At 52.8% G+C, this 66,784-nt stretch overlaps 6 protein-coding genes and 1 long non-coding RNA gene across 11 annotated transcripts; 5 read left to right on the top strand and 2 right to left on the bottom strand.

Moving 5' to 3' along the window:
- The first annotated feature begins 9,750 nt into the window (after positions 1-9,750).
- Positions 9,751-15,859, top strand: CDC42EP1 (CDC42 effector protein 1). The gene is made up of 3 exons (XM_015862614.2): positions 9,751-10,063; positions 12,250-13,069; positions 13,702-15,859. Exons 2-3 carry the CDS (start codon positions 12,631-12,633, stop codon positions 14,499-14,501), a joined length of 1,239 nt encoding a protein of 412 aa, XP_015718100.1. The 5' UTR covers positions 9,751-10,063; positions 12,250-12,630; the 3' UTR covers positions 14,502-15,859.
- A 1,419-nt stretch (positions 15,860-17,278) lies between these two features.
- LGALS2 (galectin 2) lies at positions 17,279-19,471 on the bottom strand. 2 transcript variants are annotated; one of them, XM_015862627.1, is made up of 4 exons: positions 19,366-19,471; positions 18,844-18,926; positions 18,505-18,664; positions 17,279-17,494 (listed from the first exon to the last, which is right to left on the bottom strand). In XM_015862627.1, exons 1-4 carry the CDS (start codon positions 19,369-19,371, stop codon positions 17,348-17,350), a joined length of 396 nt encoding a protein of 131 aa, XP_015718113.1. In that variant the 5' UTR covers positions 19,372-19,471; the 3' UTR covers positions 17,279-17,347. The 2 variants fall into 2 exon arrangements, with proteins under 2 accessions (XP_015718113.1, XP_032300795.1); XM_032444904.1 differs by lacking the exon at positions 19,366-19,471 and adding an exon at positions 19,281-19,357 and having other exon boundaries at positions 17,300-17,494.
- Positions 19,472-29,554: 10,083 nt separating this feature from the next.
- GGA1 (golgi associated, gamma adaptin ear containing, ARF binding protein 1) lies at positions 29,555-39,622 on the top strand. Of its 2 annotated transcripts, XM_015862649.2 has the most exons (17): positions 29,555-29,775; positions 29,858-29,942; positions 30,061-30,136; positions 30,807-30,905; positions 32,169-32,292; positions 32,805-32,905; positions 33,857-33,937; positions 34,275-34,412; positions 34,533-34,614; positions 35,035-35,142; positions 35,431-35,586; positions 36,367-36,431; positions 36,577-36,752; positions 36,864-37,147; positions 37,391-37,560; positions 37,749-37,859; positions 38,006-39,622. In XM_015862649.2, exons 1-17 carry the CDS (start codon positions 29,745-29,747, stop codon positions 38,114-38,116), a joined length of 1,998 nt encoding a protein of 665 aa, XP_015718135.1. In that variant the 5' UTR covers positions 29,555-29,744; the 3' UTR covers positions 38,117-39,622. The 2 variants fall into 2 exon arrangements, with proteins under 2 accessions (XP_015718135.1, XP_015718126.1); XM_015862640.1 differs by lacking the exon at positions 30,807-30,905 and having other exon boundaries at positions 29,639-29,775.
- LOC116653477 lies at positions 39,473-48,901 on the bottom strand. Of its 3 annotated transcripts, none has more exons than XR_004307366.1 (3): positions 48,796-48,901; positions 41,377-44,881; positions 39,473-41,186 (listed from the first exon to the last, which is right to left on the bottom strand). It is a non-coding gene; the product is annotated as an uncharacterized LOC116653477 (long non-coding RNA). The 3 variants fall into 3 exon arrangements; XR_004307367.1 differs by having other exon boundaries at positions 39,473-42,710; positions 42,881-44,881; XR_004307365.1 differs by having other exon boundaries at positions 39,473-44,881.
- SH3BP1 (SH3 domain binding protein 1) lies at positions 41,041-48,806 on the top strand. Its single transcript, XM_015862661.2, has 18 exons — positions 41,041-41,154; positions 42,786-42,828; positions 43,074-43,178; positions 43,824-43,900; positions 44,096-44,207; positions 44,282-44,358; positions 44,794-44,929; positions 45,527-45,595; positions 45,933-46,023; positions 46,218-46,360; positions 46,435-46,546; positions 46,634-46,715; positions 46,898-46,978; positions 47,086-47,202; positions 47,335-47,432; positions 47,635-47,764; positions 47,894-48,006; positions 48,306-48,806. Exons 1-18 carry the CDS (start codon positions 41,093-41,095, stop codon positions 48,578-48,580), a joined length of 1,923 nt encoding a protein of 640 aa, XP_015718147.1. The 5' UTR covers positions 41,041-41,092; the 3' UTR covers positions 48,581-48,806.
- A 394-nt stretch (positions 48,902-49,295) lies between the features above and the next one.
- On the top strand, positions 49,296-52,829 carry PDXP (pyridoxal phosphatase). The gene is made up of 2 exons (XM_015862671.2): positions 49,296-49,915; positions 51,198-52,829. Exons 1-2 carry the CDS (start codon positions 49,339-49,341, stop codon positions 51,521-51,523), a joined length of 903 nt encoding a protein of 300 aa, XP_015718157.1. The 5' UTR covers positions 49,296-49,338; the 3' UTR covers positions 51,524-52,829.
- A 10,103-nt stretch (positions 52,830-62,932) lies between these two features.
- Positions 62,933-66,146, top strand: LGALS1 (galectin 1). Its single transcript, XM_015862685.1, has 4 exons — positions 62,933-63,065; positions 64,181-64,263; positions 65,448-65,619; positions 65,941-66,146. The coding sequence occupies exons 1-4, from the start codon at positions 63,057-63,059 to the stop codon at positions 66,082-66,084; spliced, it is 408 nt and encodes a 135-aa protein (XP_015718171.1). The 5' UTR covers positions 62,933-63,056; the 3' UTR covers positions 66,085-66,146.
- Positions 66,147-66,784: the final 638 nt, after the last annotated feature.

Genomic DNA, 66,784 nt, shown 5'->3' with positions numbered 1-66,784 from the left:
CACTGCTTTTGCTGTTACACACCCATTGAGCAAATACCAGGCACACGCACATGCAAGGCTTCTGGCAAACACCGCCTCCTCTTGCAAGGCATCTGTCCCACCTGCTGACACCCTGGTGTTTTAATTTGCTGCTGACTCACCCATTCCCCCTGCTAGGGGTCCCCCTCCCTCACACTGCCCACTCCCTATGGATGCAGGACCACCAGCCAGGTCCCCAGGCAGGACACGGCTCCATCTCCAGCCCTTACCTCCAGCCAGAGGCATCCAGTTGTAAATGAGTGATCAAAACAAGTAGGAGCAAGGCTGCCTGCAGGGAAGGGTTCTGACTCAAGCCCTGTCAATTTGTGCCTGCTAGTTATTCTCTTGCAAACATCCCAGGTCTCTCTCTCTAGAGAAAAGATTTCCTGAGCAGGATATTATGTGGTGATAGAAGATAAGATCTTCGCCCCTTACAATAAAAGCCCCAAACAGCTTGGTTTTTTTCTCATTCACCCAGACAGAAGCAAACTTAAGGAAGGCTCTCCTCCACCCACCCTGACCCCACCGGCAATGGCTGTAGTGCTTTGTGACTCAGAGCACACGGAAATCAGACAGAGCGCTTCCCCACATCGAGCATTATCTGTCACATCAATTCTCAGATCTGGGCAGGAGCCTGGGAGCTGCAGACCACCCCAAAGGCCAACAGAGAGCTCCTGAGAGGAGGGAGATGTCCCATCCCATGTTTTGGCCATGGAACTAAGGCACAGTGGTGAGGATCTCACCCTTTGGAGGACAGCCGTGCCAGACTTTCAATCACAGAATCAGCATATCCCAAATCAGAAGGAACCCATAGGGATCAACGAGTCCAACAGGGCAACCTAAAAATCAGACCAGTGTGTCCCACTGTCACCACACCACACACACTTACAGGCAGGTGTCACGTTTCCACATTGGCTCTATCAGTAGTGCCAACTCCTGTGCTGATACGGTTGACTTCACACCAGGAACGCCATTGTGCACTCTGTTGTCTGGCTGGGTTGGTGGTTTCATGTCTTGTTTTGTTTTTTCCTGACCAAAATAGTTGCACAGTAAGACTTTCCAAACACCGCCGGCTCACACAGGAAACCTATGACAAGGCCAGCAAAGGGTGAGCCATACAGGGTTTCCACCGAGAGAGGAAGGGCTTAGCACACATGGCCCACAACACTATGGGTCTACTGCAAGGTCTACAAACCTGCCCAGAATCCTCCCACCTTACATGAGCTAATCACAATGCCTTCAATAAAATACTTCATGTTTTCACAGCACCATAATACGGTAGAATGGCTTAGGCTGGAGGGAACCTTAAAGATCACCCAATTTCAAGCCTCTGCCATAGGCAGGGCTGCCAACAACTAGACCTGGCCCATCAAACTGTATTATTTTTCTCCCAGCCCAGGGATCTGTGATGTTTTACACCTGCCAGGTCTGATCACTGTCTCACACCAGCTTAACTAACGGACACCAAAAATAAGAAACACTTTTGTTTTTCCTACTATCACTCACAGAGCTCAGTGCTCACACTAACAGCCCATGCAAAGGCCCTGACTTCTCATCTCCCCAATGTTTTTCTGGGTCACAACAGGACAGCAGTGGTTTCCTCTTTTCATGGCAGTGCAGATGGCTGCAGAAAAGGCGAACAAGGCCTTCATGGCAGGAAGGAAATGCACACATGTGTGTGGAGATAGGAAAACAACCGAATGCTTCCTTCGGTATTCCTCCCACTCACACACACACCCATTGCCTGGAGCTAAAAGAGGCAGAAGCATGTGGGAGCTCCTTGGTTAGATGTTGGCAACACACCTCCATCCTCATCAGGTTGTTCAGGTGTGTGAGCTGGCAAGTGAGAGCTGAATTAGAGCAGGCTCATGGGATCCAGTCACTAAGGTGGGCTTCTTCACTCCAAAGCTGCCCCATAGCTAAGGGCCTCCATGCCAGTGGGCTGGGACTGCAACCCAACTGCATTACAGCTCCAGCGCACAGCAGCTCATTAAACCCATTCAGTTTCCCTTGCACGCTGAGGCTGCAGCCACCAGAGGTCAATGTGACCACATCAACCTCAGCCAGCTGGTGGGTGCTGCATGAAGCCCTTTGAACTCCAGGATACCAAACAAGTATTGTTTTCTAACTCTGGGGCAATAACCGGGGTGAATTTTTACATACACCAACACGCACAGCCCCAGCACTACCCTGAAAAACAGGGCTGTGTCCCCAATTAGCATCCTGCAAACACTGTGCACTGAGACCCTGCCACTTCTCCATGGTCTTCGGGACCCCATAAATGCTTTGGCCACTCCAGACACATCTCCTGCTGCTGGTTTTGGTGGCACTCAGGTGATTTACATCAACCTCAACCCTGCCCTGTTAGCAATAGATGGAAATGGGCTGTCTGTCCTTTCTGACCATCGCTGTTCCTCCCTGGGGCATGAGGTCTGTCACAGGAAATGAGATCTGCCACAAATACAGACTGGTTGAATTAAATGAGTAGCTGACCTGCAGCCAGAGGGCAAATGGGCCAAAAGGGCAGGGTGATGAATCTGTTTTAGAAGTCAGACAGCAATGATGGCACTGTGCAGAGCAGAAATCAATATGTCTAGATAGCTCTGTAGCATTCACCTGCACTCCTGCACGTACTAGTTATCTTCCCTCCACTCCACCTATGTCCTCCCCTAGACCTCAATAAGTGCTGAAGAGTCTCTTTCCATCTCTTTCAACCTATTTCCCAAAAGGTGAGCCCAGAGCATGCTTCCACCATCTCATGTGAGCTCACGTTTAGGATGGGAGTGAAGATAAACCAGAATACAAATCTCATCTTGTGTTGGCAGGGCAGCTGAAGTCAATGAATGGCACTGAGACAGTGAGAATTACAAGCTCAGATGCCATCATACCAGCTGGTTGTGACTAGTTTGAATTCAGAAGAATAGAATATCTCGAAGAGATAAGACACTGGTCCCTGTGCAGCTTGGATGAGAAAGAAAGAAAGAGCATATCATGCAAATACTGCTTTGATCATCTCCTCCTCCTCCCCAAGATGGTCAAGGTCCCAAGTGGCTCTTCCTTTAGTGAGGCACTGGAAGAGGTTGCCCAGAGAGATGGTGGCTGCCCCATCCCTGCAGACATCTGAGGTCAGGCTGGAGGGGCTCTGAACATCCTGATAGAGCTGTGGGTGTCCAGGATGTAGAGAGGAAAAGAGCTGAGCTCCAGCTAAAGGCGGCCAAGTCTCCCTGGAGGGGAAAGAGCAGCGAAGGGCCACTCATACCTGTAACACTACTGCAGAGCCATAGGGTGGCACCACCCCACCGTCCTAGACCTTGGGGAGGTATGTGCCTGGGGAAGTTCCAGGGCCAAGCCCAAAAGCTTTGGGTCAGCGCGGCCTCATTTTGGAGCCATTACAAAGGACGTGGGGAGCTGTGCCCAATTCCTGCCACACAGATCAGATCTTCTAGGGCTCCTTGCTCTTTTCTGCTGGGACCCTTCCCAAGTCTCTCCACCCTGGAAATTCTGGATCCACACCAACTCCTTTCCTTTAAAGGTGCCAGAACTCCCCTCTGTTCCAATTGGCGTTACCTATCAGGATACGCTCTCCAGTGGTGGAGAGGGCTACCGAGGGGAACTAAAGCTGACAACCTGACAAAGCTGGTGCAGACCTGACCAAGGCTAACACGTATAGATGGGATGCAATAAGAGCCATGCCTCACTTCCTAGGGAGCCAGCTCCAGCTTGCCCCCCTTGACCCGACCCCAGCAACCCCAGCCTCTGTGGTGAAGGAGCTGGATGCCCACACACCCTGGGGTAGGGTTAGGGTTAGCCAAGACTTCCTGCAGGGATGCAATCCCCAGCACTCGCTGGAGCCTGCCCAAGACCAAGGCACTTTCCAAGCCCTTTCCCTTTCTCGAGGGTCTGTGAGTCACATAAACAGGAAAAGCCTGGCTCTCCCCCTCCTCCTCTCCAACATGATGCAAGACCCCGCACTGGGTGGCTGGCCCCCACGGGAGGAGCTGCCACCGGCCCCTGACCTCCAGGCTATGCATTTCCTGCAGCAGCTGAGAAGGCAGGCGAGGCCCCTTCTTCCAGATGCTGGGGCTGGGCATAAGGGGTCTGCTGCAGGCCAGCCCAGGGAAGAAGAAGTCATGGTGGTCCTCCTCCAGCAGCCTGAGGGATGCAGAGATGCCAGATGCTCTGACAGAGGTCGGAGCATCCCTGAGACCTATCAGAGGAGAGACTGGCTGAAATGACAGGGTGAGCACAGCTCTCCAGCCCCAGCCCTGCAAGCCCTTCTTTATCTGCTGGCACTTATTTCTGAAAGCTCTGCGGTCTTCCCTCCTAAAACCAAAGGCATCCACGCCAGGCTGGGAGGGCGTGCACACATGAGCAAAGCAAAGCAGAGCCCAGAGCAGTTAACCCTCAGCAGATGCAGCTCTCTGAATGGCAGCAATAACCCATCTTTGCTAGACAAAAGGCAGATCCCCCATCCCCAGGTCCCCATCCATGCTTTCCCACCAGGCTCCATGCCAGTCCCTGCAGATGAGATGTATGGTGGCTGCTCCTTACTGCCTGGCCAGAGGCACAGAATGGCATCCCCAGCTCAAGTCTTCTTGCATGCCTCAGTGCTGATTTCCACTCTGCCCTGGAATGCGCCCGGCAGCAGCATGTGGGAAAGTGGAGTCAGCAGAGACCTTGGATGTGTCAGCTCCCATCTGAGTAAACAAGAGGAGCCCTGGCAAGCATTCAGCCCCAAGTATCCAAGACCTTGGGAAGGAGTATGGAGATAGGGAGGTGCTTCTTTCCTCTTCTTGCTCAACCCCTGTAGAACATCTCCTGCCCCACCTCAGATGCTCACCCCGCTTCCTCTTACCCCACATATAGAAAAGCATTGGCCAGGGAGAGGCAGCTCCAGCACAGGGTGGTCAGATCAGAAACTGACAAGGAGGACAAGGATGGTCTGGTATGGAAGGGTTGGTTGTCCAACCTGCAACACACACTCATCCACGTCCCTTGGTCACCAACATGCTGGGATGCCAAATTTGTCCTGCACCATCCCTGCAGGTTTCATAGTGCCAAGGACGAGGGAAGTGTTGCCCCAGTGCCACCTCCCACCTCTTGTTCAGTGGCCGCCATCAGTTCCATCACCTCCTCCATAGAGACTACTCCTAATATAGGGCATGGGGTGCAGCAGGACAGAGGGACAGGCCGGGGAAGGCGGCCCACATCCAGCCAGCTCTGCTGGCGTTGTCCCCAACTGTCTCCTTGGGGCGGCCGAGGCCATGCCTCCTCCTGGCCTGGAGCCCGCATCCCCTATCACTGCTGGCCAGGCGCTGACGCCAAGAGAATGAGCCATTGTTTCCCAGCCCCGCAGCCTCTTCCTGTCCCCGTAGGGCCCAGAGACAAACAAAAGCGGAGCCAGACTCTTTGGGGAGGAGGCCGGGCCTGCTCCCCTCCTCCAGATCCCGCAGCAGCCCCACAGGCATCAGACAGACGGATGCCCGCCTTGGGGGAATGGGCAGGGACACCCCTATTTTTAGCTGCCTCTGCACCCCACCCCCTTCCTTCCGTGGCCAAAAATATGCAAGCTGGATGGACAGGCAAAATCATTAGGATTAAAGAGCTGTCCAGGCCCCATTTCCACCCACTCCCCTATCTTCCCTTGGAGCAGGGCAGGTTCCTCTTGTATGGTAATCCTCTCAGTCCATGGATGACTTCTCTTTCCATCCCCATCCTTCCCTATTATCCCCACAACTCTGCCTTCTTTCTATACACCATGCCTTTCCTCATCCCCAAGCCTTGCTCCCAACCATCTCCATGGACGTGCCAACCCTGGGGACCTGTTCCCTTCTCTTGGGACCCCCGGCTCCCCTTTTCCTTCATTCCTTTGAAATCCCCCAGATGAGCTCCCCCTCCTCATCCAGCCAAGGGACTACACCAGGGAAGGGCACACAGACACACAGAAGAACCTCTCTGCACAGAGCTGCTTCTTACTGCAGGGAGGAAAGCTGATGTCTGAGCCCACCCCCAAGTCCCTCCTACACCTCCATGGGTTTTGTGAGAAGGAACTGGAGAATCAGGTGGTGGGAGATGCAATATCCATATTTATACAGATATTTGCATTGCCTTTCCAGCACACGGAATCACAGAGGTGTTTCCAGGCTCTGCAGGCAGCTGGTAGGGGATTGCTTCTGCCTTATGCAACAAGCCCCTTCCCTCTTCCTCCCGCATCCCAAAGCACCCGTTCTCTCCCTTCTGTGCCAGACTTTGCATCTCCATCTTCTACCTGCAACATTCCCATGTGCACAAGCACGAGAGGAGAAAGCCATGGGCAAAAGGGGGGAGAAGGATGAAAACATCTGGAATAGGAGGAGATAAGCAGAGGGCAGGGAAGCAGCAGGCCTGAGAATTTGTCCCTACCTCCTCTTGGGCTTTGGTAAACCCCAAGGTTTAACATTCCTGGCCCAACTCCCCAGCAATAAGCACCCTCTCCTTTGCAAACCAAACAGCAGGATGTGGTTGATCCTATTCCCTTTGTTCCCCCCTGCCCCAAAGCAGAAATTGGCTCCTACAGTGTCAAAGCAGCCTTCTGTGGGTGCCATTCTGCTGCCTGCTTTCCATCCATGGCGCAGCACAAGGATCCTTCTCCCAGGCATCATCACCAGGTTGAAGGACCACCATCCCAATGGAGAAACCATGGGGTGATGGTGATGTGGTGCCTACAGAGCTGGCATCAGAGCAGGGAATTAACAGGCAGATGCTATAGGGTACCACACTGGATTCATTCATCACCCACCTTGGGATGTGCTACCATCCCAGCCTGCTCATCTCAATGCCACAGTGAATGAACGTGGACCCACAGCGGGATGCACATCCTCCTGGCCTCCCATTACAACAGAGGCTGCCAGCATCACCTCCCAGCCTGCATATTATGCACCCTCGTGGTTGCTGTGAGAAGAATGGAAACATCTGGAGGTCGCCCACAAACGAGCAGCACTCCCAGTTAATGAGGAAATATGAGCCGGGGAGCCTAGGCAGCAACAGGATACGGGCTGCTGGTGTGCGGAGCAGGAGCCCCTTCTCGCCTGCCCTCCCCTCTGCAATCTTTTCCCAGCACGTTTCCAGCAATGGGGCTTAGGAAGAGGTACAGGCAACCAGGGCTGGATGCCCCATCCCCAGTTTGGGATGTTCTCACTACATTCTCCCAAAGCAAAATGGAAGGAGCATCTTCACGTCCTGAGAAAGGTCTTTCACTGCCTCCTTCACCACACCAGGACAGCCCATATCCCCACATCCCTCACTCCTTCCCTGTCACACCAGCAACACTTAAGCCTTGCAGTACTCTGCCCTAAGGGTAAAGCACTAGGAGGAGGGGAGTCAATTTGCACAGCCCCAACTTTGATGTTGCAGGAATCAAAGCAAACATCACCAGCACCCAGGGAAGCTGCAGGGCCACTCATCTGCTCAATGATAAGCTGGATAGCCGGTCTCTCTCCACCACGGCTAGACTGGTAGCACTGCCTGGGGTGTTGCAGAAGGATGAAAGGCAGAGGTGACTCAGGGTAAATAAGGCAGCTGAGTGTCTGGGGCAATGGGGCTGGGAGGGGTCCCGCCATTAGCTATCGCTCTGGGCACCCAGGGGTTCCGCAGTGGCTCTGCAAGACCATCCAGACCCACTACTTCTCTTGCAGGTACAGATAGGGGCAGATGTACAACAGAAGGAGAGGCTGGGAAGCAGGTTTATACAGATTCACTTTCCAGGCAGCTCAACAGACAAGGAGGGGGATTAAGGTGGAAACAGCCCAAGCCAGGGTATAGTGGGGCTATTCACATCACTTTGTGTCCAATGGAAGGGATGAGGGCTGAGTCCTAGAGTCAGAACTTACCCTACAGGTCTCCAACACAAATCAACGTCATCCCCAAAGGGACAGCTTGGCTGGCACGGACACAAAACCACAAGGTTTGTGGAGAAGGAAAAGGGGGTTTCCAGCTGCTTTCCTGGGAACAGAGCATGGCCCAGTGCACAGAGATGCTCTGATCACAGGCGAGGAAGAGAAGAAGGAGGAGGAGGGGGCAACCCACAAAGAGCTGAGCGTGGCCCCTGCCCCATCTGGAAGAGATTTGTTCTGCATTCCCCAGCGGAGCCAGACGCTGCTCCCCTCCACAGCCCCCACCACAGGGCACTGAGATGAGGCTGAGGGATGAGATGCCCTGTCTGACATCCTCTGGGTGGGATATATGTGCCCACTACAGCTCTGGCAAGTGGGGACAAACTAGGTCATGGGTTCTCCTTTCATCACTGTTGGCATAGCTCAGTCCCTATCACACCTGAGCTTCCATCGCCCTCCAAGCTGTGGACCCTCTAGGTATACCCCAAAAATTGGTGTTTTGGGGGTATTTCAAGCCTCATACTCATGATCAACATTGCATTTGGCCTTCATGGAAGGTAGAAATTGCAACCATTCCATTTCACAGGGCAGAAGCCTGAGGCTGAGAGGCTGATGCTGTGCCAAAACCCTATGGCTGCCTCTAAGCCATGAGCAAGACACCCAGCTGCTCAGCCCACAGCCCCTGGGAAGTGGCATGAAGCCCATCTCCAGCAAAGAGCTTCCTCTCATTATCACAAGCTGCACACATGCTGCAAACAAACGTTGGGTTATTTGAGAATCCTCAAGAAGCAAAAGTGTCAGGGGAGGTTCAAGACAGAGAAGTCTTTCCACCAGTAGTGATGGTCCTAGGTGAGAAGCCGTGGTCTCCTTCCTCCAGAAGCAGAGCTAGAGCTGAGCTGTATGGCCAAGAACATGTTGTCCATCCTGCCCAGGGCCACTTGAGCCAAGCAAGAGGCCAGGCTCCATTTCAACATCTCTGCAGACATTTTGTCGTTCCTTAAGCTTCACCCCAACAAGTCCCATCTCGCCTTCATCAGCTGAGCCACCTCCCTTCTCCTCCATGGGCTGGGAGCAGTGCTGGTGTCTGGCCTGGTATGGAAGGGTCGGTCCCAGGAGAGTCACTGAGCCTCAGCTCTATGCCATGGGATCACCAAGGACACAAGCAACACTGCGTCCACCAGCTCTGAACCCCTTGGTGACACTGGTAGACTCTTCTGCCCTGTGACCATCAAGGGACAAAGCAATGAAATGTGGAGGGCTGCAGTGTCCCACAGGTGGGCAGAAACTCCTCAAATACACCTAATGCCACATCCTCACATGGTGGTGTTCTAAGGCACCAACGTAATGCTTGTCCCAACCCCATAACGCTTTTCCTTACCCCATAATACTTGCCCTGACCTCCTAATGCTTATCCTGAGCCCATGATGCCTATACAACCCTAAGGTCAGCCTGCAGGGAGGCTCTTACCCTGCCAGTGCTCACCCCAACACAGCATAGAGGTCTTGGTGTGACCGCACACCCACAGACCTTGGGTCTCTCCCCCCATTTGATTTGGCAGCTCAGATATTGTGGGTGCTGGGGACTTCCCATCCAACATGATCCGGAATGGCCCCATGTTATCACAAGGGCTTTCACACACCTCAAGCAAACACCTTTCCTTTGCCAGCCTTCTCCAAGCAGCTTAGCAGAGACCTGGGCTTTCCCCCCCATCCCCCAGATTAACCCGGGGGGAAGCGGGAGGCAGCCAATGCAGAAGGAAAGGAAATGGCACTGGGGGAAGCAGGGCGGGGAGGGAGGGTTGGGGGGAAGGCAGAGAAGTTCCTGAAGTTTTCTGTCCTGGATAGTTGGAATAAATCTCATTTTCTCCGGTCTCCGTGCTGGGACGAGGATTGGCTCGGTGGTGCCGCAGCCCGCCCCCTCCTTTCCGCGTCCCCTCCCCGCCAGCTTCGTTCCCTCGCTCCCGTGGCACCGGGGCGTCAGGATCCCAAAGAGCCTGGGGAGTTAAGCTTATGGGGACGGGCGTGGGATAAGGGGGGGGGGACACACACTCCCCTTCTCCTTCCCCGCTGGGACACGCTGGTTGCCCTCACAGCCAACTTTGAGGGACGCACGGAGAGCGACTCCCAACTTTTCGGCCGGAGGAGGAGACAAAAAAAAAGTGGCCAAAGAAAGAGGTATTAGTATGATAATTTCGGTATGGATGTGCGGAGAGATTGGGGGGGGGTGTGGGAGGAGAAGGGAAAAGAGGGTTGTAAGGGGGAGGGTGAGGAGCTGGGAGAAGCGGGAGGGGTGGCAAAGAGATGGGGACAGGGAGGATGTGGAAAAAGAAAGGGAGAAGGCAGGAATGCGACGGGAAACGGGGAGGAGAGGAAGGAAGGGAAAGCGGGAGCAAAGAAAGGGAAGCAGGGAAATGAAGGGGACCCGAGGATGGGGGAGAGCAGCGGAGCACCCCTCTGTCATTGCTACTATTCTTAACCCCAAGAAGCTTTAATCTGGGACTTTGAGAGCATGAGAGGGAGTAGGGAGGGGATGGCTGGAAACGTCCCGGAGCGCCTGCTTGCAAAAAAAACCACCCTTGTTATAGGCAGAGATATAAATATACACATAGCAGCAGGCAGCACAGGAGCTGGACTCGAGATCGTTCACCCACTGCTAGGCGCTGCTCCAGGACTGTGGGAGAGCCCCAGCCCACTGCCCCCCTCCTGCCTGCATGGATCCCAAAACCCCGTTTCTTCCAGTTTTCTCCGTCCCAGAACAAAGTGAGCCGCTGCAGGAGCCTCTGCTTCTCCTTCTCCTTTGGGGAGAGGGAGTTTTCAGCACTCGGGAAAGGCTGGGAAAGGCTTCCCGGCCGCCCACAGCCATTTCCACCCTCATCCCCCTTGTTGAGACCACCCCAGACTTCTCCTCTCCCTCTTTGGAGCTTGTCCCCTTGGGGTGTGTGCGAGGAGAGGAGGAGGGGGGGAGGAGGGGGGAAGAGGGCTGCTTTCAGCCGCTCTAGCCAACAAGACATCTGGATTATTTCCCCCCCCCCCCCCCCTTTGCTGGTTTCCGCTCTTCCCAGTGAGCGGAGCAGCTCCGGCCATTCCTGGCGGGTGGAAAACCAGTGGAAACCAGCCGAGCTCAGAGGGGACACAAGGCAAGAGGAAGAGGAGGATCCCGGCCATGGAAGCGAGGGGGCTTCCCACAGCAGGGAGCTGGGGAGGGGGAGGTGGACAGACAGTTAGGCAGCCAGTCAGCTGGACAGGGCTCCCATTGCCCAGTGGAGGAAAGGAGAGCGCTGCTCAGCCTTTGCCCTGGGAATCATGAGTTCCTGCAATGCAATGTAGTGGAGAGCCAAGGGTCCCCTCTGGGTGTCTGCAGAGCTGGGAGAGGTGTTATTCCTCTGCTCCCAGCTCCTTGTGCCAGAGAAATGTCCCTCCCCACCATCCTCTCTCTTCAAACCTGCCATGTGTCCCCTACTCTCGAGGCCTCGCACAGCCACAAGAGCCGAGGGGCTGGGGGTAGGCAGGAAGCAATGCTGCCACGGTCCTGGTGTCCTCACCAGTGCCACCAAAGGAGGCAGCCAATGGTGGCAGCCTCCACGGTGGGAGGTGTGTTTTCCTTTCCCAGGCATTAACCCCTGGCAGATAAGAGGGGCCCTGGGTGAGCAAACAAGGCAAAGGGAAAACACATGTGCTGCCAGGAGAGCAGCCCAGTGCCCAGGGCTCACTGGCACTTGCTCCAAGGTGACCTGGGGACACAGCCAGAAGGCAGAGGGCATTGCAGGTGGAGACTGATGGAGACGTGCAACAAGGGGGTCTGGGCAAGTGGGGGCTGAGCTGTGTGGGGCTTCTGCATCTGCCCTTGGCATCCTGACCACCACATATTGCTGGGGCCATGCAGATCCCAGCACTGATGTCCTGTTCCCCCAGAGGCCACACAGCCCTGCGGTCATTGCCCCAGCACTGCAGCTTCCAGCACTGCCTGCCTCCCCCTGTTCTCAGCTGCTCCATTCTGCATTCATGCCCCAGCAGAGCACCTGGCGATCCAGCCAAGGGAGGACAAACAAACCAATACACAAATATTGCATTTTTCCCTCTCTGCTCCTCCTCCTCCTCCCTGAGAACTGTGCCGTACCTCAGGCCTCACCCTTTCCTGAAGGGTTTGTCTTAGTAGCGAAAAGCAGGGAGAGGTTTCTCACCCCTGTGGGGCAGGGCATGGGGAAGAAATCCTCAGCCAGGATTGCAGCGGGCAGAGGGAAGGGCACATTCTTGGGGACGCTTCCCCACAGCCATTCAGCCCCACTGCTCCCAGGGGGAAACCCAGTGAGTCTGTGAGAATCCTCTCCAAGGGCTTCACCTTCCTTCTTTTCTTCTTTAAGGAATCAAGGAGCTCTACCTGCCACGCTGCAGCTCCCAGCACCCAACTCTGCACCAGCTTCCAACATCAGATCAGCTTCCAGCAGCATCTGGGGTGACCACAGACCCTCTTGGGGACACGTGCTTGCCACCACCATCACTGTCACCGGGTGAGAAAGTTCCCTGAAGGGATTCATCCCTGCCAAGGCTACAAGACATCCCCACGCTGGGTGACTCCATGAGCGTAACGTAGGGCAGGGACACGGATGCAGGCAGCATTGCCACCAGCTCAAAGCCAAGGCAAGGCGAGTCGCTCCCCCTGGTGATGGGGATGTGACGGGCCATCCCGTTGCTGGAAACTGGCCTTTGATTCTTTGGAAGGCGAGGAAACAAGGAGGATCAAGATGAGCCTGGGGAAGCTGCCAGTGCTCAGCTGGGTGTCGGGCTCCCATGGCAAGCGGCGGCTGAAGTCGGAGCTGACGCCGGACATGATCAGCCCACCACTGGGGGACTTTCGGCACACCATGCACGTGGGGCGTGGCGGTGATGTCTTTGGGGACACCTCCTTCCTCAGCAACCATGGTGGGGCTGAGCCAGCCAAGGCCAATAACTTCTTTGCCCGCACGCTGCGGCACGTCCGACGGACACCGCAGAGGAGACGGGGCAGCGGGAGCAGCCAGGCAGGGGCATCACCTGAACCCCCGGCCATTTCACCCATCATCAAGAATGCTGTGTCGCTGCCACAGCTCAACGAGGCAGCGTATGACAGCGACAGTGGTTTGACCAGCAAGTTCTCCTTCAAGAGTGCCTCAAACAGACTCTCCAAAGCACACCAGACCTACGGTGAGTGCAGCATTGGGGTGGTGGCTAGGCCCCAGCTGCCCTTATGTCCCACTGTGGCAATGCTCATGCCACGGCACAGCCATCTCCACCTCCATACTGAAGCCCCCAGCAGCCCCCAGCTGTCCCAATCCCTCCATCTCTATCTGTCCCTCGAGGGTCTTCATCCCTCCCTTTCCTGCTGTTCATCCCACTGGCCAGCATTCAGAAAGGCCCCATTTGGAAGGGCTGTGGATGGGTGGATGGGACAGCCAGGGGCTGTGACTCAGCTTTTCTCCAGGGGCTGAGGCAGAAGGTTTCAGGAGGGTCTGGGTGCCTGTGGCAACCAAGGGACATGGCTGGGCTCAGAGGGAAAGGCAAGCTGAGGCAATGCTGCCATCTCCTGGTCCCACCCACCCGGCTCCATTCCCATCAGCCTTTTACCGTGCCTGCTGCCCACCAGAAGACCACAGCTCTGGGCTTTGGAGATAGCACCCTGGGCTGCACTAGTGTGATGTCACTGGGCCCTGTAAGGGAGGTAACCTGGCCGGTGCCACCAACCTGTGCTGGCATCAGCATCCTTTGTCCCGTGGCCATGTAGGCTTTGTTCCACCATAGCACTCTGGCTGTGCTCATCAACCGACACTTCTTTGCAGGGCTGGAGTCTGGATTTTGCACCATCCCTCGTGTCCCTCGCCTGGAAAAGGCCCAGGAGAGCACCTTCCCTGGGGAAGAAGAGCTGGAACGCTCAGACTCCCTGCTCTCCTTCCGCCTGGACCTGGGGCCCTCTCTCATGAGCGAGCTCCTCCAGGTGATGAGCTTCTCTGAAACCAATGGGAACGAGGTAGCAGAGGATGGCCGAGACCCACCTGGCAGCTGTGTGCTTCCACATGGTGAGGGGACCAAGGACGGAGTCCCTCCAGGACCAAACACATCCCATGGAGAGCTGAAGGCAAAACCCAGCTTCTGGGACAACGCTGGGCAAGCCAACTCACTTCTGGGATTGTCCATCCGTGCCAATGGAGAGGCACGTGCCATTGAGCAGCGCAAGGAGGACCCAGCACGAGCCTCAGGGCTGGGGGCAGTGCCCGGAGGGACCCTATGGCAGGGGCACTGGAACGACTGCTCCATTGAGGCAGGGGAGTTCGAGCGGGCAGCCCAGGTCCTGGCTCGCCATTATGGGGGGACAAGCACCCCACGCAGCTCAGAGAAGGGCGAGGGTGCTCGGCAAGGCTGGACACGGGCTGCCTGGGAGAGCCCCAGCAGCAACTCATGGCGGCCACAAGTGTCAGCAGCCAGACAGTCTCCAGAGGACACCTGGGACCAAGGAGAGGAGGAGGATGAGGAAGACGAGCTCCCCAGCCTGCAAGAGGGGCACGTTGGCACCCGGGGGGGGCGCAGCAATTCCTTTGAGTATGCCGACGAGGAGGAGGAAGACGATGAAGTCAAGGTGTGAGTGGCCATCCCACCATCGTGGCCCCACTCCCAAAGACATTAGTGCTGCGGTCATCACACTCCTCGTTACCCCCCACCTCTGGTGACAGACCCAGCAGGCAACTTCCTGGCCTTCACCATAGGGCAGTGGAGTATAAGGTGGGCAGAAGGGGGCCCCATCTCCTGCAGGACCCCCAGGTCTGGCAGGGTGCTGCAGGGATGGGTGAGGGCCGTGCACTGCAGTGTGCCATGCTACAGCCCTTCCCCTTCCCCATTAGGTGCCAAAAGGACATTCCCGTGTGCCAAAGAAACCCTTGAGCCCCTTCCCACCCCAGCCCACATCCCCCCACAAGCAAACAGCTTGCTCAGGAAAGGAAGCAACAGTGACAGACAGGAATCAGAGAGAGAGCTCACAGACACTGAGCTTGATCCCTGATACAAAGCCCTGCCCCGAGAAGGCAGTGGTGGCCATGGAGGTGGCAGTGGCTGCACCAGGCACCCAGCCAGCATTCCTCTCGGGGGACCTTCCCCTCACCTTATGCTGCTGGACATCACTGAGGAAGTCTCTTTGTCCAACCCTCGCAGCAAGGAGGGGGAGAAACGTTGTGGTTTGCCAGAGGTGAGACTGTCTGGCTTCCAAATACTGCCTTAAAAACTCCCTTTCCCTTCAACCCACCTCACAACAAGGAGACTCCCTCTCTGCAGCCATTATTCCCCACCCTCATCCCTCTACCCACCCCCCCCTCACACACACACACACACCCCTCTTTGCAGAGTGCCTTGTCTCAAGGACATGCATGGAGGATGCTCAGTGCTGTTCTCTGAGCATCCCCGGGTGATGGAGCCACCCTAGGACAAGCGGCCTCCATGCCACCCAGCACAGAAGCGCCTTTGTGCCGTGGTGTGGAGCCGAGATGTTTGGGGGCTGAGGTCACCAGAGGGACCCTCACAGCACCCTCCTTGTTCTCTGGAACAGACGGGGGTGTGCAGTGGGGGGAGATGCCATTGGGTTGCGCTCCTACGTGGCTCACCCACTGCCCAGTCCTTTAGCAGAATAAAGAGGCTCCAGCATGCACGTGCTGTATGTGGGAGCCAGGCAGTCATTGCAGGCAGGTTAAGGGCAAGCCCTCCTCCCTCAGCACCCCCAGAGCAGTGCCAGCACGTTCCCAGTTCCAACCACCAGCACTCAGCAGGGCCATGCAGGGTCAGCATCCAGCCTGTGCCAGGGAGACGGCTCTCGGGATGAGCTCCCTGTTCTCTGCTTCTTGGACTGTGGTACAGGCTCCAGACCAAAGACCCACATCTGTGGAACAGCCTTTCTGCCTCCACTCTGTATCCCTGCACTTATGATTGTCCTTATTAAAGCAGTTTTGATACTAACTTCTCTGGTGCATTCCTCCCTCAGTTGTAGTGACCTTGGCATCTTCCCTTGCCACTTTGGTCCCAGCCACTCTGATCCCAGCACCTCTCCTCCTATGGAGAAGGCTGCAGTGAGGGAGCTTATAAGCAGGAGGTGGACTGATTCTACACAGTGTGATAGTGATAGGACAAGGGTGAATGCTTTTAAACTAAAATAGGGAAGATATAGAACTGATGTTAGGAGGAAAACTCATCTCAAAACCACTCAAAAAAAGAGTGGTGAGGTGCTGGCACAGAACGTTCAGAGAAACTGTGGGTTCTCCATCCCTGAAGGTTCACGGCCAGGTTGAATGGGGTCCTGGGCAGCCTGAGCTGATAGGTGTCATCCCCGCCTATGGCAGTGGGGAGGAACTGGATGATCTTTAAGGCCCCTTCCAACTCAAGCCATTCTGTGATTCCATGATTCATCCAAAGCTTTCTGTTTAACATAAACATCGCTTACACATTGACCAGTGAGGGCAAGGAGGTGATGCTTTTCCTCACATTCAGCCTCCTCCTGCCCTTCCTCCCAGCGCTGTTAGAGGCACTGCAATCTCTCTGCTTCCTCATTTTCTGCATATTTCATTCTCCCTCCCCAGGGACACTGGGAACAGGACTGACCCAGCACACTCCAGGCCTGCCTGCAACTGGCATGATACTTCTTAATTAGATCAGCAGCATCAGATAATCAAGCGCTAATAGCCTGAGGTCCCATGTGAGAGACACAGGTGGGAGCTGCCTAACCCACCTAAAAACTCTCCTCCTTCCCTACCACTCTCCCCTGCCTCACTTTCCCTCCAAAAAGGCAATGTTGGAGTAATGGGTAACTCATCTGGAATGCACCAGCAAATAAGTGAGGTGAGATAAGGGGAAAAGCCAGAGACAACCCCTTATCACTGCAGGAATGCCAGTATTGGGGCACGCCTGTGTTCCCATCCCCACATAGCCTGGCATTATACCAGCAGAAGGGCACACAGCCCTTCCATCTATCTATCAAAGCAAGCAGCCAAGAGGAAATGGTGAACAAATGCCCTGAGGTTCCCAAACCTAATGTTTAATTATGCACTTTTGTGGTACCAAATGCCACATTTTTCACATCAGTGCTTTTGTTCCCCTTCCTCCCCCACCCCCTTCCAAAAACGTGGGTGCAAGAAGAAATGGTGCATTGTGACGAGGCTCAACAAGCATTCCCTGAGCAATCATATCCTATCTTCCTTTTTCTCCTTCTCCTGAACCCCACCTCCAGCATGCTTTGCCCTGTGCACTATCTGCTCAATCCCACATCCTGGTCGGAACCAGAAAAGCACCTGACCTTATCTAGGAGCTATTTCCTTTCCTGTTAGTGGACAAAGCTCGGTCTTTGCCAGCATCTCTCACAGAGCCACAGAGCCAGAGACCTCATAGAAGCCAGAGCAGTTGGAGCAAGCAGTCCCAGCTGGGTTTTTATTAGAACTTAGGAAATGGAACTCATCACTCCACCTTGAAGGAGATGACTTTGAATCCTCCATGAATGTTCAAGTAGTTGATCTTGTCATAGCCGTGCCGGTTGGGGAACTCCACTTCATGCCCATCTGGTAGTTTCACCAGGAATTTGTCTCCCAGGAATTCCACGATGATCTGCAAGGAGGGAGGGAAGGGAGGGCAGAAATTGAAGAGGAGAGGTAAGCATCCACTACAAAGGCATAATGCTACACACGAGGGTGAGGCCTGGTCTGTAGGCTGTGCTGGGGAAGCTGCAGGAAATGAGCCATTGATATTGAGGGTCTGAGCTGGCAATCAGACTATGACCTGGGGACAGGATCTCTCCTGGGGCTGTTTCAGCTAATTCTGGTTGTAAACTTGGAACAGATAAACCTAAATGCTGCCTCTGCTGAATATACCACATGGCTTAGATCTGAACAGAGTAGAATGAACCTGATGCTTTATTGCCCTCATTACTACCTGGAAAAAGGAGTGTTAGCCATAAACATGCTCAAACAGACAGAACAGGAACTCATCACTGATCACTGCAAATAAAAGGGACTAATCCCCAAAGCTGTCACCTCTCCACTGCTTCCCCGACATCCAGCCATGATTGAGGAAATAAGACTCCTCTCCACAGCCCTAGGAAGGGGTCTGCACCTAAATACAGCCCTAGTAGCATCCTGGGACATAGGACAGAGTGAGGCAGCATCCCTGGCAGGAGGAGAGGGAGGACAGATTGTCGGTGTGGATCCAAAAGCAGTTAGGATAGAAGAGTATTTGAGGACCAGAGAAGATAGGGCACCACATTGCTCCCAGCCCAAGCGTGGCTAAAAACCTGTGTTTGCACAGGGGGCAATTAGAGAGATAAATAAGGTACAGAGCAGCAAGATCCTGCTTCCTGGAGATCACCTTTGCTTTCACACACATCCCTGGGCTGGAAGCAGTTCTAAAGCCTGAAACAGAGAAGGCTCCCACAAAGTTCCACTGTTGATTTGAAGGAAGAGAGCAAATAATAGCAATTAGAACCAAAAAGCCAGAGGATAAGGGAGCAGTGAAGGGAAAAGGAGGCACTGAGCAGGCAAGTGGGATGATATGGGATACAGGAACCTCCTAACCATGGTATCTCCCACCATCTCACAATCCCGTACCAGCAGAGCCCTCACCTTGACAGTGGAGTCCTTGTGGAAAATGAAATGTTTATCACGATGCTCCCGCTGCCAGCTGTCAGAGCACAAGGAGTTGCAGACAATGACAGACTCATTGAAACGGGGGTTGAAGTGAAGCGCCAGATCTGAGGATTTGTTGCCGAGATTGATAGCAAAGCTGTGGGTGAATAGGAGGAAGGTCAGCTGCATGAGCAGGACAGGGTCTTGGAAGAGCTAAGATCCAACACACAGTCCTGCCCCCAAAGCCTCCATCAGCGGTGAAGATGTTTGACACCTCCTGCTCATGAACTCACCTTCAGTCCCAGTGAGTTGAGGTGGGTTTTTTTTTGTACTTACCTTTCAGCATCCTCAGATATATGGCCTTTGATCTTCATCACACCCCCAACCTTCCAATCCAGGTTGAACATTTCAAACATTCCCTGAGGCAGAGATAAAAAAGGGTCAGTGAATTCCCATCTGCCATTCCTTCCCTGCCACCGCACTGCTTGGAGAAGGTGTCCTAGTCAGTAGAACATCTACTGTTCTCAGTAGAGGTTCCTCTCATGGCCTAAAACCACAGCCTTCTCAATAAGTGGGCTAAGTGGAGGCAGCAGGAGACAAAGAATGAGAAAGAGAGGAGATGATAACAGGCTTGCCCTCAGCACAAGGAAAGATGGAATATGAAAACAGAGGCATGAGAAGGATTCAAGCAGAGTGTTCCAACCACCCCATTCAGTGGACAGCAACACTCATAGCCCAAGAAATGCAAGGAGTGAAAGCTGAGCTCGTCATGCCTTTTCCCACCCCTCATTCAGCCCCGCTGACTGCACGCCAGCCTGACCACCCTGGGCAATAGCAAACAGGACCAGAAGCCCTTACAGACATCTTTGTTGGAGGGCAGTCAGCAGGCAGGGAGACACCAGCAGTTTAGCTCAGAAATGCTTCATATAGATGACCTCACATCCCTTCACTTCCTTGTGGATTATATATTAACCTATTCAGGAGACTTTGAGTCATGCACATACCTAGGGACCAGCCTTCTTGTTCAATTCCCTATGGAGGCACCAGTGCACATGGCCCTTAGTGGTGCTACTCTAGCCAGGTAGGACAAGCAGCTCCCTAGCTTGCCATGGAGGTGTGACCACCGCATTAATTTTTATTCTTGGTGTAACAGCTCAGCCAAAATACAAAAGCTTCCCAGCTCCTTTCTTTCTTGTGGCCCTCAACCCCCCCTCCCAAGCCCCATCCCTGCAGAGAGCAGCTGGGAGGCAGTTCCTGCCCTCCCCAAAGGCTCCTGACGTGACAAGAGATAAAGGCTGATAAGCACTCCTTCCCTGGAGGTACTTCCAATTTATCTGTGACCAGTGGGTCATAAAGCCCAGCAGGATCTGGCAATTTATTTACTGTTGAGGTTGCTGAAGTTGCTGATGAAACTCCCCAGGGCTGAACTTTGGTCTGGCAGGAGCAGGTGCTATGGATGGTTGCATACAGACAGTGGTTTCCAGCATTAGGTCTGTTTGCCATCATGCTGCTGTGCATCCTACACACACACACACGTGTTCACATTGCCTTTATCGAGCCCACTGATCCCCCTGGCAGAGGGTAAGGCTGCCCACAAAGGAGAGCAGCACATGTCCCAGGGATGGGGAAAGCCATTTGTGCAGAGAGTTGTGTGCAGAGCTGCGGATGTGAGAATATACACAGGCAGGGAGACAAGCAGGAAAGAGGAGAGGGGCTGTGAGATTTCCTCGAGATAACATTAACCCCCTTCCTGCAAGAGCTCAGCAGGGGCGTTCACCCCTTTGCCATTTGCCACTGGGAACAATAGTGGGAAACCCGGCAGCAATTCTGCCAGGGCTGGAGACTTCCTTCGTCTGCAACCTCTGCATGGTCAGGAGCCAGCTCTGTGCAGATGGTCTGGCTCATGCACCCCACGTAGGAAGGGTCAGACACCTACAGGGCCACAGGAAGGCTGAAATCCTCCAGTGCAATTGGAGGTTGGTTATTTCCCCCAATGACACCACAAAGCAGAAAGCCTGGGGAAATGGTGATGTGATGGAAACACAAACCCCAAAATGAGAGGAGATCTGGCTACAGGGCGTCTGCAAAGGTGGCAGAGGTGCTGTGTAGTGAGGAGAACATAAGGAATGGGTGTAGAAGCTGGTGGTCACCAGTGCAAGGGACCAAGGAACACTTCACCTCTAAAGAGATCATCCTACAAGTAGAAATACAACCCCCTGACCTGGAGGTCCACCCCACGTCTACTCTGGCTGGAGGGCAGCCGGCCTACACTGGTGTGGGATGGCCACATTCACATCACTGGAGCTGGAAGAAGCCTTGCTATGTTTCTGAAGAGGAAGACAGTCCCAAAAGGCATGGCTTGGAGTTAACACTCCTTCCTGGCCTTCCCTCTAGTCCTGGGGAGGCCTCAGGCCGCCAGCAGCACCAATGGGGGCTCAGAGCCCTCTGACAGCAGCACCTATTGCCACCACCATTACCACCACGCTATATGCCAGAACCAACACTTCCCTCCTCAGTGGGCTGCCAGGATCTGCACCCGAGGCACCAAGGAGTCTGTGCTGCAGACCAGGATCGGCACCCGTTCAAGGCAAAGAGGAGCTGGAGAGAGCACGCATTCCTTTCCCGGAGCAGCAGCTGCTCACTCTGCTATTATTTCCTACTGCTTCATATAATTTGTACTCCACAGCAAGCTATTGTCCCTTTCCACTGGCTATTTATTTCCTTGAATAGCCTCTGGGGAAGGATTTCAGGGAGAGAGTAAGGAAAAAAGAAAAACCCTACACAATAAATATCGAGCAGTGACCTGATTTAAACCATGTTCTCTGACCTCATTCAGGCTCCAGTAACATTTCCTCCCTCTAGACCTCACCGAGGCTCCTTTCTGCCTCAGTTTCCCTCTTTTGATGAAGCCTCCTGCCTTGGAGGTGGATTTCAAGTGGCTAAGCCCAGGATTTCACCTCTATCTCCCTCAGTCACAAAACAAACAAACAAAGGCAGTTTTGAAAGGACCATTCTGCAACAGGGAGGCTTTGGTTTGCCTCTCATCAGATAATGCCACAACCTTCACCCAACCTATCCCTAAGCTCTGTCAGCCAGCCAGCTTCCTAACGGAGGACAAAACGTACTTACCTCACCAAGCACTGAGGTAAGTAAAAGACTGGATAAGCAGGTCTGTGGATCTGGTGGGTGTGTACAGGATTGCCCAGGAGATGCAGAAGCCAAAGCACATGATGAGCACAAGTAGTGCCTGTGAGCACTAACCTGCTTCCTAACTGGATGGGTCCTCTACAGAAGGACTCAAATCCTACACATTTAGATCCACTACAACGGGAAAGAACAAAGGACTGGAAGACAAGGTGTAAAGCCCTGCCACTCTGCAAGTACCAGCTCCCTGGGTGTGCATCATCTCCCCTCTGGGCAGTATGAAAGTAGCATCCACACTCTGAACCTGGAAATGTGGGATTAGAGAACACCAACATTTGGTAGAGCTCTATCAGCATCACCTTTCAGCTGTACAGTGCAATTTTTCTTCCTAACGTTCTGGGAAATGCAGAGGAGGAGGGACGTAGCTAAGAGACAATTCTAATATAGGAGGGAAAAGGGGGACCAGCACCAAAACAGTGGAGCAGATTAAGAGCAGAGGGAAGGGCTGTAGCCTCACCCTCCATCTCTTTCCCTGTTGTGTCAGAAAGGTGCCACACTGACCGACATCTCTCATCTCCATGGGGAGTTCAAATGTGCTCTGATGGATGGTTTCCATCCCCAGGGCCAAGTTACGGCCTTCTGCCTTTCAAGGGAACATCCCCCTTAGGAAGCAATGAAGTGTGTGGCAGCATTTTTGTGGGGTATTAGTCGTGGAAGGGAAGAGGAGGGAAGAGGTATGCATGGAAGCTGGCTCAAAACACCAGACATCAACCCAAGCAACCAGATGAGTCATGTGCTATGGGTCCTCAGCTTGCCCGAGGGACAGAAGAACTGGCAGAATGTATGGAAAAGAGGTCAGGGGACTGATTACTTGCCACCCAGTTCCATTTCCAGCCTTCATTTCTCTAATTCTTTCCCTCATGGGGCATGTCAGGAATGTTGGTTGTGGGAAAGGCTTTCAAAAGCACGCCTGGAGATAAAAATGCATTTGTGTTAAAAACTTGCCTCCATAATGGCAAACGAGAAGACGCGTATAAGGCTCATGGCTTTATTCACTCTCATATTTCTTAGGATCTCCCTGCTTTGCTGGATGTGATATTAGCTAAACCAGTAAAGTCTCTTCCACAGACCTTTCTACAGAGAATCAGCTTCGTGAGGTCTTCTGCTCCTTATGCCAAAAGAATATGATCCCCAGGCTCCTCATCTTGCACATAGGAAAACAGAGGCATGGACACACAAGCTTACACCCTGAAGCAGCTCTTCTTGTTTGGATTCTCACTCCCATGGACTGATTTTGTAAGGTTAAAAATCAGCTCTGCAAGCTTGTCCTAGAAGCTGAAAGGAAGCTGGGCTCACCTGGCTAATGCAGCTCAGGTGTTGGAGATGCCGATCTCTCATTGCACTATCTGCTATAAGTAAAGTTACTAAGGCATTGAGTGCCTCTGTAAAAAATTAGCCATTGGGTGGTTCCAATTAAATTCAAAAACCAGAGGCATTCAAAATGAATGGTGTCCTTCCAACAATGGAAACAAGGGGACTTCCAAGACGCCCCAAGCCCAACTTCCCTGAATTCAAGGGGATCGTTTCTCACAGCAGAGACAGCATGAAGCCAGCTGGCTGGAACTTGAACAAGCAGAAGAGAAAAGCAGAATTGCGCCATACACAAAACGTCCATGGAGACCTCCTTCCATCAAGCTCAGAGCAGCCATGCTGGGATCCAGCCCCACACCACAGCCAGGGCGTGCAGTGGGAGGGCAGGCAGAGCCTTCATGCCCATTGCCATAGAACAAGGCTGCTGGTGCTGTGCAGCTCACTCCCATTGCCTTTCTCATGGGTTCCAGAACTGTGCCGAGGCGGGTTGGACAACTCTGAGGATTTGCAGGAATCCTTCAGACAAGCAGAATCTGTCTGAGTCACACGCACGGGGAGCAATGCCAAGGGTGGCTCATCCACTGGAAAAAAAAAAAGAGAGAGAAAGAAATGCTAAGGGAGCAATAGCAAGTTATGAAAAGCCACAAGACTTAACAGCTCATGGGCTGGAAAGAAGGAAAGAAAAAGGTCTCTCTCCTCACTCTTATATGTGCCAGCAGCAAGCCACCTTACCCCACCAGCTCTGAGAGGGTCTGGAAGAGCTTTGGATCCAAGGCTGTGGCTGAGGTCTGCAGAAGAAGGAGCTGTCAAGTCGAAACTATCTGCTACTGCTGCTCTGAAATTAGCTTGAACGCATTCCCTTTGATGGGCCTGCAAAATGAAACAGTAAAAACCAAACCAGATGGAAATGGCAAAGAAAGCTCTAAAAAAAGGGAAGCAAAATCCCAAAATGAGTGACTCAGTGCGGGAAATGGGCTTCTAAAGAGAGAACTGCAAGCATCTAAAGGAGACCTAAGAAAAGCTCAGGCCCACAGAACTGACGCTGCCCTGCTCCTGTCCTCCCTGCTACCAGAGCAAAGGGCACCAGTAACATACAAACAGATGGACATCCAGAGCAAGCCACGTGGAGAAGAAGTGAGATACACTTGAAAGCATTGCAGGAACTCCAGGGAACAGTGCAGAGGCTCCACTCGTGCAGGCACAGGGAGAACTACAGCCACAGCCTTGCTCAGAGCTCCCAAAGGTCTCAAAGAAAGCTCTCAAAGCCAGCAGCTGACCTGCAGGGTCAGGGAGAGCTTGCACAGTACCGCAAGGCGATCAGCAGCAGCTGGAACATCAAATCTCCTTTTTAAGGGCTATACTAGGCATGTCATGCACTTGAGGACATGCTGTTCAGCTGATCGGTCCCATATGGTATGCTGTCCCTTCTCCTGATGCTCCCATGAGCCTTTATTCCCATTTCTGACCCTTCTCACGCAGCCGCCGAGATGGTCAGTAGTTTATAAAAGCCCTTGCCTGGCCACAGAGGATGTTTATTTTGCGCTCTCAGTGGTTGTGCTGCACTGTTTGCTCTCTGTCTCCCTCCCTTCCAGCCCACGGCTCCTTCTGCTGCTGTTATTTTCCCCACCACTGCCAGCAGAGCCAAGCCAGGTACTGGTTGCACATCTCTGTGCTGCTCTGCACCGCTCTGCAGCCTCGAAGCAGACACTGCCCTAACTGTAGTCCAGCTCCTGGACAGAAATCACTTGCTCCCAAGAGCAGGGAAGAGAACTACAAGCAAAATGCTTGGGACACAACTCACACCAGACAAATCTTATCGCATGGAGAACCAAACACACTGCCACTCAGCGTGCAACAAACGGACTTGGCAAGCCAAGAGATTTGATAAGAACAATGCGAGGAATGGTGGCTGCAGCTGCGACATAAGCTCCCACCACCACACAGATAACTTATCTCTGCTGTCAAGATGGGACATGCATCCATGTCTGCTGCACAATAGCAGGGAGAAGCTAGTGGAGACCTGCTTTCTGGTCCTGACCATGCATGCAGCACCGCTTACAACACTGTCCCTGAGGAACATCTCTATTACTCACTCTGTCTCATTAGGAAAGGGGTGTGAATCTTTCCTCAATGGCTCTAATGGAGACACGGCTCCCCAAGGAAGCAGCTCAGGGAGAGCTGGAGAGAGCCCATTGCCCACCAGCAAATGGATGGGAGAGGATCGCTGGAAGGATCGCTAGGTCTCCAAGCCCAAAGATGAGTCCAAAGTCAATGGATGGCCCAAATGCAGGCTGCTGGGCTGCTGTGAACCAGTTGCTTACTAGATTCCCTCCTGTTTTTCAGGGCTTTCAGACTGGATATCAGGGAAAAGTTCTTTACCACAGCGTTGGAACAGGCTCCCCAGGACAGTGGTCGTGGCCTTGAGCTTGCCAGAGCTAAAGAAGCACCTGGACAGGGCTATGTCTGAGACATAAGGTCTGATTTTTGACTGGTCCTGTGTTGAACCTGGAATTAGACTTAATGATCCCTATGGGTCCTTTCCAGCTCAGAGTATTCCATCGTTCTATGATCACTGCTTCTCCCACCCCACAAGCCAGGAGGTCAAACATGGCCAGCAACCCACAGCATGGGGCTTGGGACACTGAGTCACGCTGCATGCTCAGCCCTGCCCAGCAGACAGAACCTTTCCCAGTTTCAGCCTAGCACACGCTCACACCCTACCCACTCATCTTCAACCTGTTTTGTGACATTTTCCCTCTTCAGAGAGGAAAAGTGGAAATGGGAGAAGGATTAGCACATAAACAAAGGCTCCAGCTGCCTCCAGCAGCTGCTGCAGGGGACTGCACTTCAAAAGTGAGATCCAGGCTTACAGGACTGAGCTGTTTTGCTCCTGGCACTGAGAGTGAGGAGCAGGGCACAGCTCTCAACCACAGAGTTAAACACCCGGTGACACTGTGAGTCTATTGGGAACAGCACCCAGCCCACATTGTCCCTAAGTTGTCCACAGGAACGAAATCTGCCACACCAAGCCAGAGCGCACAAAAGGCTGGGATGACCCTTGAGAAATACACACACAACTCTATCCCTCCACCTGGGTTTCAGTTCCCTTTTTATTCCTAGCCTCATGCCTGCTGTGCCCTGGCACTGGATCCACAGCAAGCAGAGAAGGATGAATGGCCAGGCTGGAGACAGAGCCACCGCTCCTGCCATTTCGCAGTCCAGATTTGAGCCAGCACTAAAGTTTCCAGGGGAACATGAGGCAGCTGCAGCCAAACCAGGACTGTTGCCAACGTGGGATTTTCAATCCCAGGCCAAAAAGTGTCTGTTCAGCTCACCCAGCTTCCAAGCACAAGCCAAGAGCACGAGCACACAGCACCGGGGCTCCCTGCAGTGGGAATGCCTCCTCCCTGTGCTGCACTGGGAGAAGAGACTGCACAAGGCTGCATCTCTGCGCTCCCCAGGCTGCTGCAGAACTACACATCCCCAGTAAATGCTTTGCTAAGTCACACACTTCGTCGTCACCGCAATGCAGGGATGTGTTTGTCAGACGGGCTCAGGGATTTGCTGCATCTGGGCTCCCCAATCCACTCCCGGATTCTTCGTATCATGTCGTGGGTCTCTACTCAAACCATGCCTGGCTGCCTGTGAAAAATGCCTTAGCAATAGGATTTTTCTCCTTCTCCCTCCTGCTGTTCTTTAAAGCCAAACTGTCCCTCTGCAAAATCCAGGCTCTGGATGCATTTCTTTCCAACACTTGTGTTTTGTAACTACATCTCTTCAAACCACTCCAGATAAGACAGCAAGTCGGGGCTGGAGTGAGAACAGGTGAAACTGCTCACCTCTTTGAGTGCCTCTCTCAACACTTCAATCCCAAGTGCACCTTATCAGTAAAGCATCTTTTCCAGTTAGAAGCTGCACAGAGAATGACTTCATCAATGCTCCCCCTGGTGGTCCTTACAGCCTTCCAGGCTCTTCTCACTCTGACTTGGCAGATCTTCCTCTCCCTGTGTTGATTTTGGCTTACCCAGATGCATAATACATCAGCCCCCGGGCCACAGCCAGGAGTTCAGCTTCTATCCCTACTCCTAACAGCAGCAGGAGTTTACCTTCTGCTACCCCGACGCTAACAACACAGGCAGCAAATATGGGTATGCATTTCCTTGAGTCTCACTCCAAGCAGAGATCTTCCAACCAAGTTTTCTATTCTGTTCCCCAGCATTCTACTTCCTCATTCTCCTCCTGCAGTTGTCTTTGATCACTGGAGACAGGCCTTCCTGCAGCAAGAAGGGAAACGCTGAAAGAAATGAAAGGGAATGATCCCGGTGATGACTGCACGCCACAAGAAAGTGCTGCATATGCAAGGGAAGAAGAAACTTCCTATTAGATGAAAGGAGCACAAACCTGCTCTCCCCCTGGAGAAGTATGCAGCTCTTTACTTTGGCTCTATAATTGCAACACTCCACTGGGAAAGGTGCTTGGAAGTATTGCAAAAGGAAGATGAGCAAAGGTCAGGTGTAGCAGGGCTGCATATCCAGAGCATCACGGTTTGAGGCGATGTCAGGAGACGAGCTGCCAGCCTTGATTCAAAGGCAAGCAGCCAAAAACACAGGAACTGCCCACTGCAGTCAGCTGGAGCAGGGATATCAGAAAAGGGAACAAAAGACCACAATATGGTCAGGAAAGTGAAAGGTCTCTGGCAGAAAGCCTTGCCACAGAAAGAGGAATGTGGCAGGGGAAAGGGAACACCACTGGCCAGAGCCAACAGGAAGCACACCATACCTCTACCTCCTGCACACGAGCACATCTGCAAACATTGCACGGTTCACTGAGATGCGCTGGAGAGAAACCAAACAAATGTAGGAGCAGAGTGAAGGTGACGGAGCGGTACCATCTGGATGCAGCCAGACAGATGGGGAGACCTACCTGCCTGGAAAAACCCTTGCAAAGCACACCCAGACATTCCTGCAACCCTCCCCGGCGTTGTTTGTGCCGTGATTCACCACAAATGTGGCTTCAAGCCACGGCTGAGTAGCAGATGCAGCCAGTCTCCTGCCTGCTGCTGCCCTCTGTGGGACAAAGCAGCTCCCAGCCCAAATTGCTGTTTCCCTGGCACGCAAACTAGCCGGGCCTCCAGCTTGTGCGTAATCACTTTCCTCTGCAACTGGCTACAGGCTAATTATAGTTCCAGTATTTTCCTTCTGGATCAGCGTTAATTACAATACGGAGCGTCTCACTCCATTAAGCTTTAAATCTTGTTTGGGATTCCAGCTGTCAGTATAAATGAGTTGAGGAAGGTTTTTCTCAGGAGGCATCAAGCTCGGTTATGGGGAGCTGAATTGCAAAAAGCTTTTTCATAGAACCATAGAATGACTTGGGTTGGAAAATACCTTCAAGATCACCCAGTTCCAACCCCCTGCCATGGGCAGGGCTGCCACCCACCAGCTCAGGCTGCCCAGGGCCCCATCCAACCTGGCCTTTAACCTCCAGCGCCTCACCGCCCTCTCGGTAAGAAACTTCTCCCTGACATCTCATCTAAGTTGCACAGAAAGCAGACGCAATCGAAGAGGAAGGAGCCTGCCAAGTTCCTAAGCAATAAAAGAAAGGCTTGAAACGCTGCAGCTAACATCAGTGTAATGGATGAGTTCATTTGCCATTGTTTGCAGCCAGCCGAAGAGAGGCGCAGCCTGCCATTCGCTTTACGCTCGCTTAACACCGGCTGATGCCAAAGCGAGGAAAATAAACATTTAAAGACTGAAAGTTGAGCAAAAAACTGAAACAAAACCACTGCTCCATTTGCTTTCTGGGTCAGGGAGCGGGGACAGGCACCTTCTGCACTGATCACACGTGACCTACAATAGCAGTACTGAGATCCCGGACTCCTGCAAATCACTTTAGGGTTCTCAGAAACTTTAGAGGTAGCAGTAATAGGCAGGAGTGACTCATAGGACCAAAATAACTCATGTAAAACGTGCCTGAACACAGTGAAAGATGTGGCAGTTTGCTAAGAAAGGCCCTGTAAAAATAGACCTTTGTGAGGTAAGGCACTGAGAGTTAAACAAAGAATAGGAGGTAGTTCGAAATGGCCTAAAGGCTTCCCCTGAACACAATGGCTGCCCATATGGAGAAGCCATCGGAGTGACAGCAGGACAGCTCTTCTGTGAGGACTCTATTCCCGGTGGATTTAAGTTCCACCGAGTAGGAAGAAGACAGAAGGTTAATAACTAATTAAAAACAACCGCTCCTAAGAGGCACAACCAGGCCCGATATCATTATAACGCCTTCCAAACGCCGAGCCCCGCCGCCATTTTGAAGCCTGCGCCCCGCTCCGCTCAGGACGCGCAGACACGCAGTGCGCATGCGCCGGGGCCGGCCCGCTCGCGTCCTTTGAAAGGACACGCAGCTCCGTCACGAGGCGGAAGTCGTTTGAGGCTCCGCCGGAAGGAGCTTCAGTTGACAATGGAAAGGCTACTTCCGGTTGGGCTCCGCGCGACGGTCGACTTCCGGCTCTATTCATTGGCTGCTCTGTACCCTCCTCCTGGAGGCCTCCAGCCCGCGTCTCTCTGTCCTCCCCCTGCGGTGAACTCTATGGTAACTCGGGCGATGTCACGGCAGGGGGCGCGCGGAGCGGCACTCTGTACTTCCGACTTCCGGTGCTCTATGGTGGAGCCGGCGGCGCTCTAGAGGTTTCTGGGCTCTCTCGATGGGCCGGTGGCGGCCCCGCCATGGAGGCCGAGACGCTGGAGGCGCGCATCAGTGAGTGCTGGCGGGGGCAGGAGGGGGAGAACGGGGGTCGAGGGGGCCCGCCTCACTCATCCTGCCCTTGTGCCGCCCGCAGACAAGGCCACCAACCCGCTGAACAAGGAGCTGGACTGGGATGGCATCAATGCGTTCTGCGAGCAGCTCAACAAGGAGCTGGAGGGGTGAGTGGGCCTCGCACATCGCGGCCCGGTGCTTTGTCGGTGGTGACGTGCCGTCCTGCCCCACACAGCAGCAGTGGGGCCGTTCCTCAGTCACCATCCAGCTTTCCTCTCCCCCCAGCCCTCCGCTCGCCACCCGGCTCCTTGCCCACAAGATCCAGTCCCCGCAGGAATGGGAGGCCGTCCAAGCCCTCACGGTAAGGCAGGGCGTGATGGAGGGCAGTGGGGGTGTCCCGCTAAGAGCTTGCGATGCTCTGGGGAAGCCCTGACGCGTGTGGTGGGAGAGAAGTGGCAGCGGCAGCAGCCGATGGAGGGTGACGGGTGGGGGAGGCCTTGTCCTTAGGGAGGAGCATGGGAGTCATTGGGAAGTTTCCCATTCCTCTTATCGCGTTGTGGATCTGTCAGCCGTGGGGTTTGTGAGCTCTCTGCCTCAGGGTGGCCCTGCTGAGTTAAAGGTGTCCCTTTCCATGGTGATCAGAGGGCTGGAGCACTTCTCCTATTAAGACACACTGAGGGAGCTGAGTTTCTTCAGCCTGGAGAAGAGAATTCTCCGGGGAGATTTCACTGTGGCCTTCCAATACTTGAAGGGAGCTCATAAGCAGGAGAGGGACTGACTTTTTACATGATTTAATAGCGATAGAACGGCGATAAATGGTTTTAAACTAAAAAACAAGAGGTTTAGATTGATGTTACGTGGAAAATCTTCATTCGGAGGGTGGTGAGGCAACAGGACAGGTTGTCCAAGGAAGCTATGGGTGCCCCATCCCTGGAGGTGATTGGAGTTCCCAATAGACTCACAAAGCCTCAGGTTCTGTGCGTGGTGAGAAGCCAGATGTTGACGTAGCTCATGGGCTCATCCTCTCCCAGGTGTTGGAGTCCTGCATGAAGAGCTGTGGCAAGCGCTTCCACGATGAGGTGGGCAAGTTCCGCTTCCTTAACGAGCTCATCAAGGTGGTGTCACCAAAGGTGGGTCCCAGGGGATCCTCCTGGAGGTGATGATGGTGGGAAGAGGGCTTTGGAAAGAAGTGATGGAGCAGAGGGGCCAGAGATCTTCTGGAATGTGAGGAAAATGGGACAGTGCTTAGAAAGATTTAATCCGTGTTTCTATTGAGTTTTCCAGTGGGAAGCTGAGCTTTCACCCACTGCTCTAGGCTGATTTTTGTTGCAGGAAGCTGAGGGCCAGCTAGTCCTGATGCAACCAGTGCTTGTGAGACTTCTGAGCCCATCTGCGTGTGTGGAGTCACCTTCATTGCATTTCTTCTGGGCCTTTTTTGTGCTCGGGAACCTCCCTCATCTTTGACACTGTGACTCTTATCTCTCCAGGGTATCCTGGTCTGTTTGAGACACTGAGGGCAAGCCCAGGCCTGGTTGGCATTGCTCTGGCAAGTCCATCTGAAGGACCTGGTCCTTACCTGCTCCTTTGCTGATGCTGCTGTTCCTGTAGCAACTCACACTGGGCACACTGTTCTATTCAGCCAGAGCAGTCAGCTCGTGATGCCAGCAAGGATGGAGTTAAGGGAAAACAGACTAAATATAACTAAGGAAAACTGGAGGCTGTCAGTCACAGCTTGTGATCTGTGTGGACGAGTATCTGAATATCCAGGGACTGTAACAGCATCATTCTGCAGTCATCTTTCTGGGGTGATCTAGAGGATGTCATTGCCTAAAGCCACTGGCAGCACATTTGCTGTTTTTACTACCAGTGCACAGCAGACCCATGACATAAGAATGAAGGGTGACAGCACAGTAGTGGGAAAGCTGCATCCAGCAGTGAGGTGTTTGTGGCTTACCAGCTTGCTACAAAGAGTGTCAGGCACTTTGTGATGCTGAGTACAGCTGAGGGTGTGCTGGGCCTTGCCCTAGGGACTGTCACCTACAGCCCTTCACTTCACCTTCCAGCCCTGCTGTCTGAAGGGTTGTCTTTCCCAGCAGCTTCTGCTAGCAGCATGATTTCTTTCACAAGGCAATAAGGACTCTCCTGAGCATTTCCCACCAGTCCCTGGGTGTTGCTAAGGGTCTGCTGGCCCAGCATTTCTCCCATCTCCTGTAGTGGAAACCAAGCATGGCACAGGACATGTTGCAAGGGCCTCATGAGCTTTCCTGCTTGCTTCCTCTTTCCTCCTTGTGCCGTTGGAAACTGTCTCACTTCTGGGGGAGGAGAGGAGGGGAACAGGCTGGACTTGCAGCAGCTCAGATCAGCTTCAAGTCGCCTCTTCTCTGTTTCTGTAGTATCTTGGCAGCCGGACACCAGAAAAAGTGAAGTCAAAGATCCTGGAGCTGATGTACAGCTGGACACTGGGGCTGCCTCACGAGGTGAAGATCTTGGAGGCCTACCAGATGTTGAAGAAACAAGGTGAGAGGCAGAGGTCCGAAAGGGGAAGATTGATGGAAGGTTTTTTTCCTTACTCATCCAGGCAGAATCTAGAACAGGCTCTGCATACCTGCTGCCCAGACCAAGCATATCCATAGATCTGCCAGACTCCACAGAAAGGGCTGGCAAAGAAATGGATGCCTTGGGGCTCCTTGATGGGTAGAAGGAGTTTCTGGGGGTCTGATGTGCTTAATGGTTGGGGGAGAATACTGCTTGTTCCCCATGGGAGGTGGTGAACTGGAATGGATTGGTGCTGAAGGGATAGAAGTGCTTTGGTAGTACCGAGTGCTGGATTTTTCAAAGATAGGACAGTGCTGAAGGGGGTAGTATTTGCATAACAACACAGTTTAAGATGGTGGATGGCAGAAGCAGATCTTGATCCCCTCCATTGCAGCTAGTCTTGATGAGCTGTTAAGGGCAGAATTGACCTAGGTGGTAGTGTGTCCCCCGCTGTGGGTGAGGCCTCTTGATATTTCTGTTGGTCTCTACTGCAGGTATTGTGAAATCTGACCCAAAACTGCCTGATGATGCTCCTTTTCCACCACCTCCTCCTCGGCCCAAAAACATCATTTTTGATGATGAGGAGAAATCAAAGGTAAGAGGTCTATGCAAGCAAAGAGCAGAGGGCAATATCTTCTCTGTTTTGAGGTCTCCTGTGCTTCAGAGTAAGAGTTAAGACTTTTGTTTCAGGAAATGCATCAAAGGAATGTTGAGGGCCTACTGCAAAATCATGACAGAGGAAACAGCCTGAGGTAGAGCATGTGGGTCTCTTTGACCTTTGGAACTCTTAGCTGAGGGCTGGTGCAATGGGTAACATGCTGATGTTAGCCCAGCAGATTCTGAGAGGTTTGTTTTGCTCTCTCCAGTCTCCAGAGTTATCTGGCCATAAGGTTTAAGTAAATCCCAGCCTTCAATGCTGTTGTTAACTCTTCTCCACTCACAGCACTGCAGGCTGCTTTCTGCCCAGCCGCTTGTATCTTCCTGGATTCATCCTATATTGCCTTTCTATCAGTCGTGTCACCGTTCAGATAAACCTCTGATATGTTTAAGCAAGTATTAGGCTTCTCTGTGTCATCTATCAGTGATGTCATTTTGCTTCAGGGTACATATTTTGTTTTCGTAGATAACAAATGGGGAATCGTAGATGTCCTGAAGTTCATTGACTATGGAGGAAAGAAAATGGTTGGTCTCCTTCTTTGCCAGTTACAGCTGCAAAATGAGCACGTGAGGAGATCAGAATAGGAGCCCATCACAATCCCATGACATTTCCCTGTGTAAAACAAGCTTTGTTTGTGGCAGTATTCATATTGCTGTGCTCCAGGATCTCTGTTGTGAGTAACAGGCAGGGAGGGGCAGGCTTTGAATGCAGGAGACTTTCACAGAAAGACCTCTCTTACACAACCAGAGCCACAATGGGGAAAGGAAGACAAGTTGTACTTCTCTCCCTGGTCTCTTGCACAGGGCATCACCACTAGCTCTCATACTGCAGGAGCAATACTTGCTGCCATCCCTCTGCTTGGGCTCAGAGATTCCTCTTCTCTTGCAGATACTGGCTCGTCTCCTGAAAAGTTCTCATCCTGAGGACCTTCGGGCTGCCAACAAGCTCATTAAGGAGATGGTTCAGGAGGTATGGCTGAGGAAAAAGGGGGCAGGGAGCCATGGCCTGGATGACAGTGCTCGATACCAAAGGGGCCATGGATCACTTGTTCAGCAGCAGCGCCAAAGAGTCCTTGTATGACTTGTGCCACCGTTGGGCTACTTGGAGAAATGGCTGTGGGTGGAGCTACTGCAGCACAAGATCTGTGGTGGTTCCAGCCCTGTCTGGCAAGTGCTAGTGCAGAAATAACCTGGGGTTTTCCCACTGATGGGGAATCTGTTCTGGGGGGCAGAGTTGCTGTAACTAAAGGCAGGGAGTTGGTGTGTTGGTTGGCCCAGCCTTCCTTCCCCATGCGTTTCCCCTCCAGGACCAGAAGCGCATGGAAAAGATCTCCAAGAGGGTGAATGCCATTGAGGAGGTGAACAACAATGTGAAGCTGCTGACAGAGATGGTGACAAACTACAGCAAGGGGGAGACAACGGAGAGCAATGAGGACCTGATGAAGGTGAGGAGAGGCTATCCCACTGTCCTCCCTGGGCTTACCAGAGACTGTTGTTCCTCCTGCCTATTTTGTACCCTATCTGAACATCCTGCTGCTCATCTCAGTGCCCCTTCTCTCCCCCAGGAGCTGTATCAGCGCTGTGAGCGCATGAGACCCATGCTTTTCCGGCTTGCCAGTGACACAGAAGACAACGATGAAGCTTTGGGTAAGCAGACCTGACCCTGACCTTTCTTGTTCTGTCTGCTTCTCACTCCATCTTCTCTTAGGGAGTCAATGCTTGGGCTGCCTATAGTACAGCATCCATTAGGAGCCTGCCACTTTTTGTGGTGGCAGCTTGCTGTAGGCTGGCAATTCCATGGCTTGGCGCTAGGTGGAGGCAGATGACCCCAGTCAGCAGCGTTCATTCGCTTTGTTGTAGAAAGTAAATTTGTGCTTATCCTGCTGGAGCTGTCAATGTATTTTGATGGGGTTTGCAGCAGCAGAGGCAAAAGTGCTGCCTGTGGTGGGATATCATCAGCTCCTTGAGCCTTACTTTGAAGAAATAGACTGAGATGGGTATAAAAGTCACTGTCTTGGGTTATTTACTGTTTCAAACCTCTTTAAACCACTACCTCTTCCATTTCAGCGGAGATCCTGCAAGCCAACGACAACCTGACACAGGTGATCAATCTCTACAAGCAACTCGTGTCGGGAGAAGAGGTCAATGGGGAGATGGCGGCTGGTCCTCTTCGAGGTGAGGAGACCTGGGGAATAGGGAGATGAAGCACAGAGACCCTACTGCTGATTTCCTCTGGTGTTAAATAAGATTGAGAGAAGCGGAAAGGGGACACCTGCAGGATGTCAGAGATGGGCTGATGAGATGAGGGAATGGCTTGTGGAGATGACTTGTTGCATGAAAGGAGGGAACTGGGAGAGAGAACAGATGAGGATTTCCTTCTGCCAAGTGTGAAGAAGGATGGGAACTGCATCTCAGCACTCTGAGACGGAAACCGTATCCCAGTCCTTCTCACTTTGTTCACAGGCAGCACCTCTGCACTTCTGGATCTGTCGGGACTGGAGCTCCCAGCAACCGGGCCTTCCTACCCAGCCTTGCCTACCCATTCAGGTGGCTCAGCAGTCCCAGTGCCTGACCAAGCTGGCTCTGTTTCCTTACTGGATGATGAACTTATGTCTTTAGGTGAGAAGACCAGAGCAAAAGCTTCCCATTACATCCTTCGCTGTGGGAAGTCTGAATGGATGGTGGTTCTTGTGGCAGGAGCATGAATGAGGGAGAGCTCTGGGAGAGGTGACTCATGAAAAACCAAGATGTCACCATCACTTAGAGCAAGGGAAAAGGCAGGAAAGACTCTGAACTTCAATCTCATAGTGTTTTTCTGACACCCAGAGAACCTAGAGGGGATGTACCTTCTGATTTACTGTGGATAAACTGATCTGTCAGGTGAATCAAGACTGATGCAGTGTCCATCAGCAGATGGCATCACAAGGGTAGAGCACCTCCAGCTCTTCATGCGACATCAACTGCAAAGTGTAAACACGTTACCAGTATGCACACAGAGACTTCTAGAGCTGTTCAAATGCATGTTGCAAGTCTTGTGAAGTACCACTCCTAGATAGCTCTAGCGTTCTATTTTTCCCAATAAAGTGCTTTCTCCTAGGATAGGTGCTTTGGGTACAACAGCATGAAGTAGACAGTATGATCCCCCAGATTACATGTGAAAGTGGGATCTGTTGCAGTGGGAACTAGACTCAAGAGTGAGGATCTCTGGGCAGAGAAAATACCATCCTCCCTGCTCCTTCCTATGCAGAGATGGAGGCCTGAGATGGGAGACCATGTTGTTGACTCTGCCCTACTGCTTGTGTCCTCCCTGACCAGAGGAATCTGTTACAGATTCAGGCCCCTTTAAGTGTCTTTGCCCACATAGCGGATAGGCTTCATTTTTGCTTTTATTCCTGCCAGGCCTGAATGATCCAGCACCGCATCCTGCCCAGGCTGTTGACAGCAGTGGCTGGAACAGCTTCCAGGTAACATGCTGGGAGCTGGAGAAGCTGGTGGGGTGGGTGGTGGAAGGAACAAAAGGAGTAGGTAAGGAAGTATCTCTGGTCTGATTGTTGATGTCGATAAAGAACCCTGCTGGATGGGGGGGACTTCTGTGCACTCTTTCTGCAGTCATCAGATAGCACTGAGCTCAGCATCACCCCTGTTGTGGCAGCAGTGCCAGTCAAAGCAGATGCAGGCACATCCTCCCCCAAACCTACTTTCACAAGTGGCCTGGATGACTTGGACCTCCTGGGCAAGACTCTGCTGCAACAGTCTCTGCCTCCAGAGTCCCAGCAAGTGCGATGGTGAGTAGGATTGGGGCAATCTTGCATGTCTTCTCCACCCTTTTCATGTCTAGGGTGCTGGACACAAACATTTCAGTGCTGTTTCACTTGTTGCTCTGTCTAAATCTATAGGGAGAAGCAGCAGCCACCTCCCCGGCTCACTCTGAGGGATCTTCAGAACCGGAGCAGTTCTGGCACCACAGCTCAAAACTCCAGTGTTCTGCCTGTGCTCCAGGGTGTTTCCCCTAACCCCACGCTGCCCCTGAACTCAGAGCTGCCTGCTCCTGCTACACTACCAAAAGTAGCCACCACGCCACCAGGAAGTACTTCAGTCCCACCACAGCCTCCTGCCTCCACGCTGCCCCCAGAGATCTCACTGGCCAACATCACTGTGCCTCTGGAGTCAATTAAACCCAGTGAGCTGGGATGAAAGCCTGGGAAGGGGGGGAAATTGCCTGTTTGGAAGCTCACCACACAAACTAGGGGGGGAAATACTGAACCAGGGTATGAAGAGAGTGCATAAATTGAAGAATGTGAGAAAGGTTGCCTGTTGGATTACAGGGAGGTTGTATCTCTGTTGCTTGTGTGGAGCGTGGCTGATGGGAAGGATTGCCAGTTCCTCCTTGGCTGACTACAGCCTGTCCCTGCCTTTCACACAGGCAGCATCCTTCCTGTGACGGTGTATGATCAGCATGGCTTTCGCATCCTCTTCCACTTTGCTAAGGATGCCCTTCCCGAGAGGCCTGACGTGCTGGTGGTGGTGATTTCTATGCTTAGCACGGCCCCGCAGCCCATCCGTAACATTGTTTTTCAGTCTGCTGTCCCCAAGGTAAGGCAACTGCTGGGGCTTGGGTCCACAGACAGTTCCCATGAGATTCTCCCTTTGCAGGAGAGCTCTGTGGAGCAGAACCCAATAAAATATTTCTTTTTTATAAGAAAGAGGAAGCTCTGTATATCTGACAGGGCCTCTAGCTCTAATGTCCTTCAGCAATGTGAGATGCTTTTCTTTCTCCCTAGGTGATGAAGGTGAAACTACAGCCACCCTCAGGCACGGAGCTGCCGGCGTTCAACCCCATTGTCCATCCCAGTGCCATCACACAAGTCCTGCTGCTTGCTAACCCACAGAAGGTAACAGCACCATCCCTTGGTGCCTAGGCAAAGCCCCACTCCCCTCCTATTCCCTGTGCTCAGTGCAGCTTCCTAGAGACCTGAATGACTTGTCCTTCACATTTTCCTCCCCTCTGACTGCTTTATCTTTCCTCCCCTACCTCCAGGAGAAAGTGAGGCTACGATACAAGCTGACTTTCACCATGGGAGAGCAAACTTACAACGAAATGGGGGATGTGGACCAGTTCCCCCCACCAGAGTCCTGGGGCAACCTCTAGGGCCACATGGCGTAGGCGCTACACTTGGAAGCTGGCCTTGTGGGGCTGGAGCAGCCCTGAGGAGAGGGGGAGGGCGGGTGGGGGGCTGCTGCTCATACTCAATTCTCCAATCAGCCGGGCGAGTGCCAGAGGGAGCGTGCCTCCAGGATGAGAGCAGACACCAGGAGATGTTCATCCCACAAGAGTAGGAGTGCAGTCAAGCTTCTTGTGGCTGAACAGTTGCCTTCCCTGCTCTTCCAAAGGCACCCCTCCCTCTCTAGTTTGTTCAACATCTCTTCTGACCCCGTTTTCCCCCTCTGGGTGCAGTGGGAAGCAAGGATGGGAAACTCTTAACAGCCTCAGCCTTAGGCAAGGCCTAGCAAAGGAAGATCCATTATCTGGCCCCTCTTCCCCAGTTCTTCAGCTGCTTCATGCTCTGCATTGTTCTCTCATGTTAGTGAATGCTGAGCTGTGGGGTATCCTCCCTTGCCCCCAGCCTTGGAGCTGGGCCCTAGTGGTAGTTTCCTGTCTGAAGGGATAACCCTAGAACTGAACAAGGACTTTGGTGTCTTCCCAGCACCAGAGAGCAGGCAGCGATCCTTGCTCCTGGAGGCCCGGGGGGGATCTTCCCTTAGCTCCCTCTTTCCAGTAGCAGGTAGAGCTGCTGGTGAGAGCTGAAAGCTGGGAAGGGCTCGCTCTGTGCCTCCCCATCTGCTTCAGCTCTGGTTCCTCGGCTTCTGGGCACTGAACTCCTGCTGGGAGGAAGCACACATCTTCCCCCAATGCTTTAGCTACTGCAGCAAGCATTTGGGACTGTGGCTGGAACATCACCTGCTTGTCCTTGCCCCTCGCAGGGCTGACACAATTCAAAAGGGGCTTTCAGTGGGGCTGAATCCTTTCTCCTTGAGGCTCGGGTGGGGAGAGGGTGGGAGTCGGGCTCTGAGCATCACCAGGGGGCACCACCAGGCTCTGTACTGTGGGGAGGGGGGTACAGCTGTGCCTTGTGCCCCATTGCCCAGAGGGGGCTCGCTCCAGCCCCCTTATCACTGTGACACTAGAGTACAGATCTGCAGGCATGGAGGAGACCAGGGGGTGGCGTGTTCTTAGGCAATCCGTGTCCTGATGGGACTTGTGACCATAGGAGCTGCTTCCCATCTCTAAGCTGGTTTTAGCTGGATCTTAGGGGCAAACTGAGCTCTGCATTAGCTTGTTGGAGGTAGAAGGCAATTTCTATTCTCTACTTAGGGGCAGTGAAGGTGGGAACTGGGTGCAGCCACGTGGTGGAGAAGAGGGGGAAGCAAGGTCTTTATGCTGAGGTTCTGCTGTGTCTTACTTCCCTTTCTGGTCTCTTTTCAGGGTTTTGTATGGGGGTTTTTAGTTTGTTTGTTTTTTCTTTGCAGATCTGGTTCTTGAACAGACTTGTATATATTTTCAGTGCAAATTCTGCACATGGAAGAAAACAATTAAAAAACGCCCGGCGCGACAAATCTGCTGTATTTATGGAAAATAAAAAGAGTTCTTTCCTGATGCTGTGCCTTCTCAATGCATCTTCCCCTGCCTGCACCAAGGAGCTGTTGGCCTCGCATGGGGCCGTTGCCAGCTCCTGACCTGCCCCAGCTCGTCTTGGGCCTCGCTGGTTCATGAGCAGGGAGAGTGAATAGTGGAAGTCCCCCCAGCCGCTCTCAATTCCTGTTTGAGAGCAGGCCCTGTCAACACTATGAGCTGCTCTCTGCTTCCTTCTCTCTGGGGAAAGCATTGGGCAGGAGCACCCGGTGCTCCCCAGCTGATGAGCTGCTTGCAGGCCCCAGGGCTGGTTGCAGGCTGGTGGCTTTGCAGCAAAACTTCCTCCTCCCTGAGGCTGCTGATCGGAAGCAGCTCTATTAGGGCGGTTTTGGCGCAGAGCTGGGGGTTGGTTGCTGGGAGGCAGGCGTGGGTGGCCACTTGGTTGAAGAGTTTAGAGCAAGATGATGCTCAGGCAGCATTCCCTTGCTTGGTCTCCCCATTAAGAGTCATTAAAGTGTGAAAAGACCTCAGATCACCTAGTCCAACCAACCGCCTGCCAATACTGCCCGCTAAGCCACCTCCCTTGGAAGCAGAGGGTCCAGCATCGCTTCTATTGCACGCTCCAGTAAGGAAGAGCAGAGCCCAGCAGCCCCAGGCTTTGGGGCACAGCTGGAGCAATCGCTTCCCATCCCTGCTCAGGTTCCACATAGCTGGGCCTCTGCTCTCAGTACAGGAGGAGGAAAAGCTGCAGGTAGCCAGATAAGGCAAGCTTTGCATCGTGCAGAGTGGGAGCAAAATCTGGGGGGGAAGGAAGGGGGTTGGGGAAGAAAAGTTGCACTGCGTGGCTTGAGCTGAGTGCAGCTCTGCAGAGCGAGTGATGCTAAGGACAGGAACGTGAAGCTTGTGGTCACCATGCAACCTTGCAAGGGCAGCAGGGGAAGGGGGAAGGGATGGCTTCGCCATCTGCAGAGGGGTGCTGGGATGACCTGATAGCGTGGGGTGTGCATCACCCTGCAGTGCCCTCCCACACCACAGCTGGTGGTAAACATGGCAAGGCGGGTGAAACAGAGCGTGGGCCTCCCACTTGGGCTCAGCAGCAGCATGCGCCTGTCCTGCCTTGTTATGTGTTTGATGCAATAATATTTCCCCTTTAAGGCTGGGCTTAAGTTATTTATACTTTGTGGGGTGGTGACAGGAACACAGAGCAGAGCAAAGCCCTCAACCGCTCTTACCTGATCTGCAGCCAGGAAGGAAGCTAAGAAAAAGAGAGGGACCGTGAGACAGAGCCCAAGGGAGGGGAAGAAAAAGCAGGCAGGGCATCTTCGGGGAGGGACAGGGGAGGGGACAGACCGGCAAGAAGAAAAAGAGGGAACCAGGGAAGAAGGAAGGAGCAAGGAGGGAGAGGTGCTCCGGAACGGCAGCTCTGCAGAGCAGAAGGGCTGTGGGCGTCCCATGCCAAGTGTCACCGAGGGGTGCTGAGCTGCTTCTCTCAAGATGATGAAGAGGCAGTTCAATCGGATGCGGCAGCAGCTGTCCCATCCCAACGCCACCAGCCGGTAAGGACTTCTCTACTTCCAGGATCGGTGAGCTGGGAGGGAGCAGGATATAGAGCCTGAGGGAGGTGGGGGGGCGCCAGGCTGGATTAGGCACCCGAGTTGCCAGGGAAGAGGGAAAGTGTGAGAAATGGGCTTAAAGCATCTTCAGCATAAGCTGAGGGGCTGTGGGTACCAGCTCCCTGCTGCTGCAGTGCAGTGGGATGGTGACTTGGTGCTACTCACCAGGGATGGGCTCCACAACCTGGCTGCCCATGGAGGTTGGCTTCTGCAGGACACGAGGGCAATGGGCAGGGTCTCCCCAACCACATGCCCTAGGATGTGTGGTGTCCAAGAGGCACTGGGACTTGTTCCCTCCATTCAGATGGGTGCCTGGTGCCCTACATCTGGCCAGCAGTGTGGACACCCTGTGGGAACACCTGTGGAGATCTGCCAGCTTCAAATGTATTCCTACAGCTCAGCCTCATCTCCATCACTTCCTTACTTTTCTTTTTGGCTTTCCAGAGCTCTCCCCTTGCAAAACCCAGGGCTGGGCCCTCCCCCCCCAGCCCCTTTGCTCCCTGTTTCCTGCAACCACCTCTGCACAGAGACACACAGACTGCCAAGCCCTAGCAGGCTGACAGGGACCAGTTCCAGGTCCATCAAGGGCCTTCAGCCACCACAGCAGAGCTGCAACCTGGTCACCTGTTGCTCTTCTTGCCTTTCCAATGCAAACCAAATCTCTTCTCCCACCTCTCTAACCCGGAAGAGAGCTTTTCCATCTCCATGCTGAATGTGCATCCATTTCACTTAAGGCTGTGTGTGCAGAAGGTCCTACATAGCTCATGCAGCTCCGAAAAGAGCAATTCACCCACCGCAGAACCTCTCCTCCACGGGGCTGTGATCTCACGTGACATTGGCTGCTTTCAAGCCAACCACCCCCATTTCCTGCAGCTCGTCCCATGTCAGTTCTTGCAGGAGCTGAAAACAGAAGCGTGAAGTGGCTGGGCAGGGGGATAAAGCAGCAGCAGAAGAGGTTTCCAGGGAGCAACAAAAACATGGGTCCACTAAGCAAAGTTTCCCCTATGGGAAGAGTCATGGAGGTTTGGTGGCCTTGAGTGTCAGGGTTTGAATTGGGTTTTGATCAGGATTTGCTGCAAACCATAAGCTTCCTTTGCAAGATTCACTCTGCATACTTGCTTGCAAAACCAACCAGAAAGCTGCCTTCAATTATGCCCTGCAGGGGGCTGGTGTTGGTCTACACCTCCAGCCTTTCCACAGTGTTACTGCTGCTCCAGTCCAGCAATGTGACCAGCAAAGACAGATGGCCACGGGGCTCCATCAGGAACTGCCTTGGATTTGCCTTTGGAAGAGCCAGTCAGGACAAAGTTTTACCCCCAGACTTCTCACCAGAGCAGTGGCCCTGTCTCACTGGCATATTTTGAGCCAAGTGCTCTGAGCTGGAAGTCCAGTCTGGTGGGAGCTGCTTCTCTTGTTCCTGGTGCTCTCTTCCTGGGCTCGCTCTGCCTGTAGCTTTGGGGAGGATGGTCTGAGCCATAGCCAACACCTCCTATTGGGACCTCAAAGAAAGAAGGGCAAGATGCAGGAGGAAGCCCCCCCATTTCTTCTCATGGCTTGTTCTTCTCCCTCTGCAGAGCCCAAGAAGCAACTGAGTTCCTGACAGAAGATTTGCTGCAGGTGAGGCGAGTGCCAGCTTGCACCCGCACGTGGGGACATGCCCCATCCCTACATGAGATCCTCCCCACAGGCACCTCCTTGTCATGGGGCTGGAACATTCCTGCCTGCTGGAGGGCGGTTCCAGGGCCAACGCAGCAGCTTCGGCACAGCACTGGCAGATCCAGCATGGCTGTGTCAGCGAGCACTGCTCTGACATGCCCCCTGCCACAAAGAAGGGCTCACTGGTGCCACCTTTCCACCTCCAGATCGAGCAGAGGATCGAGCCAGCCAAGAGAGCAGCTCACACTGTGTCCAAGCGGCTCCAGGCTTGTCTGCAGGGTCACTGCGGTGCTGAAATGGACAAGCGAGTGGTGAGTGTCCCCTGGACACCTCCTCAGCCACCACAAACCTGGGGCCAAAGTGCTTCTAGAGTCCTAGATAGCACCTTTACAAAACCCTTACGCCCAATGCCCTTTCCTGAACTCCTGTGGTGAGGAGCAGCATGGTGCAGCTGGGCATGGGCACACCACCGCTTCCTCTTCCTTGGTTTGAATCTGCCACCTCCTTCCCAGCTGGTGCTCACCAGCTCCTGTCTGGAAAGCAAGCCCTGTGCCTTCCCAAGCGCCAACATCCCCCCCTCCCCCCCCCCATGATACTGCTGAACCTTTCTCCCAGCTTGGCTTAATTATTCCTGACATTAAATTCCACCATACACTTGAAGCCATGGCAGGGCTTAGTAGAGTCCTCCATCAGTCCCACAGTCCTCCACTGTTTAAGAGAGAGCTAGAGAATATCTAACCAGCTATTTAGCCAACCATGTCCTGGCTTTGGCCAGAAGGACATAGAGAGGGCTCTTCCCCTAGCCCCAAGGCCAAGAGGGAGCTCAACCAGAGGGAGATGTGGGGAACCACTGCAGGTTTAGGATACCATCTGTCCCTTGCTCACAGTAGTATGCCTCAGGGCGAGCGAGCTGCCACACATCAGCTCATCATCTCTTTTCCTATGGCTCTATGCAGAAGAAGCTACCCTTGATGGCTCTGTCTGCAACGATGGCTGAGAGCTTCAAGGAACTGGATACAGAGTCCAGCCTTGGGTAAGTGCCAGAGGGAAAAGATGGCAAAAACCTAGCTGAGCTGCTACCTGGGCTCTGGGGCTTCCACTCCCAAGCAAGCACAGAAGGGGAATGGGGGCTGGCTCTGGGTGCCCACATGGGTATAGGTATGGTAAGGGATGCTGGATTGGAGGCTGGCTCCAGCCAGTGCTTGTTTCACCTCTCTCTCCCTTTCAGGAGAGCCCTGGAGATGGGTTGCTGCATCCAGAGTTCGCTGGCCAAGATCTTGGCTGAGTTTGAGATCGCTATAGAGCGTGACATCCTGCAGCCACTCAACAAGCTCAGCGAGGTCGCCATGGTCAACCCTCCAGCTCCAGTTCCATCCCCAAACTTCTGCCACTCACCCTGGCCCCTCTCTTCCAGGAGGAGCTTCCCATCATCCTAAAGCGCAAGAAGACCCTCCAGAAGCTGATTTCTGACTGGAATGCCATCAAGAGCCGGTATGGAGCACAGTGTGGCCATGGGAGACCAACTGGGTTGGAGGAGAGGAGCAGACAACTGCCCTCTGCCAGTACAGGGAGCAAATTTCCCAGGGACAGGAGTGAAGCCAAAGCAGCAGTAACTTGTCCCCAAGCCCCTTCTCCACACTGATAGAATCACAAAATCATAGGACCATTAAGGTTGGAAAAGATCACTAGGATCTTTTAGTCCAACCATCGATTCATCCCCATCACTCCCACTAACAATGTCCACATCCTTACGGTTCTTGAACACCTCCAAGGAAAGTGACTCCACTGGCTCCCTGGGCAGCCTTTTCCAATGCATCACCACTCTAAGAATAATTTTTTCCTAATTTCACTATTTTTTCCTAATATTTAACCTTGTGTCCCCATTGATAAGGCTGTGGGTGTTGCTTCTTCTCTCTCACCTCAAAGGCTGAGCCAAGCTGCCAAGAGTTCCAGTAACAGCGCAGGAGCTGGAGCTGGCCAAGGGGCATCTTCTGCTGCCAACAAGCTGGAGATCCTGAAGGAAGAGGAGGAGGAGGTGAAGAGGAAGGTAGAGCAGTGCAAGGTGAGCACAACACTGGCTCTCCTCCTTGGGGCAGCTCCAGGGCTGGAGATCTGCTCTTCTCCAGCAACTCCACCCAAGGTGACACCCACACCAAGAGCAAGCCAGCCAGCGCAGCCTACCCTGCGCAAGCAACCAGCTCCCTTGCAGTGTGGAAACAGAGAGATGCCTTAGGCCTGGGGAAGAACAAAAGTAAAGGATTTGAAGCATAAGCTGTTGCAGAGAGGAGGATCCAGGGGCTGGAGCAGGAAGATCATAGGGTGCTCCCAGGGTGAGACCCAGCTGAGCTGAGGTCTGTGCTGGATGACAGGGGACTGACTCCCATCATCTTTCTACATGTCCACACTGTTTCTCCTTAAGAGCCTTGTTTGTCACAGTCTACCATAGCTGGGAGATCCTCCTGTGAAGTTCTAGGGCCTGGTGGTAGGGCAGGTCTTAGCTGTGACCTGAACACAAGCAACAAGGGTGAGGAAGAGTCCCCACGCAGCCCTGGTCTGCCCTCTCATCACCTTCCCTGAGGGGCTTCTTGAAGGCATCCCCTCTCCCTCGGGTGCCGGGCAGGAGGGGGAAGGATGCTCTTTTTGGTGTCTCCCTTCCCAGGATGAGTACATGGCAGACCTCTACCACTTCTCCACCAAAGAGGACAGCTATGCCAGCTACTTCATCAGAGTAAGTTCTCCTCTTAGTATGTGAATTGTCTCCTGGGGTATATCCAGCCTTGTCTCCATTTGCAACAAGCCCTCCGGCCAGAACAGAGTGCCACATGCACTAGAAGCTGCCTCTAAATAGAGCAGTTGTCTCAATTCATCCCCATCTCTAATTCATCTCCTATCTACCACTATAGACATGGTCCCACGTATTCCAAGGGATTTCCCTTGCAGTTCTTCCTGCAGCATCTTTGCTTTCCTTGGTGCTCTCTTCTTATGAGTGCTGTGTCCTGGGGATGGATCTCTGGAGAGGAGACAGTGCCAAGCTGAGCACTGGCTATTTGTCCCCTATCTGGCAGCTGCTGGAAATCCAAGCCCAATACCATCGGCAGTCGCTGGAATCTCTGGACTCGGCTCTGACAGAGCTGAAGGACAGCCACAGCCAGAAAGGTACCCAATCACTTACAAGGCAGCATGGGGATGGCTGTGAGAACAGCCAGCAAGGCTGGGAAAGGTAGCTTATCCTACCATGGGGTGGTGGGCACTGCCTCCACCAAGCTAACCACAGCTTTGGAGTGAGATGCCACCATGGCTGGATGCCACCAGGACCCCAATCCTTAAGAACATTTCCTTGTCTCCCCCAGAGCCCTCCTTCACCACAGAAACCCCAGTGGTAGGGTACTACGGCGTGCCCCTGCAGACACATCTCAAGGACTTGGGCCGAGAGATCGCTCTGCCTATCGAGGCCTGTGTAATGATGCTGCTGGCCTCGGGCATGAAGGAGGAGGTAAGCAGCCCTCACCATCCTATACTCCCTAAGAATACTCCACAGCACCCTGCATCCCTTTGCTCCATCCCCAGGGACTATTCCGGCTAGCAGCAGGTGCCTCCGTGCTGAGGAAGCTGAAGAGCAGCTTGGCCAGTGGCTCTAATGCCCTGGAGGAGTTTTACTCGGACCCCCATGCTGTGGCCGGTGGGTGCAGTGACATGGGGCAGGGATATGCGGGCAGTCAATCACTACTGCCCCCCAGCCTCCATCACTTTCCCACTCCCCCTCCAGGTGCATTAAAATCCTATCTGCGGGAGCTGCCTGAGCCTCTGATGACCTTCAAGCTCTATGATGAATGGATCAAAGTGGCCAGGTGGGTCAGGGCTCACAAGCCCAAAAGCCTAGCAGCTGTTTGACTTCTCACTTTGGGGGTGAGAGAAGTAGTGAAGAAGATACAGTAGCACCTATCATGAGCATCATCAGCCCTTCTACCTCATACACCAAGTCCATCTTTATCCTACAAAGCAGTCTGAGCTCTCTTTTTCTCTTCTGCAGCTTAAAGGACACTGATGACCGCGTACAGAGCCTGAGAGACACCTGCAGCCGCCTGCCCCAGGACAGCTACAACAATCTGAGGTGTTTCTGTGGGATGGGGCTTCTTTGATCCCAAGTATTCACCAGAGGCACCCATCCCCTTCCTGAGGGTGCACTCACTGTCTCCTTGTCCTCCTTTTACCCTGCAGGTATCTGATCAAGTTTTTAGCCAAGCTGGCAGAGCACCAGCATGTGAATAAAATGACCCCCAGCAACATCGCCATAGTGCTGGGCCCCAACCTGCTGTGGCCAGAGCAAAGCACAGGGTGAGGAATGGCCAGATTGCAGATTTTCTGGAGAGAGTCCCTCTTTTTGGGCTTTACTCCTCTAGAATTAACATAAAACGGGTTAATTCCCATAACTCCTTCCCTGATGGCTCTCCCACCTCTGCCTCTCAGAGACCCTGTGCAACTAGACTTGGCCTCAGTCTCCTCCATTCAGGTGGTGGGAGTCATAGAAGCCCTCATCCAGAACGCAGACTTACTCTTCCCTGGAGGTAGGCCTTCACTCTGTCCTTCCATCTTTGGGGACCATAGCAGAGGGTGAAGGGAACATAGGAAAAGCACCACAAATAGCAGAAGAATGGATGAAGAGCATCCCAGGCAGCCGCAGATCCCTGCTGTGGAGTCTGCTCCTGGGGCATGCTCAATGTCTAACAGGAGCGCAGTAAGCACTTCTTGGCCTTTCTCTCCATGCAGAGATAGATTTCAACGTCTCAGGGATGTTCACACTGCCTGCGGATGTCAGTCTCAATGAGGCTGCCCCGGTAGAAGAGCTTCCTCCCAAATCCCCCCCACCCTGCTCTCCATCTCCCCTGGATGAAGAGGTGTAAGTCTGGCAGGAGCAGGATGCTCCTTACCTCTATTCCACCCCAGCCTGCAAGGTCAGGACCACCATGCTCTGTGGTGCTGGCTTGAACCATCATCTGAACACCCCAATTGTCCCCTTCTCCTCCAGCACAAATGACTCCGAAGTCAGCTCCCAGCCGCTTTCCCCAGTGGTGACCAAGCCGTCCCCTGAAGCCTCAGTGCTGCCAGCTTCAACACCAGCCAATGACACCGCCCGCAAAGGTTAGGACATGGAAGCACAATGCTTGGGAAAAGCCTACAGGGCAGACACCTCCACCTTCTCCAATTTATCCTTATCTCACCACGTCCTGCAAGACAGGGTACAAGGGCCACCACATGGGATGACAAGGTCCCCTAGATTTCTGCTCTCCATCCCCAGCTAAGGTGGAACTCTAGGATGGGAGAGACACTGTTCAAAGCTTGTGTCTCACTGTGGACTGAAGAGGGTGGGAAAAGACCCCAAAAAGTGGCATGTCTGACCCTAACAGCCATCCACACCGTGACCTCCTTTCTCTTTCCAGCCAAGCGCCCGGCTCCATCCCGACCCGCAGGGCCGCCTCCCGTAGCCCAAGCCCGGAGCACGATCCCTGAGCGCACCTCCAGCCCTAAGGCCCGGCCACGACGTCTGGGCGCTCCTTCCATCCCTCCCCCATTGCCCCCACAGCCGGCACCGCGCCACAGCCGTGAATCCCTCACGTCTCCGGGGCCTCCCACCACCAATAGCGGCAGCACGGATGAAGGGCCGGCGGAGGGACAGAGCTCTTTGGCTGGATCAACAACGGCGGAGAACGACTGAGCGAGGCGCGGGGCTGCCATTAGCTCCCACTGTGCCTCCCCTCGTTCCCTCATGCCGGCCAGCAGGGCCCACAGCGGGGCCCACAGCCGCTGCAGGTGGGCGCGCGGCGGCCATTTTGGCTCCCGTCGCCTCAGAGCGCATCACCTCGAGCCCAGGAACAGGTACGGCCGGTTTATCCTGTGAGAGGATTCGATTTGTTAAGAAGATATATATACCTGCACACACACGTGGACATGTGTATATATATCTGTACGTATCGCCACTACGTGATTTCAAAGGGCCGGGGCAGAATGGCAGCACGACCCTCCCTGTAACGGCGGCGGCGGCGAGCCGCGGGCTGCCCTCGGCCAATCAGGCAGCGCGCCCTATTTCCGTCCCGCCTCCTCGCCGTGTTTCTGGGCAGCCGATAGGGCCACGAGGCTGTCACTTCAGTGTGCCCCGGTGGCGCAGTGGTGGGAATGGCGCCTTGCAACACCAGGGCCCTGGGTTCGAATCCCCTGTGGCGCAAGTGGTAGAAGTGCCGCTCTGCTACACAGGGGCTCGAATCCCGGGGGTTGGACTCGATGATCTCTCAGGTCCCTTCCAACCCGCACCAGACTATTACTATTACTATTACTTCTCTCGAAGGGACAGCCGATAGGTCGGCGTCCCCGTCACTCTTCTCTCTGCCCGCCTCCCATTGGCGGAGCGGTGCCGGTGGGCGGTGCCGCCGGCCGTCGGGGCGGTGCGGCGTCGCGGCGTGTTCCGTAGTGTGCGGCATGGCGAGCTGCCGGCGGCTGAGCGGCGCGGCGCTGCGGGAGGTGCTGGGCTCGGCGCAGGGGCTGCTCTTCGATTGCGACGGGGTGCTGTGGGCGGGAGAGGCCGCCGTGCCCGGCGCTCCCGAGCTGCTGGAGCGGCTGCAGCGCAGCGGCAAGGCCGCGCTGTTCGTCAGCAACAACAGCCGGCGCTCGGTAGCCGAGCTGGAGCTGCGCTTCGGCCGCTTGGGCTTCCGCGGCGTCCGCGCCGAGCACGTCTTCAGCTCCGCGCTGTGCTCCGCGCTGTTCCTCCGGCAGCAGCTGCTCGGCGGAGGGGCGGGCGACGGCAACGCGGCGGGCCGAGTGTTCGTGCTGGGCGGCGAAGGGCTGCGGGGCGAGGTGCGGGACGCCGGGCTGCGGCTGGTGGGGGACGGAGAGCCGGGAGCCGAGCAGGTGCGCGCCGTGCTCGTGGGATACGACGACCGGTTCACCTTCGCCAAGCTGGCCCAGGCCTGCGCCTACCTACGGGACCCGCGCTGCTTGTTGGTGGCCACCGACCCCGACCCGTGGCACCCGCTGAGCGATGGGCAGCGCACCCCCGGTGAGCCCCCGCTGTGCTCCCTTAGTGCTGCGGGGCTGGGGTTGTGAGCTGTGCAGGAGAGGAGCTCAGGGGGCACGTTATTGCTCTAAAACGGGACCTGAAAGGAGGCTGTGGTGAGGTGGGGGTCGGCCTTGTCTCCCAGGTAACAGTAATAGAGCGAGAGGAGGTGGCATCAGGGCAGGTTCAGGGTTGGATATTTGGATCGATAACTATCTTTGCTGAAAGAGCAGTGCTGCGAGGGACACGTGGCTGCACAGGGAAGGTGGTTGCAGTCCCGTCATCTGGAGGTGTTCAGAAGCCTGTGGATGTGGCACGGGACGTGGTCAGTGGCCATGGTTGGGGATGCTGGCGGCATGGACCAGGTTGAATCATAGGGTCCTTCCAACCCTAATTAATTCTATGACTGGGGCTGGGATCCTCAGCTCGTGTCCATGTCATGGTGATGGGATTTGGCTGTTTATTGTGTTGGCCATCAGAAAAGTTGCACAAGATTCCCGAAGCAACAGGGCTGCTGGAATTGCTGACATGCCTTTCTGGGCTTACTGCTTGACAGCCAGCTGGACATAAGCAGCGCGGTGCCCAGGGTGACCAAAAAGACCAATAGCATCCTGATTTGTATCAGTAATAGCACAGCCAGCAGGAGCAGGGGTGACGCCTCCATTCTTACTCTAGCTCGTGGTCGTAGGGCTGCATCCTTGAGTGCTGTGTTTAGTTTTTGGGCCCTCAGTACCAGAAAGACATGGAGGCCCTGGAGTGTTGTCCATAGAAGACAACAAAGGTGATGAAGGGGTCTGGAGCACAAGTCTGATAATGACTGGCTGAGGGAAATGGGCTTCAGTTCAGTCTGGATAAGAGAAGGCACAGAGGAGATCTCATCAGTCTCTACAAAGTCCAAAAAGGAGGTTGTAGCAAGCTGGGGGGTCAGAGGCCCTTTTTTTTTTCCAACTTTTCACACAGCAAAACCAACACGGTAGACAATAGGAATTGAGCCTCATGATGCACCAAGGGTGGTTCAGGTTGGATACTGGGGAAAATTTCTTTTCAGATGCAGTGCTGCAGTGGCACAGGCTGCCCAGGAGGTGGTGCAGTCACCACGTCCTGAGAGGTGTCCAGAGCCATGTGGGATGTGGCACTGAGGGACGTGGTCAGTGGGCATGGTGGGGATGGGCTGGCGGTTGGACTGGGTGATCTTAGAGGTCTTTTGGAGCCTTAATGATTCTATGACAGGACTCTCACTTGAGCTACCTGCAGCTATATCTTTTTCTTCTCCTTCCCCCACCAGGGACCGGCAGTCTCACCGCTGCAGTGGAAACAGCTTCAGGCCGCAAGGCACTGGTGGTTGGGAAGCCCAACACCTACATGTTTGATTGCATCGTGGAGCGTTTTGGTATTGACCCATCCCGTACCCTCATGGTGGGAGACCGTCTGGAGACAGACATCCTCTTTGGCAAGAACTGCGGCCTCTCTACCATCCTCACGCTGACGGGTGTCTCACGCCTGGAAGAGGCACTGGCCTACATGGCCAGCGACAGCCCTGCTGCCAAGGATATGGTGCCCAATTACTATGTAAACAGCATTGCAGACTTGATACCAGGCTTGGATGAGTAGTCTTCATGTACAAGAGCAGAGGGGCCGGGTTCCCCATCCCCGATCTCCATCTGTTCCGTTTTATGTCTCACCGCCCTTTTCCCTCACTTCCTGGTTTATTCACATTCCAATACCCTTCTCGGGGGACAGGAGGAGAGGGGGGCAGGGTTAAAGTTGTTTCCTTTCTGCTGAGAGCCACCCGTGACAGTCCTTTTCTCCCTCATGTGCCAGGATCAGCATCTCTAGGAGAGAGCTGGAGGCCTCAAGGCCGACATGGGGGCCAGAACAGCGTTTCAGTGTTTGGCCTCTCCTGCTGCAGGGGTTAGGGAACAGCTGTCTTAATGGTTTTCTCTTAGATAACCAGTGGCGGCCTTTTACTGCTGTCCCTTTGCTCTGTAACTCTTGACGACTGAGCTGCATCCCTGCAGTCCTTATGGTAATCGCCTCCTCAGGAGGGGAATGGCTGGGGGTAACACCCACCCCATCTCCGTCAGTGCCAGGGTGTGTGGAAGAAGCATTCTGGAGCAGTGAATGAGAGCATCTCTGCCTCCCACAGGCGAATAAGCGAATGAGAGCATCACCTCATCTCTTGTCTTCTCTCTGCTGTTCTTTAGAGGTGTTTCCCTACCATCCCCTGCCCTGACTCACCTAAAAGCTATGCCTGTGTTTGTCAGAAAAGTCTGCAGAAAGGGAAGAGAGGCTGTCCTTGTCCCTTTTTTTGTGCCAAACAACTCAGACAAGCTGTGACTGCTCACAGTCGATTTGTGGTTGTTCCTTGTTTTCAAGTACCCCTTCTGAAGGGGATTGTGAGAGAGGGCTCCTAGACCACAGAAGCACAGCAGGAGTGAACTATGAAACTCTCCCCTACTTCCCCTCCTCGGTGGATTTTGCCATGGTGTGGTGAGAGAAAAGGGCTGATGGGGGTCTGTGCTCCAGCTGCTGAGGTGTGGGTATGATGTTGCTATTGTTACTGCTGTGAATGTTGCAGCCCTCAAAACCATTCCTTGCTGCTTCGTCTTTCTATGTTTTGTTTTTGTTTTTTTTTAATTAATTTATTTATTATACTAATTTATTGTTCAAATATTGTATTATTTGTATAAATTATGCTTACTGTTTGAACCAAGGGGACAGGGGGCAGTTTCTTTGGGCCTCCCTTCCTGTCCATGTCCTATATTGATGTTCTTACACTCAACGTGTTTCTGGATATAATAAAGCGTGAGCGTAGGCTGGAAATGGCCTCCTTTCTTCTCCTGCATTCCTATCAAGATGAGAATGGCTTAGGGAACAGCCCTCCAAGAATAAAAGGACATCCAAAGAGTTCTCTGAAGCTTGACTGTCATCTTAATTGGAGCCCTTTGTATGTGTTTCTGGGCAACATGTGCCAGTGCTCCATCACCCACACAGTGAATAATGTTTCCTGATGTTGAGAGGGAGCCTTCCACATTCCAATTTGTGCCCATTGCCTTTTGTCCTAACACTGGGCACCACTGAAAACCGTTGCCCTTTCTTGCTTTGAGTTCACATTGCTGACTTGTGTTTAACTCAGTGGCTAACAGGGCCCTCCGCTCCTTTTCTGCTTTCTATGCTTGCCCATGAGCAGGAGTTCTCATTTTCCCTTAATAAACTTCAAAATGCTTCTGTCATCTCATTCCTCCAGCTTCTTGAGGTCCCTCTGGATGGCAGCACAACCCTCTGTTCTGTCAGCTGCTCCTCCCAGTTCTTTGTCAGCTGCAAATGTGCTGAGGATGTGCTCTGCCCCATCATCTCGATCATTAATGATGCTATACACAGGACTGGGCCCAGTACTGACTCCTGGGGTACAGCACTAGTTAATTCTAATAACTAGTGAACTTTTTGCCACTGACCACTGCTCTCTAGATTCATCCATTCACCCAGTTTTTGTCCCACCTCACTGTCTCCTCACCCAACGTGTACTTCAGCTCCACCTCTATAAAGGATCTTACGGGAGACAATGTCGAAGGCCATAGTGATGTTTAGATAGACAATATCCATGCTCTCCCACCACCTGCCAAGCTAGTCATTTCATCCTAGTATATCCACAGCAGAAAGACAACAAATCAGTCCAAAGATACCAATCGGTGAGCAGATGCCTTTAATATAAGGAGCTAATAATCACAGGCTGGAATGTTGTTAGTGTTCAGCCACATGAGATGGTAAAAGAAAGGGAAGGATCTGACAGGTGTTGGGGCTGGCAGGATAGAGATTTGTTGCATGGGAAAGTTCCCTTGGAGCCAAGACAGGCTCATGATCCCAGGAGCTCGCTCGATACTTGCCCAACCTGCAGTGAGAGTGCCCCTTTGCCAAGGCAGGCACCTCGGCACCACCCTGTACCACAGCAGACGGTGTGGGGAGGAGGAGGAGGTGGTGGTGGCAAGAGGCAGCAGCCTGTTCCTGCCTGCCCTGGAAAGGCAGCCAGAATCTGCCCTTCCTCCAACACTGTGGTTGGGTCCCTCCTCTGCTGCACACTTTGCCACTCCTCGCTCCTTACGCAAGGTGTGGTCTCGTCCTCTCCATCCTTCTCAGGTACTCCGTTACCGTTCCTATGTCATCTATTCCTTCCCTATGTGCCCTGGCCCACACAAGCTTACCAAGCAGCCCAAGACTTGTGTGGCTGTTAGACTTTGCCTTGGAACTGTGCACAAATAATGTGTACTCCTGGTAGACAGGCTATTTTGGTTCTCTAGACAATCCCTGCAAGATGCTGAGCAGCTAAACCAGTTGAGAGCAATTAAAAGCCACTAATAACCCTGTCAGCTTAGAGAGTTCTGTCAGACTTAGTTTCAGTGAAGCACTGCAGCCAAACACTGGCAGCTCTGTAAGGCTCGAACATAGAGACAAGGGAGGTGATGCAGAACACGATCCCAGGTCACTTGCTTATCCTGACTTAACATCCTTTGGCCTAATGCATTGAGGCTGCTGATTCAGCTAACTGTGAACAGAGCCCAGGAGTAGTGTCAAGCAATGCTAGGCCATGGTGGTGCACACACAAAGTTTCAGAGGTGGAGGTATGAAGGATGGCACTGTGCAACCTGGGAATGATGTGCCTGCACAGACTGGGTCACTCACCTGGAGACTGGCACATCTCATGGGATGGGTTGGCTGTACTCCTGAGCAGAACTCAGGCTGTTTTGGCTTCACTGCCTTGTCATCCACCACAGGCAGTCTCATGAGCTGCCTCCCCTCAGCAGTTTCAGAGGTAAGAGGCCCTGCGTCATGGAGCAATGCTTCACTGTGACTCCTACTTGGCCACAGGTTTGCCCTCTCACCCTGTCTTTCTCACCCCCAAGGCCACTTGCCACTCACAGGTGTCATAGAATCATAGAATGGCTTATATTGGAGGGGAACTGAGAGCCCACACAGTCCCACCCCATACTGTGGGCAGGGCTGCCACCCTTCAGCTCAGCTGCTGACCTTGACAGCTCAATCTGACCTTGAACCTCCAGGGATCAGGCACCCATGGCTTTTCTGGGTAGCCTGTGCCAGTGCCTCACTGCTCTCTGAATGAAAGATTTCCTCCTGAAACCTAACCTAAATCTCCTCTCTTTTAGTTACCCTTCTCCTTTCTATTGCAACTATCAGCAACAGCTGCCTATCAGTTCCTTGTACAAATAGGGTGTGAGCCATGCACCCCTGCCACCATCCACTTCACCAGACACCGGCTCATATCCTTTAAGATACCCAGAGTCCTCAGTGTAGGACATGGAACGAGAAAAGGAATGCAATTAATAGAAAGGAGTTGTATTCTGTGAAACTGTTTCTCATCACGCTCTGCCTCTTCCCCCCAGCCCCATTCAGCAGCAGCTCACTTGCCCATGATTCCAGCTTGGGGCTGCTGGCAGCCAACAAACACAGGGCTGCATCCCAGGGAGTGAACAGCGTGCAGTGCAGCTGCCAGCTCCGCAGTACGGATCCAAGTCATGGCTGTGCTTTGTGTGCACTTAATCAGCTCCAGCTGGGCTGGCCTGCAGCGTTTGGCATCATCCATCATGCCTCCCTTTACTCTGCACCCAACCACAGCATCTCTCTGTGCCATAGAGCTTCAAAGCTGAAATCACCACTCACCCACCCATCATTCTTTCTTCCACGTACCATGTGATAAGATGAGAGGCAAAGGCCTCGTGTTGTACCATCCCTGGAGGTGTTCCAGAACCATGTGGATGTGGCACTGAGGACATGGTCAGTGGGCATGCTGGGGGTGGGCTGGTGATTGGAAAAGATCTTAGAGGTCTTTTCCAACTGAACTAATTCTATGTTCTTGGTTTAACTCTGAGGGATACTCTCCTGTCCAGGGCCCTTTACATGCTCCTACTGTACTGTAAATGTGGCCAGAGCTCTGGTTTCTCAAAGTGGAAACTGTGACTCTATGAGGTGTATGATGCTGGTCAGCATCCAGGACCAGTCCTCAAGAGCATCCCAGCTAGCAGCCTCAGTTTAAAGAAGGCTGAACCCTGTATTCTGAGGCTGGCCTGACCCCAACCACTGTAGCCCTGGGACTCTCCTTGCTCAGCTCACCAGGGGCTTATTAGGTTGGAGAAAGCCCTCAACCTGGGAACAAGGTTTCAGCGAACCCACTCTAGCACAGATCTTGACCTTGCTCAGACCACAACACACACAGGGGCCAGAAGCAAGTGGCTGATTCTTCCCAAAACACAGTTACCCAGTTCAAGAGAGCCTGGTTCCAGGTCCTCTCCTCTTGTCCCTTTGCTTTTTTGCCGCTCCCTTATGTAAGCCTGGAGCTATAGTTAATGCCACAACCTCTTCCATGTCCTCAAGAGAGGGGATGGGACCCCGAGGGGGGCTGGGACTCCAGTGGTGACCAAGTAAAGTCCTGCATGGGGAGGAGGCCTCTTTCAGCTCTCTACTGGCTTCCCTCCCCTTTACCCTGAGAGAACAGGCAAAGGGAAACTGCCTTTGTTTCTGTTCTGAGAATGCAATTTCTCCCTGCATCTCACCAAGGGCATGCAAAGTCCCCGAAAGCCTCGGGAGCCCTGGCACACAGCACACATCCATGCTGACATTGCTATTGTTGAGAAGGGCTGCGCTGGCAGCACTGGGGCTATTTCTCCCTACATGTTTCTCTCCAGGAAAGTCATGACTGGTGCCTGCTTGCTCACAGACCTCCCTCCCCATAGCTCTTGTCTTGAACACGCACTAGCCTGGCTCTTGCCAAGGGGTGTGTTGGGGGTTGGCACTTTCTGGACCACTCTACATGCCTCTAGGAGATAGAGAACAGCATCTTTCCACCAAAATCGCGCTCAGAGACTTCTCATGGGCATGGAAGCAGAAAGCATGTGCTGCTCCAACTCCACCCTTGCACACATGATGTTCCTTGCAGGGCAGGAAGAGCATTATAGCACAGCTTGAACCCAGCACATTGCATGAGTGCAGAGGCCAGGAGAACCTCCCTGCTTTTCACAGCTTGGTTTGGTGGGAATGGAAATATCATCTCCTGGTTGTCACCTGCTCTTGAATAAGTGCCCAAGAGCCTGGAGGCTGTACCTCTCAGATGTCTGGGTGTTTTGAAGATAATCTGCCCTGCACAAGAAAACTCCTAGACTGTAGGATTTGAGACTCGCATGCACATGCAAATCGTGATGGCCACGGGGAAATGAGCATGTAGCTCCATATTTCATAGGCACCAATGTGAATTATTACAAGAGGGAGGGATCTTGTGTGAAGGTGACCCTTCTCCCACAACTGGCCAAGCTGTTCAATCACTGTTTCAGTGCACTGGCACAGAGAAAAGTGCATTCCCCATTACCCAGTTCTCTATGGGCCATATAGGGCTCATCCAAAACAGCTGATGGACTCAAAGAATCACTAAGTTTGGAAAATATCACTAATTTCACCTGGTCCAGTTGTCAGCCCATCCTCACCATGCATACTAACCATGTCCCTCAGTGCCACATCCACGTGGTTCTTGAAAGAAGTGCCACATGACCCTGGGGAGCACCATCAGCCACACAGGGAGCCATGGTCCCCTTCTTATGGGTGGGAGCATCATGGGATGATGTGCCCCAGCATTTCCCACTGCCTCTGATCCGCGATAGCATCAGAGCACAGCACTTTCCATCCCCAAGCAGCACGTCTCTTCTGCCTGCCATGCCTCGGGGAAGGGAGGCTGCCCAGCTCTGTCGAAACATTCTCCCATTTCAGCAGCTCATCCCGATGGAGAACAGGCATCTTAGGAGCAGAAGGGTAATTATTCCAACCGCCTGTATGGCAGCAGGCAGTTGCTATCCAACAGGGCTCAAGGCAGCCCTATAGAACGCAGCATGAAATGAGGGATGACAGCTGGGACTTCTGAGGGAGTGTTGGTGGGTCAAGAAGCACGCTGGCTTCAGCGTGCTTTAGGGTTTCATCATCCCACCAGCAAAGCCAATTCAAGTTCCTTTGCTTTGGGATCACCTTTGCAGGCTGCTTGGTACACACATCATGGCTGAGTTTCGATCCCATGGGTGTTGCAGGAGGAACATGCCTGTATTCCATGAGCACGCTGCTCCCCAGCCCTGGCTCCTGGAAGAACTGAAACCAGTGCCTGAGTTGCCTGAACATGTTCCAGCACGGCGCCCATTTGCAATCTGCATATTAAACACAGCAAACAAACCTCTGCCCAGCGTGTCTCAAAAGTCTCTCCTAACAGACAGCAATTCCACACAGGTAATATGCCTCAACAGGTAGTTTGAAATAGAGTCAATAAATAGTAGATTTCTTAGCTACACTGTGGATGCTGATGTGGGTATTGCAGCAGTGTTACCGCAGCCTGTTGGTAGCCTGCAGCTCTTCTGCACATCTGCACCCATACACCCATACGGTTGCACTTTTTTTCCCTTGCACTCCCAGCACTAATGATACACCCAGGAATATTCCTCACCTAAAGCATAAGGTCATATTCCCTTTCTCTCCAGCACCAGGCTGATGCTGCAGGCCTTATGGAAATCATTAGCCAAGGTCCAGCCAAGTGGAGGCAATGCTTTCCCTCTTGTCAGCATCTGCTGAGCTTGGAGCTCTGCTTTCAAAACGTCACCTCTTAAAGGTCAGGGTGGAAGCCTCTTACGCAGCAACTGCACAGCGGAGCAAAGCACACTGCATCCCAACACTTCTTTCTTTCTGTTGATTCTGAAGTATTTATTTAAGGGAAAAAAATTGATCAGACCATTCAGAATTTGATTTCTTGTTTGTTTGTTTTTTCAACATAAGAAATATTATCAGCTTCAAACTTCATGTCAGAATTAGAAATTCCATTTGAGCTCAACACACTGTGAGCAACATAGAATCACAGAATAACAGAATGGTTGGGTTGGAAGGGAAATCAAAGCCTATCCAGTCCCAGCCCCCTGCCATGGGCAGGGCTGCCACCAACCAGCTCAAGCTGCCCAGAGCCCTATCCAACATGGCCTTGAACCTCCAGAGATGGGGCACCCACAGCAATCTGGGCAGCCTGTGCTAGGGAATATCTCTGGCAATAAATAAATAAATAAATAAATAAATAAATAAATAAATGAAACAAAACTAAGGGCATCCTTTTCTAAGGCATCAGGCCACCCCGTTCCTTGGGTTGATTTGCCTTTGCTTGCTGCCCTGTGCCAGGTGCTCCTAAACCAAAATGCAATGGGGCCTGAAATCTCTTAGGTAAGTCACCTGTTGTGGGGTTCTCATCTGAGGTAATCACTTTTTCTCTTTGCTGTACTATTAATATTTCTATCATCATTGGTGGCTTATCATTGCTGTTGCATGCTAGAAGGCACCCTAGTGGCATGAACCAGCCATCTCCATGGGTTGGCACAGCTGCTGCCCATCCATGAGCCACGTTGGGCCCATACTGTAGCCTTACAGATGTCACCAGGAAACCAGGTGCAACAAACAGGCTGTGCCTGGATGGGGCTTATGCCCTGGAGGCGAGATGGAGCCTGATATGAGCAGCCAAAACAGGAGGTGGGGAGCCCCAATTTGGGGAACACCCCCACAGCACTTTGAGGTGTGTCCAACATCCCAGTGTCATTAGCATGAGCAAGAGTCATCCACGCTTCCCCAAGCTGTAATTTCAGGCTCTCCCAGATAAGTTACAATGCCTAGACATTCTTTGATAACATTTGCAGGGTTATCTTCACCACTAGGGAACATATTTCCAATCTGATTTAATGAAAGCAGAGATCCTGAAGTCAGCAGGAGCAGGAGCCAAACAAGCAACTCTTAATCCAGGAAATTGATCGTGGTCATAAACATTCCATTAGGAAAGCTTGGGAGATCCTGCTGTGGCTCGTTCCTGATGTGAGGCTCGGAGCCTGCAAGATAATGAATCCAAGTTTAGTGTACCTAATCCTGAATTAAAGAAAAACCACAGCCCATGTAACACAAAGTGGCTAAACAGGTACAAAGATGCTCTCCCAGTGGAAAGATGTGGAAATAACAGAGGGAGTAATTGCTGCCTAAACAGGCCCTTGCCAGCTGAGGAGTGATGTGTACAGGTAGACTTTGCTCACGTAGTGCGTGGGCTTTTCAGTCAAGCCCTTCTGCAGTCCTCTGAGGTGTAGGCTCAGGATGTCCTCAGACAAGTGTCTGACCAGGACTTTCCTTTGGTAATGCTGAAAGGCTTTGGTTAGAGCCACCAATAGCTCAACAACTCTTTTTTTCAAGTAAAGGGTAAGTGTTGCACTGAGTGGCATAGTCTATAGCAGTCATAGGCATAGGCCGATTATTGGACTAGATGATTTTATTGGTCTTTCCAACTTTAATGATTCTATGATTCAACACAATGCCGAGCAGGTCAACCATCCAGCAGCAGGTCAGGATCCATCTCATTATGCTGATCCACAGCAATGCCTATCAGCAAGACCAGAAGGCAGTATGTACATTAAAGCTACCTGCAGTGACGAAACTCACCTTTTGCAATCATGTTTCCATCCTCATCCCAAGCTGAATTGCAGCATCCATGTTGGAAAGGGTGGGGATGTCCATGAGAGGAGCTGAGAGCTCAAGAAATGGTGTCACCTCAGTATGGAGAGAGCATGGGTGCTTTTGGCATTAGAGGAGCGCAGGCAGAAAGTTGAGGCTCTGGAGGAAGAGCTACAATGAAAACCATGGGCAGACCTAGCAGTAGATGGGGGTCTGATTCCTCCTAGAGGAATGATGGGTCACAGCCAGAATTAGGGGTTGATCTCAAGCCCCAAAGGCAGAAGCAATTGTTTGAGGATTGTCTGGGATTTCTCACCAAACAAGAGCAATTTGCAGTTTCCAAAGAGATGGGGACATTGTGCAAGGGAAGACCAGCAAGAGGGCAGTGAGCCTTCTCAAGAGCCAAACTGTCTCCAAATCATGAAACCACAGATGCCTTTGGCCAGGACCTGAGTGGGATGCCTAACCCCTAGCACAGGACATGCTTGACAGGGTCTCTCTTTTTTGTGATTTCTGGCCTCATGTTCACTTGTAAATGCAAATTTGGCCTGCCCCTGACACAATAGCTTGCTCTCCCACCTCTCTTTCTCCTCACCCTGCCCTGCATAGGGCACAAGATCACAGTTTGGAGAAAGCAGATGCAGTTGTAGGTACCACCTGCCTCACCCTCATAACCAAGGCTTCAGGTGCTACTGAATTAACATCCCACAGACATTGCTTCTTTCTCCTTACCTGCAGCTCCCTCTGGCCAAAAAGCTTGTCATGGCCAAGGGCACCATTTGCAGCAACAGCATAAGGTCAACTCACTCCCTTCAGCTTACATAAAGAAGACCTATCCTGGCTGGAAGGCTGGAGAAGAGATTTATCCCATTGGTGAGTTCCCACACAGCAGAATGAGCCTATGCCACCAAGATCTGCATCCTTAGCAGGTCAAATGTGCTTATAATCAGGCAGGACATCACCTTGTTGGCTGACCAGCCAAACACTGATAAGGAATGAGGTGATGGGAGGTGAGAATTACCAAATCTAACTGTCCTGGCTCTGTCCTTCTCAACCCACAGTGGCCCTTCCCATGCCAAACCTGTCCTGAAAATAATGGGTCAATACCTCTGCATCTTCAGTGCGGTGAAGAGGGTAGGAGTGCTGCCAGGAACATGGTGAGCAGAGATCTTCCTTTCCTTAAATTCATCCTTGCCTCATAAGGACGCTGATCCTCAACCTTTAGGTTTTGGCATCTCTCCACAGTATCTTCAACCCAGTGGTAGGAAAGGAGACTTCCCTTCATGGTCCACCATTTCATGCAAAGAAACAATCCCTCCTCATCCAGCCACTTGTGCCCCAGGGTTGGAAAAGGCTGGAACAGTTCCATGCCCTCCTGAGCTTCAGAAGGTAGGAGGCTCTCCCTGCTACCTCTGCTGGCATTGATGGGATCAACTAGAAGTACCCAACAAGTATTTGGGGTTCTGCATGACTGGGGTGAGAGAGAGGGGTTCAATCACATCCTCATCCCTGAAGAGATGGAGAACTGACAGGACTCATAGAAAGGGAAGAAGAAAGCATTTCACTGTGTTTCTGTTTTGCCTCTTCTCTTTCTTCCTCTTGAGGAAATCACGGAGAGTCTTGTGATTTAGAGACAAATATGCAAGACAAGGAAAGATTGAAGCCACAGGCTTGGCCTGCTGCCTGACTTTTTTTCCCTCTTCTTTCAGCATAATTACAATTGAGCCATGTAGTAATTGAGTAACTTTTTCCAAAGGGATCCTTTCACCCAGAGTGAATCACGCTTGCCACAAAGGGAACACAAAGTGGAGGCAGCTAAGAGACCTATAGATCCCATCGTTTATTATAACAGAAGATTTTGCCCCCATCCCCTTGTTTCTCAGCTTCTCAGCTGTGCCTAGAGTAGGTGAAAGAGCCTGACACTGAGCTTTCTAGGATGATTCCTCCCCATTTTTCCAGGAGGACTCCTCCAGGCTTGCTGTCTCCACATGGTTTTGAGGAAATCTAGGGGTTCTGCAGAAGAGTGACTGCTTTCCCTTCCTTGGATCCTCTGCCTACAAGAGCTGGTGGCAAGATCTGGGTCAGAAGCTGGATCGCTCTAGGGGGCCATAAGGCTTGTCGGTATGGCTGAGACTCCCCAGATTCAACATCAGTTCTCTGTACCTGGACCACAGAGAATTCCCCAGGCACTGGATACCCTCAGTGATGTTCTGGCTCCTAGTTTAGCAGAGCTGAAGAGCCCAGCCCTCAGACACTTTCTGCCAAGCCTCGATCCATCTGACCATTTTCCATGTGGGATGAAAGGCTTGGATAAAATACTCATTGTGAAACTATTTTCCATTGACTTCGTGGCCACACACAGCTGGATCTCCTCCTGGAGTGGCCAGCAGCCTGCTTGGAAGGGTTGGGATTAGCATCCTGGAGAGGGGCCTGGATGAGGGAGGGAGGAGGCAAGTCTTCCCTTCCCACAAACCAGCTCCTCCCACCTTATTCTCGATCCTATTGGTGGCTGGGGTTGGGGTAGGGCTGGCACTACTCAGCTCCCCATCTATTTAAAGGCAAGGGTGTGGTCCTGCAGTTACTTGTCTGGGACTTTTGCACCTTGGAAGACAGGAGCATCAGCCTGCACAGCAGCATCATGTCTTGTGTGAGTAGGGAAAGAATGGGGAGGATGGAGCCAGGGAGAAGGGCTATGGGGAAGATGCTGGCTTGGCAGCAGGGTGCTTGCATTACCCTTTACCTGCTCACCAGTCCCCGTGTTGTAGGCTCTGCTAGAGCTGCATGTCTGCTGCTAGGGGAGTTGAGATCCCTGCTGCACCTATTACAGAGGGGTGGATGCTATTTCTTGTTCAGGCAGAAGGTTTTTTTTTTCCCCCTGCAGGATCCCTCTGGGGAGATACGTGGGGGGTCCTTGCTGGGTTGGTTCCTGAGCTGGGGTAACCTGTTTTGCAGAGGTTCTGCTCCAGGGAGGCAGCTGAAGTAGTATTTATTGCTTTCTGAGCGTCTCTTTTTCTGGGCTGCCCTATTGCTTGCTTCCTGGCTGCAGTTTTCATGAGTCACTCAATCATTACTTCTTGTACGAAAATGCACTCCTCTAAAGTGCCCTTCTGTGAGTACCGAGGACTGTTGGAGGGATGCTTGTATCAGGGAAGTGTTTGCACTTTGATTTCTTGCAGTAGCCTGAGAGGGAACAATCAGGGAGTGCCCCAAGTGCAAATGAAACTTCAGTAGAAGAAAAAATTCTTAGTATTCTTGTGGTCACGCCAAGGGCCAGACCGGGCAATGAGTACACATGGATATGAGTAGTAGGATACTTCTTTCTGCTTGCCAAAATGTGGACAGATACATGCAAACTTCTTGCAGATGTTAAGGCTTGAGGTCCAAATCCAAGCCAGGGGAACAGAGTGGAGGCTCCATCCCTGAACAGCCAGATTTCTTGGGATAGCATGAGATCCATGCAGCATATGGGTGTGTTCATGATAGGGTGGGCGTGATGGGAGCTTGCAGGTACTCTCACTTCAGTGCCATGAAATATAGATATGTTGATGACAGCAGCAAAGAGAAAGGTTGGGAAATCAGGCACGTGGTTTGTCTGATTGGTGTGACTTCTCTGGGGTGTCCCATGTGCCTTGCCCCAGGGAAAGGGAGTGTCCCTACCTCTCCCTTGGTCCAAGGCAATGCGCTATATTGAGGCAGCAAGGATTGCTGCCAAAGCAAGTGAGCTAGCAGGTACTGAGCTAATGTCTCTGTCTCCATGTTCAGCAGGGACCAGTGTGCACCAACTTGGGTCTCAAGCCTGGCCAGCGCCTCATGGTCAAGGGGGTAATCGCACCAAATGCCAAAAGGTAAGCTTAGCTGTGCCACCCAGGTATGGCCAAAGCACCACACTGGGTTGGTTTCTGCTACTGGGAACCGAAGGAATCCCCTCCCTTGGGTAGGAATGGAGCAGCTTTGAAAAGGGTTAACACTAACAGTATTTCCCGGTGAGTCATTGCCTAATGCACACTGCAGACGTGCACTACTGCCAAGGGGCTAAGCCAGAGCAGATGTGAAGCTCCAGCTGCACGCACTGGCAGCAACCACATCCTCCTGAGCTCTCATTTCCTTTACTCTATGCTAAATCTATACTGAGATGCAGCTTGAGAACATCCCAAAAGCCACATCCTCTTCCCTGCACAAAGGTTGCCCAGGAGCACCATTTCTGTACTTTGATGTCTTGGGAAGAAGACTACAGCTCAAGCAGCCGGGGACATCTTGAGTGTTCTGGTGTCATGGATGCTCTGAGCCGCAGACCCATAATGAAGCTGATGATAGAACAACTGGGTCCATTGGTGGTGATAGTGTGATCTCAGGGTGTTCACCCAGTAGAGATGCTCCTCGTATGCTGGTGGGGAAGGAATGGGGTAAAAGTAGTGAGTGAACAGGTGCACCAAAAGGCCTCCTAGCTTTGCAAGGATCAGTGGCTGGGGCCCTAAGGGAAGTCTCTGCAGTAGTCCCCAACGCTCATGCAGCTCTGCTATTGGCAGGACTTCTTGTTGGGTGAGGTGGAGCCTGGAGCTGCTGTACCAGCACTAGCGGTGTTCCAGGAAACATGTCCCAGCTCTTCTCAGTGCCTTTGAAGTTTGATACTGTCGGTGTGTAGCCTCCTGGGCTTTCTCTTGCCAAATAATATTCCTCCTCACTTCGCATCTTAGCAAGAGGCCTGGAGGCAAGGTGGACAGCAGACTGGGAAGTTGTTTCCTCCCACTACCATTGCAAGATGCTTTGGGATAGCTAATGAGATGGTAATTATTGCAGCTGCCTGCAGGGTGGGGAGAAGCAGTGGCTGTCAGGCAGGGTGCAGTACCAGCTAACTGTTTAGGGCTGGAAAGAATGCTGTGACAAATAACTCCTGCGGAGCTGGCTTGGGTAGAGAGTAACTCCATGTTCAGGGCTGCATACTGAACCTTCGCACCCTCATCTGGGCTTGACAGAATAGATCTAGATTCAGTGTACAGCATGCAACAGTGTTTGTCTCCTTTCTTTGCAGCTTTGTGATGAATCTGGGCAAGGACGCAACCCACCTGGCACTTCACTTCAACCCCCGCTTTGATGCTCATGGTGATGTGAACCTCATTGTGTGCAACTCAAAGAAAATGGAAGAATGGGGTGCTGAGCAAAGAGAGACCGTCTTCCCTTTCCAGAAGGGAGCCCCAATAGAGGTAAAGCTTGGGATGCACTCTCCATATGTACTGTACTCTTAGCTGTCTGTACAGGAGGTGACTGGCTTCTCCTGCTTGGCCACCACCATCCAGATCTCTAAGCAATGGTGAAGGGTGGGAATCAAATGTGCAAGCTCTGTGTAGCTCCAAGGGATGTTACTGTTGAACTGAGCAAGGAATAGGTGTCGCTTGGAAGACCAGAAGAATTCTCCTGCTGCTGAAGAGCAAGTTATGCTGCCGAGCGTGTTCACTCTGCAGAATGGGGAAGGCTTGAGGGCATCTTGGCAGAAGTTTTCTCTGACTTCTCCATTTGTTTTGCAGATCACTTTCAGCATCAACCCAAGCGATGTGACCGTCCACCTGCCAGGCCACCAGTTCTCATTCCCCAACCGGCTTGGTCTTTCTGTCTTTGACTACTTTGCTACACATGGAGACTTCACGCTCCGGTCTGTCAGCTGGGAGTAACTCCTCACATCTGTCTCAACGTTTAAAAAAAAAAAAGAAAAAATGGAAAAAAAAAAAAAAAAGCAATCAATAAATGTGTTTTCGTCTACTTGGTCTCACGTCAGATTGACTAAACACAACATTCGTCCTCAGACTCGTGGTGGGAAAGGGGAAATTAGGTGGTGGCAAGAGACTGGGAAGGCAGAAAGTGAAAAGCCTGGGCACACCGAAGGCCTGGCCAAGCTGATTCTTCCTATTAGGCAGTTGCAGAGCAGCTGCAGCGCAGGAGCTTGTTTCTAAGGCAGCAGCACCTCCCATTCTTTTTCCATAATTCATGACGATCTGCCAGATCAGGGACTCATTCAGAGTAAGGCTCAGCTGCTAGGAACTGTGGGCTGGGGAAGAGAAGTTGGGCTCAAGGCTCAAGATAGGCTTTCAGGATGGGAAGCAGGAATACTTGAGGTGTACATGCAGGTTGGGGTTCTTAAGCCAGACCTCTTGAAGCCTCCTGTTGTTCAAAACCAGTCTGCTCTGTACGGTCACATCCTGCTTTTTAGGGCCATGTCTGTGATAGTAAAAACAGCATCTAGTATTGCCACCCTGTGCACAGTCACTGCATGGGCACTCTTTCCATTGGGTGATATGGATAAGGCCATCTTGTGTGGAAATACAAAGAAAGTTTAGCTGTATGGAATTGAGCTGTGATGGGCTAGGTGGACTC

Source organism: Coturnix japonica, chromosome 1 (genome assembly GCF_001577835.2).
Source record: "Coturnix japonica isolate 7356 chromosome 1, Coturnix japonica 2.1, whole genome shotgun sequence".
In the NCBI taxonomy this organism is placed as follows: Eukaryota; Metazoa; Chordata; class Aves; order Galliformes; family Phasianidae; genus Coturnix; species Coturnix japonica.
The sequence above is the reverse complement of the archived record's forward strand: the minus strand, read 5'-3'. Positions and strand labels throughout refer to the sequence as shown.

Bases quoted from the DNA above. Each gene is read 5' to 3' on its own strand.
- CDC42EP1 (XM_015862614.2), top strand. From the start codon at position 12,631: ATGAGCCTGGGGAAGCTGCCAGTGCTCAGCTGGGTGTCGGGCTCCCAT. The intron at 13,070-13,701 runs GTGAGTGCAGCA...ACTTCTTTGCAG, and splicing joins CAAAGCACACCAGACCTACG to GGCTGGAGTCTGGATTTTGC.
- LGALS2 (XM_015862627.1), bottom strand. The intron at 18,665-18,843 runs GTAAGTACAAAA...ATTCACCCACAG, and splicing joins ATATCTGAGGATGCTGAAAG to CTTTGCTATCAATCTCGGCA. The intron at 17,495-18,504 runs GTGAGGGCTCTG...CCCTCCTTGCAG, and splicing joins ACAAGGACTCCACTGTCAAG to ATCATCGTGGAATTCCTGGG.
- GGA1 (XM_015862649.2), top strand. From the start codon at position 29,745: ATGGAGGCCGAGACGCTGGAGGCGCGCATCA. The intron at 32,293-32,804 runs GTGAGAGGCAGA...TCTCTACTGCAG, and splicing joins CCAGATGTTGAAGAAACAAG to GTATTGTGAAATCTGACCCA. The intron at 34,615-35,034 runs GTAAGCAGACCT...CTTCCATTTCAG, and splicing joins AGACAACGATGAAGCTTTGG to CGGAGATCCTGCAAGCCAAC.
- SH3BP1 (XM_015862661.2), top strand. From the start codon at position 41,093: ATGATGAAGAGGCAGTTCAATCGGATGCGGCAGCAGCTGTCCCATCCC. The intron at 46,361-46,434 runs GTAAGCAGCCCT...CTCCATCCCCAG, and splicing joins CCTCGGGCATGAAGGAGGAG to GGACTATTCCGGCTAGCAGC. The intron at 47,203-47,334 runs GTGAGGAATGGC...TCTGCCTCTCAG, and splicing joins TGGCCAGAGCAAAGCACAGG to AGACCCTGTGCAACTAGACT.
- PDXP (XM_015862671.2), top strand. From the start codon at position 49,339: ATGGCGAGCTGCCGGCGGCTGAGCGGCGCGGCGCTGCGGGAGGTGCTG. The intron at 49,916-51,197 runs GTGAGCCCCCGC...TTCCCCCACCAG, and splicing joins CGATGGGCAGCGCACCCCCG to GGACCGGCAGTCTCACCGCT.
- LGALS1 (XM_015862685.1), top strand. The intron at 64,264-65,447 runs GTAAGCTTAGCT...CTTTCTTTGCAG, and splicing joins ATCGCACCAAATGCCAAAAG to CTTTGTGATGAATCTGGGCA. The intron at 65,620-65,940 runs GTAAAGCTTGGG...TTTGTTTTGCAG, and splicing joins AGAAGGGAGCCCCAATAGAG to ATCACTTTCAGCATCAACCC.